This window comes from Seriola lalandi, unplaced genomic scaffold, assembly GCF_002814215.2.
Source record: "Seriola lalandi dorsalis isolate HSWRI2012SDOR001 ecotype SW California unplaced genomic scaffold, Sedor1 jcf7180002054945, whole genome shotgun sequence".
NCBI lineage: Eukaryota > Metazoa > Chordata > Actinopteri > Carangiformes > Carangidae > Seriola > Seriola lalandi.
The window spans coordinates 3,833,496-3,894,443 of record NW_019525496.1 but is presented as its reverse complement, the minus strand read 5'-3'; the positions used below and the strand labels follow the sequence as shown (position 1 = coordinate 3,894,443).

The following is a 60,948-nucleotide window of genomic DNA, read 5'->3' as shown; positions in this document are numbered from 1 at the left end:
AAATACAAAGTTCTGGTTCACGACGTAAGTAAGCCCCTTGCTTAATAGAATATAAAACAATGTAACTCATATAAATCTTTCCTTTTTACAGACAGTCATATTCAGATAATGTTGACACTAAGTCGGAGATGTGTTAAATGAGTTGTAGTCATGTTTGTTGTGTCATTCAACTGTGCCTTGACAACTGTTGCTAATATTTTATGCTCCCTTTTTTTTTTTTTTTTTTTACATAAATGGAGTTGGAAAAATATTGCATAGACCAATCTGTGTGTGAGGTGCTGCTGAGTTTCTCTTTTTCATGCATTGTCCAATCAGTGGTCATTTTGAAGTGTTGCAATTTCTTTAGATTATAATTAGCTTTCATTGTTATAGACAGCCTTTTGTCTACCACAGGCTGTGTTAAAATTGCCAGCAGCTACAAAATGCTGAATATCTCAATAGTATGTGTTCTTTCTCTATTATGGCATCAATAGTTATTAGTGAACTAAAATTGGAGCATCTTATTAAACACCCACGAAAGGCTTTTTGCTATAGCAAAGGTCATCCAGGAGAGGGCAGTAGAGACATATGCAGGGAAACAGGTCTGTGTCTGCCAGTTCTCAGGAAGTTGTAGTATTTTAGTCAATGAGGAGAATAGTTTCATGAGCAGGACAGTGTTTATTGACAACAGAGTATCAGACAACATTGTTTGATACTTTGCAAGTAAGCCATACTTTGCATACTTTGTAGGCAAAATTACTGAACATTGCAAACACATGAAAAGCAGCACCGGTGTTTCAAGGTTTAGTACACTTTGCAAGCCCCTGCAGACCTCCTGTGCATGCACACAGTTTTAAAACATCACAGTTGCAATTAGAAGATAACTAATATTAGCTGCTGAGATCTATATTCATACCTAGTTAAGCTGCCTCTGAAAAGCACAACGTCCAAAATCAGTGGGGTATGGAGTTGCATTGTGGATTAGCAAAAAGCTCTAAGCCTTGAGAGCTGCTATGGTGATAACAAAAGCTTTTTCATTCATTCTCTTGTGGCCCGAATCAAATCAGCAAAGTCTGACCTCTTCACCCAAATAGTAGGATGCTGACATTACACATTTTCATTGTGGGAATTTGAACCAGGAGGACTGCTTTTAAAACATAAAAAACTTCACTGAAGCCACACTATACTTATACTGAGAGAAGTATTCAAACCCAAGGTGCCATATTCGTGCAGATGCACCACCACATCATATTGACATGTTGTAGATGTGTGTATCATTTTATACACGTTTCCCCAAAATTCTTTCTGACATATTTGATACAGTATATTTGAAAATATTTTAGATTTTGTAATGATGCATTTAACCAGTTGGTCTGGCAGGGTTTAAGAGTTTTAAATAGTATCACTAAACAGGGACTTTGTTTTGTGAAACTGCTCTATATGATAATATAGAGATATGACAACGAGGCTAAAGTGAAAATCGTATGGAGTGTTTCTTTTTTTTATGCCTCTGACTATCAAATAACAAAAATAGTATTTTCTGAATAGAAAAGTAAACATTTTCAGAGGTCAATCAGTCATACTGCTTAATATACCCCCCCCCCAAAACTGTTTTCACTACTGACCAGCTTGGAGAAGGTGTGTGATCTTGCACCAGCTTTCCAACCACAGATGCTGCCAATTTATTGGAATACACAGCCAGATGTGCCACTACTGGGGAAATAACCCTCATCTTTTGTTCGTGTTACACCTGTTTGTCCCCATCACATACAATTTTTTCCACAGTTTTACAGTCAATCATATATTTCTTTTTTTAAAAAGTACATAAGAAATCAGTGTGCGTGACAATGGCGTGGTGCAAAGCAGTGGTTGAGCTTTTTCGCTGTCCTCTTGGCAAATCTGATCCTCCCTCGTTTATTCAGGGAGGCTGTGTACTGATTGGACTTGAGTTTAGAGTAATAGTCTGAGAACTTGTTGAAGAGGATGGATATGGGCAGGCCATTGAGGATAATTCCAAAAGCGATGCAGATGAAAGCAAAAAGACGACCCAGTATGGTCTCTGGGTAGACGTCTCCATAGCCCACGGTGGAGATGCTGACCTGCAGGGGAGAGGGGAGAGCAGTCAGTGTTGATGGAGAAACAGGAATCACAAACCTAACCAGCACACAGGTTCAGTCAGTCTCCTGGTTAGTAGACCTTCACTGACCCATGTTATCATTTTGCCAGTAAATTGGGGCATTTCACAGTTTCCCTGTGTGAGACAGCAAAGTGAGCAGTAGTAGAAAACAAAGGAGTATTGGATCCAAACTGTAAGCCTGGTGAATATATTATCATAAAGACAGCCCCAGTTATTCTGTTCCTAATCCAGTGACACAGGTGAGTATAAATGAGTATAAACAGTTAAACCAGAATGAACAGAACACACTGTAACAATGTAAGTATCAACCAATCATAAGTCTGGAGCCCCTCTCACTGTAAACACTGTTAACACAGGAAAAAGCATACACTGATTTGACCAGAGTATGCAGACTATAAAACCCCAGTACAGCTTGCTAATTATGGTGTGTTATATCATAATGGATTTACTTCTACCAGTTGGGGAAGAATTCTCTAAGCTTCTGTATCGCCCTACTTTGTGCTGTAAATTGTCTGTAGTCAAAGTAATAAAAAGCTAAGCAAAACCAACTATAGGTTGCTGATGGTTAATTTAATGCTCACATAATTATACTTCCACCAAAAATATTCAATTGCCCATTAAAATATTTTAAATTATAGATATAGATCACAATTTTATCCTGTTATAGCAATAATATATAGACAGTCACCACTGTGTGGTCATTAGCCCACGCTACAGTCTTTGGAAAAAGTGGTAGGGCTGTTAAATTGCCCACTCAGGTTTCCTGCTTCTTCTTCTTCTTGCTGATAGTCCAACAGTCTGGCTGTATTGTGTGAATTTATTCAGGGTGTATCTGACTTACAGTGAGAAGATGGACATGCTAACAGACTGCAGCAAACCTGACCCAGAAGTGGGTGTTCCAGGGACTCAAAGACGACACACAATTCTTTTCCCTCTGTTCATGCAAATACAGCAGGAGTCACTGGCAGTGAGTAGTGCTTAAAGTAACCTTTACCATACCCATTACTATGATTACAAGGATTATCGTTTCCTTCCCCAGGATTAGAGTTAAGATTGTACCACTTGGTCAAAGAGGGAGGACAATGATCTGATAATGGGTGTGTTCATGGCAACAGGCAGAATCAAAAGTTTGTGTTAGCTGTTTAACTCATATAAAGACATACAGACATTAACCAGGTTATTCCACCTTTCTTGCCAAGATTGAATCAGTAAAAATACTGTGCGTGATAAAAATACAATCTGTAGTTTGAATCTTTCCGTTGACCACGCAAGTCACACATACCAAAGCACGAGGAGACTCACCCTGGAGTAGAGCTGACCTCATTGTGTTTGGTAAGCCAAGTGGTGTTGGAGTGTAATCTAATAACATTACACAGTTAACACACCATTCAGGGACTATCTCAGCATTAAAGTAATTGAAGGACAGGGCACTTCATTATACTTAATTAAATAGGTTACTTTGGTTTGTTACTTGGGTAAGTGATCTATACAACATTTCTAATTTTAAGACTTGTATGTTTTTTTAATATCTCACATTCTGTTTATTCTGTCTTTAGGATTGCTGTGTCTTCCCTCTGTGTTGTCACTTTAGATTATATTCTCCAGGTCTTTTACACTACTACGTTTTACGAAGATTTACTTACAGCTGCCCACCACCACGCATGAGGGATGCTGGTAAAGTTTGTTTGCGGCATGTCATGCTCCACGGTATAAACCATGGCAGAGAAGCTGAAGATGCCCATGGCGATGAAGAGGAAGAGGCAGCCCACTTGCTGGTAGCACTGACGCAAAGTGAAGCCAAAAGCCCGCAGACCTGTGGAGTGTCGAGCCAGCTTCAAGATACGAAAGATTCGCATCAGTCTCATGATCCTCAACACTTGCCCCAGCTTTCCCACCTGCCCCACCGCCTGCATGTCAGCCTCGTGCTTCATGTAGTTTTCCTCATTGTCAAAGAACTCTAGGATGGCCTGCAGATACTGAGGCAGGATTGCGATCAGGTCCACGGTGTTGAGCACACTCCTGCTGAAGGATTTGATGTCAGGAGTGGACACCAGACGGAGCAGGTACTCCATGGTGAAGAAGGCGATGCACATTGACTCCACGTATTCCCAGTATGTCTTGCCACTGAGCTGACCTGTGGGAGTTCTGTATTGCATCTCCTCCACCGTGTTGAGAGTCATGGCCACCAGGGAGATCAGGACAAACAGACTGGAGGCCACAGCCATCAACTTGGCCTTAACAGACGAAAACGGCTTCTCCATCAGGTTCCAGATAGCTCGGCGCTTGTGGCCCATGAACATGTCATGAAAGAGCTCCTCATTCTCCTCGATCTCCACCTCGGCCTCCAGCTCCCTCTGGATCTTCAGCTGGTCATTCAGCTCATCCTGCCTCTCCTCAAAGGAGATGCGGCAACAGCGGTGGGTGTTCTTGATCCTCACGCCCCAGTAGTTGATTTCCTCCAGGAAGTTGCGAGGACACAATTCATCCTTGATCCACAGCACCCCAGTCCTGTAGAAGTTGAAGATGCTGTGGAAGACATCTGGGTCCCTGTCAAAGAAGTACTCGTTGTTGGTCACAGTGTAGTCGTCACACAGGTCCAGCTTCATGTTGTGGTCAGTGTAAGTGGCCAGTCTTCCTATTCTGGTTTTGGGGTATTTGGCAGCCATCTTGTAGGCTATCTGATAGGGCTTCCCCCCTACATTGATATTGATCATGTAATTTCTCTTCGAGGGTGAGGGCTGCTTGGAGAAGCTGTAGGGAGTACTGTCATCTTCTTCATCCTCATACTCAGCGTAAATGTCGTAGATGTCTCTGCTCAGCTCCTGCATGGAGTTCCATGTCTTCACGCAGCTTTCCTTGGCTAGTGGGTAAACAATCTCAGAGGGTCTTCGATTAATATCCGAATCAGTGACTTTGTAGTTGGGGAAGAGACTCTGTCTCCTGTTCCACAAGTTGGCCACCTTGCTGGTGCTCCCCATGTCGATCCCCCCAGACTACACAGCAGACAGAGCGCTCAGACCAGCCAGCATTACTTCTGTCTAATACCCCCTTCACCTAAGCATGGAGGACAGGAGCAGGATGCCTCATGGCCCCATTAATGTTGCTGACTGAGAGGATCCGCGTGCTTACAGGACATCTAAATACCATTATCCCCTGCTGAGCTGCCTGGCTGACATGACGTTGGCTTCGTGGCATATCTCACAAATGCCCCTCAGGAATTCACCCACTTTTAGCCTATAAATATTTTATGATTTGAATTTATAGTGCTAACATCTGATTTGAGTAATTTAAAGATATAAGTTACAACTCAACTGTTGTTGTGCATTCATTTATGAATGCATAGGCAATGTGTCTTGCATTAATCTTTTTGAAATCCCTACAGATTACTCAAGGAACTCATATTGGAAGGCTATGATTGGAAAATACCATTGTGTGTGTTTTTAGTTACTTTCACGTTGCTTGTGGGAAAACTACAAGACTATGTGACCATTTCTTTCTATATTTATTACAAAATACGTTACAAATTTTTATTATAGTAAAAGTCTTTTAAGAATTGACTCTAAATTGTTTATGTGGGTTGTTATTTATGTACTGCTTTAGGACTCCTGCACTGAAGGGGAACAAAGGAAGGCTGGTGGATACATTAAAGAGGATAAGGGCTTTAAGCATTAGCCTACTTCCTAATTGGGAGGGGTGCAGGATTCTTTGGACATGAGGTGTGTCTTGGAAATAATCTTTTGTTTTTATATTAAACCTATAGAGAGAAATCTGCTGGAAGGCTGTGACATGCTATAACACGTTACCTTAACTAAGAGATAGCAGTGGTTAAACCAGATGAGATTTCTACTCAGAAGAAGTCCAGTATCTAACATAACAATGCAATTGCAATTGAATCCTCTTATTGGATACCAGATCACTGTCCTGCTGATTAACACCTGACCAGAGATGAAGTTCTGCATAGCTGCTGTTTGATGACATGATGGACAGTTTATTTTTTTATTTATTTGTAGTTTATTAACCTTTATTTACCTCTCTGATGCCAACTAGTTGCTGACTAGTTAAAACAATTAAGGATTTAAGTTGTTAAAGCAGTGACATTTAAATAGAGCTACCAGACTTAGGCTAGGCTTGTTAGTGTAGTGTGTCAAAAGAACTAAAGGTGAGCTGGATTTGTCATGATAACCACAGGGTCATACTGGGAAGAAGAGGCCAAAATGAAAAATGGAACTGTTAACACTTTTGGTATATGATATGATATACTGTATGATATACAGTATTTGAAAAACGTCATGGCTACTGATGCGAAGTACTCCACAATGAAGCTATGTAACTTTTAAAAGAGGAAATAACACAATCTTCTTCTTAGAAAATAAAAGTTGAATTCCTAAACAATGAAATGCACCTTTACTCAAATCAGTAGTCTCAAGGATTTTGCTGCTACAGCCTTACCTGGTCAGGTATGACTGGTTGTGTGACAGCCTCAGTTGGATGTCTTTATGACTCAGTGGTTTTATTACTAAAGATAAACAAGCAACTGACTCAAGAACATATATTGAAGGGAGATTTGATCCTATGATTGCTGCTTGCCGCCATCTTATATGGTATTCACCCTGGCATCCCCCCCCCCCACTCTTTACTTGATAGACATCAGATATAACTAATAAGTAAAATGTAGTTTGTACTTCAGTGAGCTCATATACGTTTTACTCCAGTTCTTATTTGCAGGAGAGGGAGGAGAAACAAGTACATTTTCATTCTGAGTCAAAAGCTTTTCCATATTGATCCAGTAACAGCCAAGGAAGCAGTACTTTGTAAAGCAAGCACCAATGTATATCTCCATACTTGCAATTTCACTGGGATTAATATCATCTGCTCTCAAAGTCTATGGTTGTCCGCAAGATTTACGGATCAAATTTAGTAAATTCCGTTCAAAGCTGCTTAGTAAGACAAGAATGAGGGTTATAATCCTTCCTGTAGGTTTATAAAGCCCCCTGTCATATATATTCTCTGTTATTTACAGCTAAACACAGTTTGCTCTGTAACAATAACTGGCAGTGTTTAACCTGACCTTTGCTCATGTGATTACAGGGTCTGCTCTAAATAAGGAGACACTGGGAATCCTTATGTTTTTTTTTCAGCTAGACTTATTTTCCTAAAAACAATGCCAACATTTTCAAAATTGCAATAGCAAATTTCACAACAGTTTACACACCACAAAGACACAAAATTGTGTATACTTTTTTGACCATAAAGGCACAATGAGGTTAAACATGGAAAATCTGACTTTTGTGAATGCCAAGAATATTGGTGACACATGAGTCTTGTGATAGGAGTTGTTTGCACCCATTAATTAAAGAGCTGCTGGGTTTGACAGCACATGTCATTGTGAGTAAGATTGGCCTTAAAAATATTATCTGTTTAAATGTGTGATACTTTGTTACTAATAGCATTCAAGAGAAGCAGCAAGACTTATCTGAGAATAGGGTAAACTGCTCATAGCTATATTTTTGGTAAACATGTGTCATGGCAGCATTTAGTATGAAATGAGTGGAAAGTTATTTCTTGTAATGCACAAATGAATCCAGCAGATGGTGGTATCACAGTCAGTGAGAGGCAAACCAAACCTGTCACAAGTGAAGCCGACCAAGAGATTCAGTCCTGTTTTCTTCTTTTCAAGTCTATTATTTTTATTTTTATTTTTTAATTTATTGCTTTTGAGAATAAAACAGACTTATAAAACATTATCTTAGGGTTATAATGGTGAAAAACAATAGAAATTTACAGTATACTGTTTCATTTTAATAAATTAATATATATTACATTTACATATTACATATCTTTTGTTATTCCACTGTATTGCCTATCATTTTCCATCTCAATATTAATTTGTTTTCTGTTAAACTAAATGAAATCTAAGTCACAGAGCAGCAGCTTGAGCTCTGATTGGCCAGCTGGTATCTGTTGGTTGGACACCTGTGTGTCAGAGCTGATTAATGTTATTAATTACACCTGTGCTTTTGCTGCTTTGACATGTCAAAATGTCTGCAGTGAAAACCAACTACAAACAGCTTTGTTTTGATGTTCACAGATGGGTCTCTTTCCTGGAAATCTATTGAAATAAATAATATATTGATGAGTTACTCTGTATCTGTATTTTTTTTACAAAAATATGTATTGTGACTACATCATTCACATGTGTTTTTTGAGAATGTGTTTGAATTACAACATGAAAGTTTATTAACATCAAGGATGGAGGGACATGTCACAGCAGAAAATGCACAGGTATAATAAAATTAATTAAGACTGAATTCCATTTAGCTGCTTCAGTTTCAGGGTCCTGCTCAAGATCACAGTGTCACGGCTGACTGAGACCCTTATACACAGACGGACCAGAGACATCTACAGTGAGAAACAGCTTCTCTCTTTTGTCTGTGGGTCACATGCATCATTTGTGGCAGGGCACATGTTATATTGATGATCTTATATTAAACATATAGAGAGAATTTTGATTTGTTGTGTTATCAAGGCATTACAACAGCAGAAGATAAAGACCACAATATTTCCAGGGTTAAATAAGAATTTGTACTGCTCCCAATTATAAAAAGTAGGTGGGGACAATTTTTTATAATGTCTTATAGTCTGCCTGCTCTTACTTATGTGACATGTCACTGTGTCACTGCAGTTTCTTAATCTTGGCCTTTTGTTTGCTACAAATTTTGGAAACACATTGCACATATTCTTAAGAGATTTTGATGCAAGTTCTAAAAAAAAAAAAGGTGTAAAACATTATTTTGAAATCCTATTCCAGTCCATTTGTGGGACTTTTTTTTCTTTTTCTTTTTTTGACATTATATCAAAGTGGACAAAGTGTTATCACATTCATATATTTTCAGGAGGTACATTACTGAACAAATGTTAACTTCTTATTGTACATTCTCACTAAAAACCACAGACACAGAGGTGTCGCTCTCCAGGCCTGGCAACTGTGGGAGCTGCGTCAAGTTACTTACACGAAAAATAAGACTATTCAATTGTGCCTAAAATAAAAGCGCCACATTCGTGTAATTCTCCAATACGATTATTACAAGACAAACTGAAGTGAACACGTATGAACCCGTAGAAGAAAAAAAAAATAAGCTGACATTACTACATGACTAGCACCGAAGGGAAATGTATATCTTTTATTGCCTGTAGTATTCTTTTGTCTGTGTGAATGAGTGTTTCAGTATTTTTAGTAGGATCGTCTATGTTTCTACACTCCTATTGAAGCAGTGACATGAAATGAATGATTTTGTAGATACAAATATGATTTTGTAAATTATAATTTAATGAAAGCCATTCTCTCATGAAACTCTCGTGAAGTCTTATTTTGAAACGCATAAGCGGAAGTTATTTATGCGTCTAGCCTCATCTACTAAGAAAACGCTGTTTTTAAAGGGAAACCAAGGTTGTTGAGGTCTGTGGTGGGCATAGCAGGTTGAAGGTAGGTGTAAAATCATTGTCGTGTGCTGACTGTCCCGGTAGTGTCGGTGTTCTTGTCCTCTAAATGTCTCTTGTTTAGCAGCGTATCGCTTTGGTTAGCGGAAATCAAGATGCGGGCAAGTGTCAAGTCAAGACAAGTGGTAAAGTGCAAGCTAACTAGCTAGCTAGGATGAAGCTAACAAGGCTAACGGTACCGTTATCAGGTTCACGAGAGCAGGCTGCCGAACTCAGGGATGCTGCTCCGTTTGTTTGGTAGTAGTAGTCGACTGTGGAGAAGTGAATAAATATAATGGGATGTTAATTAATATACATTGTCACAGTTGTATTAAGTCTTACAAGTGCAGTGGCTAATATTTCCTTTGAATGGCTGTGGGGGTGGGGGTGGTATGGCTCCCTGTACAGGTACATAAACACACTGACAGCTTTTCTTTTCATTAAGTCAGTATCCTGCGTTTTAGCTGCTCCTGAGAGCCTGGTTTAAAAATATTAAAAGACCTGTAAGAACAGGTGTAATGTAATGTAATGTATACCTTACTGTCTAACACATGCAGCCTGTTTGAACTTTTCATCCTTTGATCTGCTGCTCTCATTAAATGACAAGTTTATATTTTGTGCGTGGTTGTCACTGTGAGATTGAAGTTTAATTTATTTTAATTAAAAACAACGGTAGATAAAAATACTTCTTGTATGTCATGTCATCTGGCCCTTGCAGCAGTTTGAATAGAAACAGCATTTATCATTTAGAAAATCTAATAATAATAATAACTGACAATCAGAAATTTTTCAATGACAATTGACAACACACATTAAGCGATTTGATATGTAGGTCCTTTTGGGTTATTTAGCAGCCACAAATTTACATGCCAAGTTATTTTATTTAAGGAAAATAAAGAACAGCACTATGCCTTTTGAAAAATATGACTGATATATTAATTGGTGAATTTCAGTTTTTCTCAAAGGTATAAATCGTATAATGTACTCCGGTTCAGAGTGATTACTCCCACGGGCAGAAAAATATCCTTAGGTCACCATCTCACTGACATTTCCAACCTTAGTGTAGAAACAAACAATGAACACTGTAACAATGCACATTACAGCCCACATTTTTTTTTATTGTAATATAATTCTGAGGGGACCTTTTATTGATTTGTAAGCTTCACTGTCTGGTGTGAACATTGTAAAGTAGGCACTATGTCTAGTGAGTATTTTTGCCTTTTCTTAAAACAGTGTGTATGACAGCACTCCTAAAGCCTTTATAAAACTGCTGACTGTGTACATTCAGAAAAAGAAAGGACAGTCATGTTTGCCAAACCATATGAAGAAACGCCTATACTTGAATTTTGAGTGTGCGAGAGGAATATGAATGTATGCTTATGCAGATATAGTGTCTGTTTATTTATGGAAATAACGTGAGAAAACAACACACTTTAAACAAAGGAAATGGTGTGGAAAGAACAAATATACCAATAATGTAACAGTTTTGACTTTTTACTTCTTTTACTAGTTACATGTGATGGTATATGGTGTAGCAGTGAATAAACCTGGCCAAAAATGACAAATTTTGATTTGCTTATTTGTTTCTAATATACTCTTACCTTAATGGTGAACCAAAAACAAAACGAATTGAATACCCACTAACTGATTCTTTTGATAAATGTGAAAGTCAGTGGATATTTCATCTTGGCTGAAGGTTTTATTTTGGAAATAAACCCACAGTTACCAGAGCAACCTGTAAAGACCCTATCAAACTTATTTACCTGTTTCAGAGAAAAGTGAATGGAGAAGACAAAAGGCTAGCAGGATACTCAAAAAAACCCCCCAAAAAAAAAACTGATTAACAAATTCTATTGACCTACTGTCAAATGTGATGCTGAGAGCAAATGTCTGTATGCTCACTTGCTCAATTGTTTAATGATGTCCATGCAGATGGAGGAGCTTGTGTGACAGATGGGGGGTGTTCTTTGGGGCGAGTGAGTCATTGTCTTCTGGTGTATGGGTGTGTCAATAATAGGCATTCTGTCTGTGAACAATTTACTTTAACCTTTTAACCACGCCAGACTCTTCACTTAAAAACCCATGTGTACTTCCTATGAAGCAATAATCTATTGGTTCAGTTGGTGGAAATGGAAAGAAACCAGTCACATGGGTTTAATCAATTTCATATGAAAGTAATGGGAGCAAACATAGAAATGCCAAACTGGGTTGAAAGTACACTGTCAGCCTGTGGGCGGTCTCACTATAAATTATGGGAGAGTCCTAAAGATATTCAGTTTGCAATCATAGAAGACTCAGTAAACCAGAAAATACCCATTTGAGAAGCTGGAAGCAAAGAATCAAAACGATTAATAGATTATCAAAATTAATTTTTGCTCAGCTAATTAATCTACTAATTGCTGCAGCTCTCTAAAATCTGTACTCAAATTTAGAGGTGAAACATAATGTGTAAGAGAAAAAGGGGAAGTTTATCAGGATGCACTTTTGACCTCTGGTTTTGCAGAAACAAGTCACTTCTCACTGTCTGTATAGTAATAGATATATACTTTTTAAACAATGGCATAGGATGTTTATGGCATCATATAACCCACCTTATACCCTGTCACTAAGTGATTGATTACTGATTTTAAAACATCTTTTTCATAACACTATGGCATACAGTATAATAATAAAGTATAAATAAAGTATAAACAATCAAGTCATAAAATTTTTGTTAAAAATAATTTCTAACATTGCCTTATTTGTGAGTTTGACCTTTCTTTGGGAACAAGAGCTACTTCCTATTAGGATTTGTGTAGGAGAAGTTCATCTTAGCTCACTGTATATCCCCCCCAGGCAAAGGACACACTTGTAACTGTACACTGTGTAAAATGATACAGCCTGTGTTGTCCCATGCTTCCTCCACCACTGAGCTGACCTTAGCCGAGTCCTCATTCTCACAAGGGTACACTCTGCCCTGGCAGTACCTTTTACAGCTTCATGTTGCTGTTCATTTCTCCTCAATAGGTGCTTCTTTTTCTGTCTCACTGTTCTTGTGTAATCAGTGTGGGTGTCATTTAGGGAAAAGTCATCATAAAACATGGACATTGTTAAAGGGTAGCAGTCGAGCAGGTGTACAAAAACATGTATCTTTTATTTCTCTGCCATTTTGTTTGGGGTCATATTTCAGATTTTATGGTTTGTTAACTTAACAGTTAAGTTTGATTGCAAAATGTGTTTCAGTATTTACAGTAAACAGCAAGTGCTTCTCTCTCTCTCTTTTGCACTGATGTTTAACAATGATAGGGGAGAAGTTCATTCAAGAAGAGGCTAAGATCCCAGTCTGTCCTCACAGAGCGGTGACGCATCAAATGTGTCCTACAGTTTCTGTGTTGTGTCCACCACCATTCGCCCTGGTTGTTATCAGCAGCCTTAAGTCTGTTTTAACTGGCATGTGTTCAATAGTTTGCAGTTTTTGTTACTTGAGACATATTAGCAATTTGTATTACAAGCTCATGAGAAGACTGTTTGATCAGATTCACAGTGATGTGAAAATGTATGACTACTTTGTGCTGTTCACCTCTCTACAATGTTCTCAGGAGTACAACATAGAAGTTACTTCCTGTCAGCATGTCAGCTGGCTTTCAACTGTAGTCTTTGCGGTGTCTTAAAGAACAACTTTAACAGAAGATCTAAGTTGGTCTTTGTTGCACTTATAAAGCCTGCGTAGACTCAAATGTAACACAGCTGCGATACATGTTGCATTTTGAGTGAGATGTAGATTGAGGAAACGCTCACAAAACTGTAAATCACACGGCATCACAAAGTAACTCGCAGGGGATCACACATTCACGATCACAGTGCAATAATTTAGCTGACTGATTTTTCATATACTGAAAAAATGTTCCTTCTCTTGTTTCAGGTTGCTGCTGGTTGCAGGGCCCTGTGGAGCAGAAGAGCTGTGCCATTCCCCCTTTTGTCCTCTCATGCCCCCTCCCCGTCCCCGTGTGTTCCCCTGTGTGTAAGTGACCCCACACCCCCACCCGCCCCCCACCTGATCCCTTCTGTTGTGTCGCCACTCCAGCCCGAAGCCCCCCTCTCACCCCATGCTTGGGACAAAGCCAGCTCACTGCCAGCCCAATGACTGCCTGGATCGTCCTGCCTGTCAGCCTGTCTGCCTTCTCCATCACAGGAATATGGATAGTGTGAGTTACAGAAACACTCAGCCGTGTCACGTATGCTGTAACATTGAAACATAATGTGTTCCTGTTATCAGGTGTACAGATGATACTCTTTCTTGTTTGTATTCTTTCTGCTGAGTAACCCTGTATCTTAAGGCCAGAGTAATCTTGTTTCTTGATAATAATCCTATTTGCTTCATCTGGGATTATAACACTGTGACATTTGCCATTTCTTGCTTTGAATTATGATGTGCTCCTTACCCTACAGGTATGCCATGGCTGTGATGAATCACCATGTTTGTCCTGTGGAGAACTGGTGAGTGATTTTATTCTGTTGATCTGAAGCTGGCTTAAAGCTTTTTATAGTTCCAAACCTGGACGCAGTCCGATTCCACAGCTATCAGTAGGGAATGAACAGAACTCATTGTGTCACTGCTACAGGTCTTACAACGTAACGTGCACAGAGGAGCTGCCCCGACCAGGCTTCCCCAAGACGTGCTGCACCATCCAGGACATCCCCCTCATCAGGTCTCCTGCTCCACCTCTCCTCCTCTCTGTGGATCAAGTCTTTGTTTCTGCTGAATACAAAAGCAATTTTGTGTCAGCGAAAGCCCTGAGGCATGAATTAGCACCTTGTTATGTAGTTGCTCTATGACGGTCATTAACCCACGCTTTGCATAAATTGCATTTGTGTAATCTGCAAATAAGCCTCTAACCACAGGCAAGTACAAAAGCACTCTTGTAAAAAGGCATCATGAGACTTGTAGGCTTTTTAGCCGTGTACGTAGTGGAAAGTTTTACATCTAGATAATATCAGAGCAAAGTGGTTTCTCATTCTTTTATATTCTTTTATTATTCGTTTAGTACATATATCTGTAACTGTAGTCACTTTATTTGTTCCTGCACAATTTGATATTTTGAAAACTGACACATGGTAACTGTGTGATACACTGATTTGTTTATATCTCCTCCCTCTAATATTGAGAGCTGTTCTGTCTTCATGTCCTACAGTAAATGTGGCTCCTACCCTCCTGAAAGCTGCCTGTTCAGCCTGATTGGCAACGTTGGAGCTTTCATGGGTAAGGCCTTGTTTTAACTGAAGTTAAATCATGTGATTAAAAGACATTGTGTATGCAAGAGTTCATGCTTAAAAGGAATAGAATGATATTTTGAGAAATGTACTTATTTGCTTTCTTGTTGAGAGTTAGATGAGAAGACTGATACCACTCTCATAGGTGTACAGTAAATATGAAGCTATAACCAGGAGATGGTTAACCTAGCTTAGCCAGAGACTAGAAACAGAACAGGGTGATGGAGCTAGACTGGTTCTCCCCACCAGCACCTCTAAAGCTCCCTAATAAATAAAAACATGGCTTTATTGTGGTTTATGTGCTGGCCTATGTCTTGGCCAGGCAACCAGCGGATACTTCATGAAGTGAAGAGAAAAGAAATAGTTTCAGCACATAACTCCCATAAAACCATAAAATTACTGTTGTGTAAACGGGGATTTAAAATGTAAACAAATTCAATTATTTAAGAATCTAATATTCTGTAGCTTTTGCAGAATAATAATAAAATGTTAACTTGTTTTCAGCAAATATTGAGTGATGTATTGTGAGAATTCCTCATGAAATACTAATTATTCAATATGCAATGAAGTGACATTGGTTGAATCTTTAATTAGATCTGCAATTTACCCTTCAGTGTAAATAAGACTGCTGCCTTCTGCTCTTTAATACAACACAATTACTGAGTATAGTTGAGGTGAGAAGTGTTTAATGTCTGTCTCTTCTGTCCGTTCTGTGTGTTAACATCAATCCTCCATGGTGCCCACAGACGTCAGCCGCTCCCCTCCAAGAGATATGGAGGGGCTTGAAATAGCCTGTGCTCTCTAATCAATAATGAATGCAGCTTTCCTTCCACTTCCCCCCTCTGTCCCCTCCACTGCATGTACCCTCTGTGGCCCTCCTCCATCACTCCTCCTCCTCCTATCTTGTGTGATCACAACTCAGTTCTGCCCCATTTTCCCCCTTTGCCCTTAATTGCATGTCTTCCCTGCTGTTTCCACTATTGCTTCATTATTCACATCACCTTTCGTTCTCATACATATTTAAATTGTTTCTAGTCCACACGATCTCCTATTGTTTCCTTGCATTTTTATTTCTAGATTTCATTTCATGTTTTCCCTGCTTTTCCGTCACTGGTGTATAAACTGTCTGGATGCTCTTTGACCTCCTTTATTGTTGGTAGCTTGTATTGTTGTTGACCTGTGTTTTACTGCCTAGGTGGTTTTGTTCTGTTTATAGTTTTCAAACAGTGACAATAAACATGCCAAGATGCAACCAGAGATGTCAATAGTTGATAAAACACATCCTCTCTGAGACAGCAGTAAAACCAAATCATCATCAACATCAGCAGAATGGGTGCAGTCACATTGTGTCACGTCACATAGGTGATTGTCCACCACCTATAGATAAAACTGTAAACAAGTAAGAGTATCATATTTAAACATGTCAAAAAAAGTCCACAAATTTTCCACTAAACAGTGATTAAGTTTCCACCGACAGATTCACATGAAAAGACTTTTGATGTGAATGTGTATTTGATGTTGTGGATGCAGTGTAAACGTGTGTTCGTTGTGTCCTGCAGTGGTGATGGTGTGCCTTCTGCGCTACGCCCAGGTGATCGAGCACAGCCACCGATGTTGGGTCAACACCAGCGCTCTGGTGTCCGGCTGCACCAACGCCGTGGGTCTGGTCATGGTGGGCAACTTCCAGGTAACAACAATGACTTGAGCACATTAAATTCAAAATTTGAAGGACTTTTTGCTACTTTTTTTGGACCTCAGACAAACTGTCATTCCGACTGTACGTTTCTGTCTGACAGGTGGATCATGCCAAATCTCTACACTATGTGGGCGCCGGTGTGGCATTTCCCGCAGGGCTACTGTTTGTGTGCCTGCAGTGTGTGCTCACCTACCGGGTAGCTGTAACCGCCCTTGACTACTGGATGGCCCATTTCCGGGTGGCACTGGCACTGGGAGCCATGGTCTCCCTCGTCCTCAGTATCCTTTACTCACCAGTGGGACATCCCCCCTTGCTGTTTACATATAGCAGTTATGTACTGTTTGTTATATCTAAACACAGTTTCGGTAGATGTAGTTTTCACTCTTCTTTTAATGGAAGTGTTTGGTTTATTTTGTTTTCTCTTAAGTACGTCACGTAACTGACCTTTTTCACAGCGGGCGTTTTGATGTGATATTGAGAAAAGGCACAGGTTTTTTAATAACAACTATCTGTCATTTAGGTCATCCAGTTCAAGGGCCCTGATATTGTTCGTGCTCACACTGGAATGACTTTCATGGCATTGAGCCACCATTAAAGTTATTAGTTACACCTTTGCTTTTCCTGTTTTTATGCTAAGTAAAAAGGTCAGCCTTGAAAAATGTCTAACTCCTGTCAAAATCTTAAACGCATTTGCTTGTAAATGGTTCCTGAGGAAATATTAACTTTTGCTGTTTTTCATCATATCTGAGTTTCTCTTAGTCATCTGTTTAGTGATGAAACAAGTTATTCATTGTAATCAAAAGCATGTGGTGTAGTTCAAAATGAAAGGCAGAGTTTGTTGAGGTTGTGTAACTGTTTGGTCTTTTTTGTATTGCTATATTCATTTTGAAGAGGCTCCACCTCGTCATCCTGAGATCAGAGAGCACACAGTCCAATCATGTGGTGGCATGCCAATAAAACATAAGGGAGAACTTGTTTTCCCTCTCCTTTTCACTCCACAAGCCTTGAGACAGTTCAAGACGTTTGTCCTTCCATCTCTGAGACAGAACCTCAAGGCCATGTTGCTACATCTGCCTGGGTGGACTTTCATCTCCCCCTCCTGTCCTCTTGTGAAACCATCAGTTCATTGTTAAACGCTGAGCTGATAGCTTCACTTTCTATGGCAGCCTCTCCTCTGATGTCCAGTGAGAAACATGGCTGTTGAGCTGTGGGTTTGCCTTTGTCAGTCTGTAGCCTCTGATGCTTTAAGCTGGCTCTTTCATAACTCCATTGTTCTGAAGTTAGGAAGCAGTTTATGTGGGATTGTTTTCTCTTCACCACTTATCATTGTCATCCTTAATTTCTCTCTGCTGTCTCCTCATCCATTTGGCAGCAAGAACCATTCTGGTTCATGTTGATTATCTGATAAATAATAAGTATATCCCAGGTGAATATACTGCATTCACTGTTCAATTTTTTTTAAAACCTGTTTGTTTAATAGAGCTGCAAAGCCAATTGCAATTTAACCCTAATCATATTTTGAATTCACATCTGGCACCCCAAGGTTAAACTACCTGTGATATAACTCATCTCCTTATATCATGGAGTGAATCAGGCTATTGACGTTTGTTATTCTTTCCTTCCTATGCCTGTAGACTCAGTGGAAATGGGAAAGTAATATAATAATGGTAGTAATAATAATAGTAGTATTAAGCTTTGTTTGTTCAGCTCATGCATGTACCAGCGATATTTGTCCTCCTTAACTTGTCGTCCTCAGGTGGCATCTTCTTCATCCATGAGAGCTTCATCCTGCAGCACGCTGCGGCCATCTGCGAGTGGGTCTTCACTGTGGACATCCTGGTTTTTTACGGCACCTTCACCTACGAGTTCGGCACCGTCACCAGCGAGACCATGATGGCCGGCCTGCAGCGGAGTCACCACCACGGCTCAGGTGTTATCATGGGCCCCAGGGCCCGGGGCTCAACACTAGGCGGGGCAACTAAGGGCCTCAAGTCCCCCGGGGGAAGCAGCACATCCACACATCTCAACTGTACCCCGGAGAGCATAGCCATGTTGTAGCTCTGCCTCGCAGCCCAAAGGTGTGAAGTGTCACTGCAGAGGTCTTCACGAGCCCCCACAGGAAGGCAAGATGACAGAGACAGCATGTGCAGGAAGTTCTGGTATCTTTAACCATTGACCCAACACCAGGTTATCCCATCTGTAATACTATACTGCTTTATTTTTATTTTTTTATTTTTTTCTTCTCAATGTTGGTGCGAGCCCCTGCAGTCAAATGTCCCGTTACATTTTCAGTGGTGATGTTGAAAGGAGGGCTGAATGTGTGGAGCCAGTCTGAGCTGGAGCCATGAATGTTTTCTAAGATGGCTGTTTGTCTGGGCAGTTCTTCACTAAAACCCACTAGAGTAGGTTGTTTTCTTTTTTTTTTTTTTTTTTTTTTAAATAACTGGATGTCACTGGTGTCATGGTGGAAAAGTAAATTACTTAAACCCACAAGATTCTACCCCTCCCCCAGACACTCCTTCATGAACTACCCATTGCTTTTGTGTGGCCCACCTGTCGTGGCCTCTTGCTTATCTCTGCACGGCACACTTTTTGAATGAGAGAATAGGAATTTTCCGTTTGTGTAGAAAGTAGAAAATACTGAATGTTTGAGATGTGAATAGTTAACAGTTATGTATGTTTTACAGGCTGTAAGCATATGGCCTTCTTAAACCAATCAAGCATTAATTACCTGTTAAATGATTTGGCAAAAATCATTCATTTCACCTGACAATTTGATTTGTTTGCACAGATGATTTGAATGCAGGTTTTGGTGGTATTTTTAAATTATTTTACAAAATGTGTATACGTGTATCTTGAGCCACTATCATTCTTGAGGTCATAATCCATTTCACTGACATGCGAGTGCAGGATGGCTGCTCTGTTTTAATGACTTGGACTTTGTGTGTCAATCACTTTTAACTGAGAATCTCTGAAGTCGTCTCTCTTGATGTCCTTCCATTGTTGTCCCACAAACTGCATGATCTAATTATTTCTTTGTCATGCTACCTTTTTTATTTCATACACTTGTCATGGCCGGTGCAATAATCACCATCAATCACCTGATAATTTACACTCCACCAGAGTGAATAATGCCTTTTTCAGTGTGTTGGAATTGAACACAGGGCTCTTTTTGTTTAAAAAAGAAAAAAAGAAAAAAAAAGCTACACCAAGACATTTGAAGTGATGTTATAGGACAGTTATAATCCGACTAACACATCTACAGAATAACATAGTTCTTGTCCACACACTGATCTGGTTCCAGGCTGGACCCCTGGAAGCCTTATTTGAGTTTCTAGTATAGGTTTTCTGTTGAATATGAAATGAGGTGAAGCCTTCCCAGTAGTTGCAGGGGAAGTTTTGTTAACTGAGAGGTGAATACGATGCTCGCAGACCTTGTGCCATAAAACCTCAAGGCGTCACAATGGTGTCAATACAGTGTAACAACCTGACAATACAAAACAGGTTGTAAACTGAAGTGAAAGTGAGTCATATTGAGGTTTTTGTATAATTTCCTGTTGCCAATTTCTCTTATAGTGAAAACTAGAGTTTTGAATTAGCTTTAACACCAGACTGCCGCAAAACGACCACTGCTCAAACTGAAGCTGACAAATGCCACCAAGTTTAGGTTACACTCAGATTAAGTTTTTATTTTAAATGAGCCGTTTGAGAAGTATGTTTCGTAACACATGAATACACAGTATTCTGCCCTCTGCGTAGTGTTGATGCATTTTAAACTGTCTAACCACTGGATGCCAGCAGTACACATTTTTAAAAGGTCACATCACCTACCTCTTTTATCTTTTGTGGGTTTGATGTTATTTAAATGTGAAAGCTAGAGTTCCAACATATTCTCCATCTCACAATGGTTTGAGGTTGAGAAAAGTATTTAACATGATGGTGGCTCAGCAATCCACAAAGGTCTGTCTTAATAAGTGTTGTTAGCATTTGACAGGACAGTGGATCTGCTGTGCCACAAGATGCCTAATCATGTGTCAGGTCAGTTTTCTTTACTTTTCATGCAAATCATTTAACTTCCCATTCTTCGTGGGACTGCAGCCATCCTCTCTGGTACTGCAATCTTGCCAAAAAGACTGGAATCCTCTGGAGTTTCGAATGGTTTTCTGTACGACGGCAGCAGGTGTATGAATTGGTATGTGTGTAATGTTTTAGCCTTATCCCTTGTACAATGCCAGGGGAACATGTTCAGATCTTATCTTGTGTTCAGCTGTAGCCTCTTTCACCATACTGTAACCAAGTCACGAGGTGTGACTACAAATGGCAGCTTGTAAGAGCCCTCACATCAGGGTTGGATTTATTCTGTAACACCATCTTCCACAGGCCCAAATTTAAAGGTGGATTTTACAATCTTTTTTTTTTTCTGTCAAAATGTGCACTTCACTAAGCTTTCAAATGGTATGTTTGTTCATGGGAGAATCCTGTATTACAAAAGGCTGCCTGACCTCTACATGTGTTGAACTCTAGCAACAGCAACACACAAACTAAACAATGTATTTGTTTTATTTCCTCGATTTGAACAATATGTAAAAGAATGGTAATAGAGGAGTCAGATAATTCCCTGAAAACAAGTCAACACAGATTATTTTGTTTCCTTTTTATAAATTCTGTAAATATTTAATGATTTGTCTATCATTTAGGTATTTTCATTTGACAGAGATTTATATTCAAATATGAAATAAAAATGATAAATTATTAGCAGGTGGTTTGCATTGGTTGTTCTTTGGACATGGACAGTTTGATTCTTTCTAAACAGCAAAATTATCAGTAAGTTGCTTCTTAAAACACAAACTGACAGTTTATATAGTAATAAACAGTGTGGAATAGTATTAGCAACATCCTTTCACTGTGGTTGATAGGGTGGTTGTTTTACATATGTATGTATGTATGTATGTATGTATGTATATATATATATAAATGTGTGTGTGTGTCTGTGTGTGTGTGTCCATGTCATACATATAAACTATACACACACATGTATACCTATATTCTGCTGGTTAGAAATCACAGGCAAGTTAAATTAAGGGGTCGCCATATGATGTACAAGCATCGAAACCGATCCAGACGAAATTGGTTGTGTTACTGATAGTTTCTGTGAGTCAACCAGAAGAGAAGAGATGCTCCTTCAAACATCAAAACATCATCATGGGACAAGTCAAAGGGGAACAAACAATTTTAACAACAATTTTACACATGAAGGTCAGTTTACTCGGCATGAGGAGGACTACTGTTCCTGTGAAGACAGTGGTATCATGTCTTGTGTGGCTCTTGGGGCTGCAGACCACGCATTGAGACAGAAAGCTGTTTGTTTTTACCAGGCAGGGATGGTCTAAGTGTAGGATCCAGCATTCTGGCGATTGACCGATACTAAAGGTCATGATATCTCAACCGCTGCTTCAATTTTGACATTTCAACCCAGAATTTACAGAAGTACGTACTACTAATATAATATTACTCTAATGCAATGTAAAATTAAAAGTCTCTCAGATTTAAACATGATTTTTTATAAAAAGGAATTGCTGATCAATATGTATATGTATATTCCTGTCTTTAAATAATTCATATTCTTTAGAGAAATAAAGCTGAACACATTTTTTGTGGTTTTAAAGTTCATAAATTTATGTAAAAAAAAGGGACAAAGAGACAGAGTGCTTAGTGCTGCTGTCAACAGCATACTCATCTTAAAATATATTCATCCTAACTAATGAGAAAAGAGCATTTACTAATAAGCATTTTCAATTTTCAATGACCTCGTTGTTTATGTTGCATTCATGCCATGTCAAATGAAAGGAAGGAGCAGCAAACGGGAGCGGTCACACATTATTCCAACATGGTTACCCCCACTGCTAGCCTTATAGTCACAACAGATACACACACACACACACACACACACACACACATATATATATGTATATATATATATTTCTCTAAATATCTATTTTTATTGCGTTGCATACCCGGGTTATATTTAGAAGGAGCTGCCAGTGATGTTGACTTTGCGGCTGTTTCACCAACCATTTGTTGACAGTTCTGTAGTTCTTTTCGCCAATTGGGAGATATTGATATACTACAAATATGAGGCTGACACATGAGCTGCATGCTTATGATTACATTCTGTATGACATGGCATGAACACATCATTATGTATTTCCTGAAGCTTCCTTTTTTGTTTTTGAGTAATTTTCAGTAAAATGTCACTGTGACACAAACTTGCACCACAGCACCAGGGTGTCATGTGTACATGGCTCCATGTAGGTCCTCCAGCCTGTGTTCCCTCTGTTTTCTTCTCTCCTACAGGACAGAAAAAAACTGCTCAACCAAGGACTGGTGCCACATTGAAAGCATGGTTAGAAGTTGCAGATCAGTTGTACCATCCAATGCATATTTACACGCACCTTGTCTTTTTTAAACTCCTCATACTCTGGATTGTCAGTTGGTAATTCAAGTCGGCAGAGCGGACAGGAGTTAGTCTACAATTTAAAACACAAAACATCAAATCAGTGTCAAAGAATCTGGGAATTTAACCAGCCACTCACACATTTCCATAAACATATCTAATGTAGGATCTGAATGCTTCACCTTGCCCAGCCAGGGCAGTATACATCCTGAGTGGAAAAGGTGTTTGCAAGGCATCTCTCGGACTGTTTCTTGTTCCTCGAACTCCAGCAAACAAACAGGACACTTGAGCCCTTTGTCTGTGAGAAATAAAAAAAAGCTTGATTAAATCCCTATACTATTATTAATCCAGTAAAGGATTGCAAAATAAGCTTGCTCCTGACTGTGTCATGCTCACACCAGTATACCCAGGTCCTACTGCTGACAAATGAAAAGTTTAGTTGAGAAATTGAGGGGAAAATCTATTCTCAGATACAAACTATTTGAACACATTAAGTTTGTGGTCCACCAGCTTCCTCTCAGCCTGAACGCTCCCTCTGCCATTATCAGTTTCACTTCCACTACATTTGCTGAACGTCAGTGAAAAATGGCTAGTCGTAAATTTCAATGTAAAACACAATTAATTATACTGGAGCAAATCTCTCTTACCTGCTTGCTCTGGAGAAATGATGACCACAGTGAGGGTCTGAACAGCAGTTTTGGCAGCCGGAGGCGGAAGACGTTGGTCCCAGTCTGACAAATCAAACGCCCCTGAGTCAAGTAAGTCCAAGCCTTGCATTAAAGACCTGTACATAAAGAGCAACAGTCAATCAGAGCACTGTTAACTATGTATCAATGTACAGCAGTATAATGCATCTGCAGTGTGTTTAGCCTCACCTGGCCAGTTCAAGTAGTGCGTTCTGCCGATACTGTTCCTCTGGGTTGGTGGGCTCACAGTCGTGTTCATCAAAGTAGGATGCCATTTTGGTCCAGCTAACGATTGTGTCTTCTTTGTATTAAGATACCTGGCAGACATATGGATACTGAAGGTTCAGTAGTTTGTCAGAAAAAATGTAAAATCCACAGCTGATATTTAAAATTACAGTTGAGTGATTTGGCAGAGCCTTAGAGCTGATGACTAACTATCACATGGTGTACATTTATTTATGAAATACATGAATTTATTGACATTTCAATCACACTTTTGTACTTCCCAGGGATAGAAAACAGTTTTGTTTTAATCTATTAATATGACCTAAGCACATGTATGGATTACTGAACACAAGCCCAGGGGCCTGAGGGGTCAGGGCTCCCCTGGACCAGGGCCTCTGGTTTGAAAGTCCTTAAAACTCAGTTACAAGACTACAAAGACAGGCAAACCCAGAGACATGTAAAACGACCACAGATAAGTTTGCTAAAAACAACCACTCTTTATTGCCAAAATGGACATTTGTCAATTATAACGAAATTTAAGATGTTTTAATACTTCTAATGCCTTTTTTATGAGGGAAGTGAATCGTGTGGTTTGTTTTATTCACTTTGTAAATTCAACAACTAAAACCCAGATATACCACAGTGCTGTGACTACGTGGTGTAGTATCTGTGTAAAATCAATAGACAAAGGTTTGACCCTCAATATATGGTATTCAAATATTTTTCAAAGGGCGCTGCAATACAGCTGAAGACTTCCAACAGACTAATTAATTCATCTAATACAAAATACAATGGGGTCATTGATATAAAATGCGACTGTTTCCGTCATTACATTATAAAATGTTTGACTACCAAACTATAAAGCTTAGGTGGTGAGTAACAGCAACCACCCAATGTTACACTCAAAAAGTTCCCCAAATAAATTAATGTTTGATAAACTTTATGAATGAATACCCATCAAGATATAAGAGAGATATGCTATAAAATTGTCCATTTTGTTAATAACTGTTGAGGTTACTTACTGAGCGTGTTTTTTTGACAGCAGAAGCTCAGTTAAACTGACGCTATCAAACCCCCAAGTTTCTTCAACTTGTATAAATAGACATAACATGTTGTAGAAAAGTATAAATTATTAATAAATTCTTGGCCAGACTTTAGAAATAAGCTCGACTTACCTTAAACGTTAGCAACAATAATAGATATTTGTCATTCTTCCGGGTATGACGGTTTTACTACGTAAAACTTTGTCCAATCACAGCAGAGACACGCGCTCTGTTTCTTCTTCTTCTGAAAGTTTTATGGCGGTTGGCAAACGAGGACGATGCATTGCCGCAACCAACTGGTACGAGGCGTGTACTGCCGTTATAAATCTATGGCTGTGTGGATACAAGGCCTGTTTTTCAATCAAGTCATGTGGTTTACTATCTGAACGGTCAAACTGATGAAGTTGAATGTGAGCAAACAGTCACTAGTGTCTTCAAACCACTGACAGGTTAACATACAACTATCACTGTTTCCTGTATAAACTGACAATTGATTATTGATTGATAATTCTCCCAGTCTGAAGGTTACTCAAACTACAAAGGCAATATCAGTTTTCTTACTTGTATCCTTTGTAGTTTGAATGCTGTGATAATAGTGACTTTGTATATGTCTCCATTGATTATGTATTAACAAATAAACGTCTTTATTAATCTTGAGTAGGAACACGATGAAGTAGGTATGGATGGATTGGATTGTACAGGCTTAGGGGCACAGGTTATCAGTGGGACCATGGTCGAGAGCCTCTTTTTCAAGTGGCTGATAATGTTTCCTGTTGGAAACTCAATGAAATGATAACAAACAGTCACAAAACAACAACAAAGACGCACATAACTACTTGACAAAAAGATGCGAAACATCTACAAAGAGATGCAAAATAAACAAAGACATGCAAAACTACTTCAAAATGACAAAGAAACACAAATTGACCACAAACAGACATGAAAGAACTGCAGACAGACACTAAACGACTGCAAAGACATGCAAAACAACAAATACATGCAAAGCAACTACATAATTACTACAGTCACAAAACTACGAACAACAGCAGCCTTGTCAACTTCCAGGCTGGGTGTCTTGCTCCTCCGTAGGAGGGGTGAGGGGGCCTTTTACATAATCTGATCATGGAAGGAGGCCTTGCAGAGTTGGACTCATATTTGTTGTGTTTACTGAAGCTTAAGTGCACCGAGTGACAGTATAAGCACAAATGAAGCCTCTGGAAAGCATTTTGATAACAAAACAGAATTTATTTGCGTAATCAGATTAGAGGTGAGGAATCTCACTATTCATAACTATTGACATTCGAAGTGAAAAGAAAAGAAAAAGTGAACAGACAAAAAAAAAAAAAATTCAAAGAAGGTATGGCTTTGGTTAAATAACACTCTACTAAATTGATTCAAAAAGACAACTGTTACATGATCTCTTAAATAGAGTGAGAAAAGATTTAAGGCTCTAGAATTCCCTGAACAAGACAAAAGGCCCGATAAATCTGCTGCATGTCACGATTAAACCATGTACAGACCCAACCTGGTGGTCATACAGTAGATGCTACTCAGATGCTGAGGGAAGAGTCATCTTAGTCCTACCATTCACTCTGACAGACCACCAGGCTCTCATTTTAACAGCCTACATTTCTCAGTGGACTCACAGACTAATAACATGAATAACTGTGGACTATTGACCTGTTCTCAGTATTTTGCTGAATTTGCCAGTGTTATTAGACAAGGTACTGATAAAATGGCACAGACGGACTGTTATGTAAGAAAGATGCTGAAATACAAAGTTGTTAATCCACAGTTGCATAGAGTTACTGAAGTATCACAGGCACATTTACACATTTTCTTGCATTATGTACTACTTCTTTCAAAACAGTGAACATTCATCAGCTTCTCAATACAGTAATGACACCAAAAATATCAAAGTATCTTTGCTTTGCCTTCTCACCAGCCCTCTCCCTCTTCCAATGAGTGGTTATTAAACGTTAAGCTTATGGCGTAGCTGCATTGGATATTTACAAAAACACTTCTGAAGATGCACTCACAGTCAGTCATGGTAGTATAAGAGATGCACAATATTATCCCAATATCTTTGTGAGGCTCCACTTCGCTGTATGAGACAACTGCAACAAACCCTTTTCAGATTGTTTTTCTCTTTTCTACAGTGAAAAAATAAGGAATGATTTGGCAGCACAAAAACGTGAGGTTTATTCAAACATGTAATTGAGAGTAAATACTGCAGCTTCTGGTGGATGGCTTCATATTGAATTGTTTCATTGACAATCACTGTAAAATATTCACCCATGCATGGTTTGCCTTTGGCTAAAAAAATAAGTGTGATTGAGATTCTGACGTTAGAGACTGTAAAACTGACTGATTCTCACTTCTTGATTCATTTATAATAGAAACTCAACTTTGTAACACTCTAGTATCAACACTTAAAATCTTCAGATAAGGGCGTTTTCTTAGGCTGAATAAGTGACACTACAATCAATTTCACACATACAAAATAATTGTCAACGCTGACTCAGACCATTTTTTTTTATCCATCTGCACTTTCCAACTTAATATCATGAAAAAATTATCTAAAAGCTCATCAGTAAAGACAGGTCACATTGTAATGCTAAAAACAACAGGTCACCTGTTCCCTGTTATGGTTTTCAGATTTTTACATTTCTCTTTTTTTAATGGTTTTTAAAATTACACACTCAACCAGTGAGCAACAATGTCAAACACTCTAGTATTTTATGGATTTCTACAGTGATCAGTAAGATAAAGAAAAAAAAACAACTAAAAAGACTTGAAAAAACAATGTTGTGAGAGTTACAAAAACAAATGACAACTCTTTGCCTGTGGAAAATGTCCAACACATCTAAAGGAGACTGGGTGAAAATGATGTCTTCTGCACATCAGTGTTGATCTGTAAAACCTCTCTAAAGTCACTTTTTCATGTTCTGAAAAATCTCAATGTCCTTTAAATACTGAGCACGTCTGCATCAATCTGAGGCCTATACTCCAATTCAAACCCATAAAAACTTCAAAAATAAATGGCTGTCAGTCTAAAAAAGGTTTTCCACATATCTGAAGGACACGGCAAAAGTATTTTAGTCTGGCAGAGACAGTGTGGTGCTTCAGCCTCATGCACATACCTGATCCATACACACTTCCAATGTCATCAATAAAAAACAGACAACTTTCTTTGATACAAACACGATCCATTCTCACCCTACCTGTGCTAAAGATGCTTTAGATACTGATCCAAGCCCTGACACACACAGTATGTGATGCTGCCAAATGCTCTCCCTAACTGAACAGCTTGATGAAGCAGCCGTGGCAGTAGGGTTTGTCGTTTTGTTCTTTAAAGGTGCCTTTGTTGAGTTGCTTCAGGCAGAAGGCGCAGACAAAGTGCTCCGGGTGGAACTTCTTGGACATGGCTGTGATGCAGCGACCAGTGATGGGCTTCTGACAGCCGGAGCAGAGGGAGCCACGGCGCTCGTGGTAGTGCACTTCACAGTAGGGCTGGCCATCGTGCTCGAAGAAACTTCCATTCACAAACGGGGTAAAGCACTCCTGTAGGCACAGACAGAGGAAGATGGTGTCATTCCCATACTTTACTCTTATTACAGTATCTTGTTGAGTCATATTATCTATACAGTGTTAGGCAAGCTCAGGTGCATTAACCTTCCTGCTTTCAAATGTTTTTATATCAGAAATCTGGCTGGATTTTGGGCGTTTTATTCAAATTTATAGCATCTGTGGTCTTCCTGGGTCAAATTTGACCCGGCCACTACAATGGGTCACACTACTAAAATGGTTTCAAAATAGTATTCTGATTAAACTGACATGTACCCGTCTGTGATAATCCATCAACATATGTTCCTCTGATTGTAACTATAGTCAAAATAATTCAAGATTTTGTCGTTTTTTTTTTAAGCTAAAAAACACAATATATTTTTATGTAAATTAGGTTTATTTACCATCAAATTCCAAAAGAAGGTGGAAATGTCACAGTAATGAGTTGGAATGAAGTCGACTGAAAAGGTGTAATGCAATTATTGGGTAATAATTTTATACTTTATACTACTTAAAACAGATCAGGTCAATTTTGACCCATGAGGACAAAAGTTGCATGGTCGACAGGAAGACAATACGAATGTTCAATAAAAACACCAGTTTTACAGACCCTGCACACAAAACACTCAGGATGCCAAAGACAGTTCAGTGCTGAGATGTAATTCTCCAGAATGGCTCTGGCACAGCCTCCACATTTCGGTGCAAACATGTCAAAGTAATCCTTCCTGCAATAAGCTTTTCCATCCTTCTCATGAAAACCTTCACAGGAAAAACAGAAACAAACAACAGATGTTATACAATCCATAATGTAAACAAATTATAAATCAAGTATGATGATTATGGAGTGCACAATTTCAAGTATAAATACAAGTCATAGTGATGAAGAAATCAAAGCACAGTACCCTCTGGGCCAAAGAAGGATCCACACTGAGCGCAGAAGAAGTGTTCAGGATGCCATGTCCTGTCCAGCGCCGTCACAACTTTCTGTACAGACACGACAACATTCATTGGTGGCTGACTGTGAACTCCAATATACACGATCACACACATGTAAACAGCAGTGACTCACATCCAGTATGGGCCCGTTGCAGTAGTAGCACCGTGGGGAGAACAGGTTGTGGTAATCTTTCTCACAGTAAGGCTGTCCGTCACGCTCAAAGAAGTTCCTGGAACCGATCTCCTCTTGACAGTGTGTGCACACAAAGTGTTCAGGGTGCCATGTGCGGCCCATGGCAGTCACCACCTACACAAGCAGAATAGTGGACTTTTAATATGCAAAATCTACTTTTCTATTCGAGATATATTACCTTAATAAAACCACCTGACCTGTCCTACGATTGGCTTACAGCAGGCACCGCACACTCCTTTAGCTACTGTCTGCACACCCAGTTTGTTCAGGTCAGACTGCAGGCTACCAAGCATGTTGTCCAGCTTGTTGACCTGTGTTGGGGGCCCACCAGGAACACCACCCTTACCTTGGGCCATAATCTGAAATGGGTCAATTATGAAAACAGTTATGTATTTCTAAACGACACAGGGAGAAATGCAAAGTCTGAGGTTACTAAGATAAATAATGATCACAGTATGCTTCTTCTCAGTGTGAAAAACAGAAAGGATAAGAGACAGGGGTTCATGCCTGCATCGGAGGGAAGATAGGGTCATACTCTGTTTGGCAGCCTACAGACACCAGGACTTTGGGTGCAACTGGTATCACTGGCTCCACTGGTGGAGGTTGTGTCGGGATTGTAAGAGCAGGAGGAGGGGGTTCTGGTTTAGGGGCGGGAGGTTCCTGAGGTAGGGGTGGTGGTGGTGGTGGATGTGAAGCTTTTATAATCTGCCGAGGTGGAGCGTGAACTGGTTCATGGATGCGTGGATGTTGTGGAGGGGGAGAGGGAGGGGGAGGGGGAGAGGGAGGTGGTGGAGGAGGAGGTGGTGGTGGTGGTGGTGGTATAGGAATGAGGGGATGCTGTACAACCAGTGGCCGCTTAGGTTCTTCTACATTAGGAGGGCGACGAGGGGCTGGGGGAGAGAGAGGTGGGAGCACCTTCCTTACGGGGACAGGCGACTCTGGGGGAATTATGATCTGAGGAAGAGGAGAGAAAAACAGAGAAAAGGAAGCAGACACACGGAGGAGAATGTGCAGAAAACGAAGGGTGAATTAATTGGGGAGAAAAATATTTGGGAAAACTGCTCAGCACACTAAAGCCAACCTTGTCGACCTCACTGCAGGCCCCATCAGGACGGAAACGCTGGGGTTTGGAACTGACGACGACACCCTCGGTCAGCCAGTCATCAGACTGCTTACGCCGCCGCTCTGAGCGGCCGATCCCGAGCTTTCCCTGAAGCTCTTCTATGAGGCGGTCCTGAGAACTGTTCTTGTTTACAATGATGGGTCCCATCTTCCTGCGCAGGAGACCATCTCTGTACATGGGATGTACGTTGGGAGTCTCCTTGGTGCGCCTAATCACTGATTTTATCTGAGGTGGAATGATGAGCAACTTATCATATGTCCACACCAATCATAAAGCAGCTGAAGCAGTTATAGCAGAGCTCTGTAGCAGCAGGTGAGTCACACAGATTATGATTTTCATATCACCGATGGGCCGGGAAGCAGTGGTCAGTGGGCTTAGAGTCACACTTCATGCTCTTCTTGCATGCTTATGTCTGATGCTTTCAAAACTCTGACCCAGGAACCCCCCACCCCCAGCCTTCTCAGTCTCTCAGCAACCACTCCAACTTCACAACACAGGTCAGAGGTCACATTCGGTTCCTTCCATACAAAACTGGTGCAGCAGGTGAAAAGGACTGTGGTTTACATGTGTAAACATGCTGAGTACTGAAACTGGAAATCAGTGAGTTATTTATAAAGTGCAGCATAAAAAAAAAAAACTCCTGATTAGAAAGAGCCACTTCCCTTTTCAAGTTAACGTCTATTCCACAAGCTTCTATCTGACAATGTATTTTCTCAAAGAGGGTTTCTTTCATCTTACATTATGCAAAGCTCAAACATAATACTGTTTTTTCTCTATAGTTTTTGCCCAGTCAAAGGAGTATCTAATACTGAGCTGGACAGTGAAATCAGAGCACCTCATCTGATTAATCAATAAGCCATGTAGTCTATGCAAGGTGAAACAAATATGTGGCGTTTTATGTGACCAATAGTCTATAACTCAAAGATATGCAACTTAAAACAATATAAAACATAGAAAAGCTGCAACATTTAATATATGAGGAACTGAAAAATGTGAATATTTGAAATATACGCTTGATTAAATAACTTAAAGGCTTAACTGATTATCAAAATTGTTGATTTCTTTTCAGTCAATCAAAAAATAAGTTAACTGACTAATTGTTCCACCTATACTTGAAAGTGCTAACCAAGATTTAAGAGATGATATGAAATGTAAACACAGCAATCATGGTCTTTTCTGTGTTAAAATGACCATTAGTGACCATTAGTGACTTCCCCCTCTCTGTCTCCTTGTTCCCAGTCACTTCACATCTCTCCTCTGTCCACAAAAATACTTCTAAAATAGTCTTGATGAGTAAAGTACTGAATAAATATTTCATGTTTTCAGGTTTTCAAGAAAACACATGAAAGAAACCCTCTGAGCGAAGAGTGGTGTAGCAGACACTAGAGCTTGTGTCGAAGCATCAATCTCACAAGCAAGAACAAAAATCAAAGCTAAATGTGAAGAAAACAAGTGCAGCATGTGTCGAGCAGGAGAGGAGATGCATACATGTCCGGATGCAGACACTCTGTCTATATTTGGAGTCTGCAGCATGGGCAGGTCCAGGGCAACGTCAGGGGTCCCGGGGCATGTAGATGGGGTCATGGACTCATCCATCCAGCTGGCCTCTGTCATCGGTGTCATGCTGCCATCTGTGTATGGCCTCTCAGTGTAAGGCGTCATGGTGCCATCCAGTCCGTCATGGAAGGACACAGACAGCTCCTCATCAGCCCAGTCCAGATCTCCATTTCCATCAGTGCCTCCATCCACTGAGTCGTCTGTGATGGTGTTGGTGGCACTGGTGAAAGTGTCAGGCTGCACACTGTTTCTGTCCATGGGCAGGATGAGTTCCTCGTGCAGCTCCTGCATTCCTCTTCCCAGACACTGTGCATCCATGTTCAGCTGTGGTTCTTCCACATGTGCTGCTGAGTGATTCTGGGAAAAACCCATTGCTAGCAGCTTGTCTAGTGCCTCATCCAGGGAAGGCCCAGCCATGGGGGGTTGCTGCTCAGTGAAGGGGCTGGCTCTCTGGGTTGTGGGTGCCGCCTCTAACAACTGTCTACTGGGGGCCGTGAAGGCCAGTGGAGAGGGGGACACCAGTGAAGAGACTGGAGATGGTGAAGATGCTTTTGGGGAAGCGTGTGCAGAAGGTGGAGATACAGAGAGAGCGACAGGGAGGGGTGAAGGAGTCTTTGGCGCTGAGAGAGGAGGGGTGAGGTTTTTTGATGGAGGTGGAGAGGAGAAATTCAAATCAAGGTCATGAAAAGAAGCAAAGCCCTTGCTCCCGGTCTCAGGAGCACAAGAGAATTTACCAACAGTATTTGAGGGCGAGACCCGTTCTACAGACGGAGTGGAGCACTTGGAGGACTTGTGGTCCAGGACAGTGTTAACTGAAGTAAGTGAGGGGGTGGTGGTGGTATTGGAAGGACTTGGGCTATTTCTCATCAGGTTGGAACTAGAAGAAGCGGACTGAGAGAGGACTAGCAGAGACTTGGTTTGGGATGAAAGCATGGTGGCAGAGACGTCTATGATAGAGTCCAGGTCTAGATCACTGGCTGCAGAAAGTGAGGATATAGGACTGTGGGGAGCGAGGCGGTTCGAATGGGACATCGACACCCCACCGTCTCCTCCATCCTCGTCTATATGCAGCTCTAGACCAGTAGGCAAAGAGAAGAGAGGAGAGGCACAGGCAGACGGGTGGGACAGACTAGGAAAAGGAGAAGCCACTGGGGTGACGGAGGAAGAGACTGGAGGATGAGGGGAGCTGGAAGATGCTCCTGCTGGGTCCAGCAGAGAGCCCAAAGAACTGGGCTGGAGAACAGAAAAATGAGAGAGTAAGCAGAGGAAGAGGAGAGGGAAATTACAGGGAAAATGACAGATCCCCTAGCTTGACTTTGTTGATCAATGAAGCTCTTCCAGTATTTACTCCTTCTGCTATTTACCTTGAAGTCAGACAGAGAGGCCATCAGCTCATCTAACTCTCTCGTGGCACAGGAAGCTGAAATTCTGGCTTGTTGCTGAGAGGGGGTGTCCAAATCGCTGTGGCAAGCAGGGGGGCTGGAAAATACAAATTATAAAATGATCTGTATTTACATGCAAATGTTGAAACCTTACTAACAGCAGAAGTCAAAACATCTATTGTTCCCCACGAGATTCCCTCTGACCCTACGGCAAAAGTATAGCTCAGAGCTCGAACACACCAAAGCCACACCACAGAGAACAAGCTTCACATTTTCTATTATAATTTGCAATTTAACAGAGACGACAGCTGACAGGCTAACTGACTGGCAGCATGCATTTATGTTCTGTCTGTGTGAGAGGAGATATCTCGTTTTCCTAATCCCAAAAAACAAACATCACAAAGTCAAACAAAACAAACCAGGCACCATTTTCATGCCACTGTCAATCTGTTCACATGGTCTTGTTAAACCATGTGCTGAGAGAGAAGTTATCATAAGACATCAGCACTGTAGAGTTTGCGGCCAGGCATGCAGACATAGGTAGGAGCAGGTAGCATTTGAACTTCTCTTTCATTCTTCACACAACTACTTCCACTTTTTGCGTGGAAACATGAGTGCAACAGTACGAACGGTTTTGAGGAAATATGATCCAAACAGTGTTCCCTAATTTAAATGTTTCCATCAACCTCTTTTCAGTTGGCACACAAAGAAATCTGAGTGGAAATAGCAAAAATTGGAAGCAACTCAAAATATCGCAGGAACATTTTCGGGCTTGGCTGATGTGGAGGTGTGTTTACAGGTGTGTGTTTATAAAACCAAATGCAACAAAGTGCAACTGAAGCAATCTTAAAGAAATAAATCAACGTAATGAACATTTGGTCAAAATCTGTAATACATTTATCTGAGTGTATTATGACAGCAGAACTTTCACCCTCTCATCTGGTTGTTTTTCAGCTTAATGAGTGTCATAAGCTAGAGAGAAGTTGTGGGGGGTAGACTGTCTGTACCTGGGTGAAGGCACTGAGCCCTCCAGCTCGTCCAGCAGACTCTCCACAGTTGGTCGGGTTTCGTCTAACCGTTCTGTTCCGTTCCTCTTGGGTTTCTCCTGAGGCGGAGGGCTCACCATGATGTCAGGGCCGCCGCCATTCTCATAGTGGGTGATGCTGCAGGAAGGTAAGGGCGGAGCTGCCTCCTCTGCGGACACATTAGCAGTACAACTCATTCTGCTCACCACAAACAAAACTGATAAAGCTGAAGGCTTTGTGTCTACCTGTTGTGGGGAATGAAGGGGAGCTTTGTTGCACTGCGTTAAGTTCCAGCAGCAGCCTGTCGAGCTCTGAGAGGTTACTGCCCAGGGCAGAGGTCATGGCTGCTGTTGATGAGTCCGAGGACTTCTGTTTGTTTGGAAAACTGACGAGGAGACGTAAAGAGAAAACTGTCCATCACAACTCGTGATAAGCTCAACATTATACCCACAACATCGCAGGTGTGTGGCAGGCTACCTGTAGACGTGGTCCTCCTCAATGTGAGACAACGGAGAGCTGCTACTGTCCCTAGACCATGAGCTCTTCTGCGCTGAACCTAATGACTGCAAAGGATACATCAGTCAGACATACTGAAAAAATTTTACTTGGCTTTTAATTTGACATTACCAGGAGCACAAATCTTATTATGTATACATCTTTCATTAATTTACTATATCTAACATGCTGTGTAGCATTCTTGTACTTTCTGTTGCTTGGTAAACAGTCTATAAATCAGTTTGTTGAAGAGCTTCAACAAAAAATCATCAGTTAATGAGTTTTGTACATGATCACACTACAGTGATCTAACGTGACTTACCTGCTGAGAGGAGTGGTGGGAGTCCGGCTGATCTACCAGGGAGCCGTTCAGCGCCTCGGCTGAGGGTGGAGGAGGGACTGGAGGTGGAACTGACACATCCTGGTATGAGTGTCCTCCGGTGGGGATGGAGTAGGGGGTCTCGTCAGGCAAGAATACCGGTCGCTTTGAGATGTGGGACGTAGTTGATTCCAGGTCCGCCAGCAAAGCGTCTGAAAGGTATGATGTTTGTATTTGATTGGGTTGGTTGTAAGTAAATCATACATAATGTACCGAATACAGTGGTGCTGGCCCATAAAATCTTTGTATTTGCTTTTACAGTTGATTAGAAAATGTCTTACTTTCCTTTAAATAACAGTCTTTTCAAAATTAGACACAGTAATACAAACATTCCTGAACTGTTTTTGCTGTATGTCTCAACCTGCAAGCATGGTTGGTCTGGAGACCATTTAATTCTTTACGGGGATTGTTGGGCTCTGAGGCGACCGCTGACTGTGGTGTCATGCTGTGAACAGTCAGTCGGGGAGAGTCGGACACAGTTTCTCATTCCAAAAAAAGATTTCTCCTCAGCATGTATCTCCCAACGATAAGGTTAGGCCCAGTCACCATCACAGACTGGAAAAGTACCACTGATCACTGAGCCCAACTTACATTCCTAAACCTTTTAGGCCTTCATAAAATATCCCACTGAAATCCCCAACATACTTTTTCCATCAGTCCACACTATAAATACAAGCCTGCTGAAAATGACATCTACCTGTCAATGAGCTCGATGTGTCATTTTCAGTATGTTATACCTCTTTGAGTCATGTTTAAATGTCTGTGACCGGCCTGTGTTTTATGAGAACCAGTGTGAACTTAACAAGCCAGACTGATAGGAACAAAGAAGCAGACAGGCAGACAGTGTTTCTGAATCCTGTCCAGGGCTAAGGGGGCACAGCGTTGCCCTGCTGAGTGTTCGGAGGAACGCAGGAACAAAATAGACTCTTACATCACACAATCCATCCATCCTCAGCCTGTCCAGAATAGACCGCAATCACTGGCTGCATAATCCTACACTACACAGGCTTGGACCTGTGACAGTCCGTCTCAAGGAAGCACTGCACATTTAAGCTTGTTGAAAAGTGAAAAAATGTCCAAATAAATAACACTTCTGCCACCTCTAAAATACAGTCTATGTAGTACAACGTTTTCCTCTAAATTTGGAATTTGTTCATGGATGAAAACTTATTTCCTCTCCCGCCTTGGAGTTGTTTGAAGAAACAAGTATATAAATGGAATAAAATATCATTATTTATGTCATACTGTTGTTTAAATAATTCTACTTCTCCAAATACTCCACCATTAATTCAAACAAAGTTGCATAAAAGTAAATATTTAACTCAAAACTTCATGTAAAGTTGATTAAAGTTACGTACAGACTCATGGCAGACACTGCCTCCACACTACTCACAATCAGCTGTGTAAAATCAAGTCAGGCATGGTATAAGGTCTATAGCTGTTCCCATTAAAAGACCAAACAACAAAGCCTTTACAATTTAATCTTATAATAAGTAAATAAAAGACAACATCTAATATAACAGACAAAAACTGTCAGGTCACAGTGATCGAGCATCACAAATATTTAGCTTTTAAATCATTAAAAAGTCCAGTATCTGTACTCACATTATTTTTTCCACTTGCTGTACCTGTAATATCCTCCAGTTAGGGTTAGGTGTATGTGCATATGTGTGTGTGTGTGCGTGTGTGTTTGTGTGTGTGTGTGTGTGTGTGTGTGTGTGAAGCAGTCAGCAGACAAAGATAGTGTGAGCAACATGCTGCCAGTCTACTGAGGGGAGGGGGGAGTGGTTTGAGGGCCAAACATGGGTTACAGTATCCTTTCAACAACAGTATCCTTTCAGTGGCGCTGTATCTAGTAACAGTGGAAGTCTAATTCATTAGTGCCTTCTTGTCCACAAATTCCCATTTACAGAGTATATATAATTTCGGCTATTATGTCAAACCTAAAGTAGAAAACTTGTGACAAAGGTCAAATCAACTAGGATAAGTTTAAAAGGTTAGATGTTAGATGAAGTGGTGAATTCCACTATATTCAGTCACGTGTCTTCATCATCGTCTTCAGTGCAAAGGGAGATCCTAGCCCAGAAGCTAAATGTTTTAGCCATGAAGTTTGACATAAACCACATGGGAGCACAAGCCTATTTAAAGCGGTAAGCTCAGTAAGTAGCCCATGTCTGTGCAAATGTGCTGAAATATCATGACCAGCTCAAAATAATCTGCACCTGGTGCTGACATGCTAAACAAGGTCTTACTGAAGTCGACTTTGTTGCTCATAAAACAAAGACTCCATATAGAAAAATACCACAACTGGTTTTGGACAAAGGTAACTCATTTAAAACAAAGTGAAGGATTTAGATTAAGATTCACATTTTGCTTGGAGCTGCTCTTAAAACTTGTCAAATGTTTAGAAAATGGCCCAAAACTGACTAATTATGGTAATGTATTCCTAGAAAGTTCTCCGTGGCTTGACAGAGGGGACGGCCGTACTGCCTGAGACCTTCCAAAACATTTGGAGATGGAGCCAAGTTTTTGAGACTCCCTCTGTAATAGAGTCTTTGCACTCATTATACCCCCTCCCACCTGCTGATAGTACACATCTGTGAGTCAGGCCGAGGCCCATCAAGTCCAGAAAAGATCTCCACAGGGGACATGCATCACGGCTAGATTCATTGTTTAAATCAAACTATGATGGCAAATGCATGAAGCCTGCATTCATTCCTTGGTGGGTAATAAAACTACAGTAGGTTTTAAGGCCCCTAAGGACAGATTTTTTTATGTGACTACAGCAAGTTTTTCTTTTGTAGAAAAACAGATCAGTCCCAGTGACAATTGTTAAATTGTTTCAATTACTTTTAGCCCTTCGTTCTTGGTGTCCATGTCCTACATATAAGGGCTTCAAAGAAGATGAGGATGAGAGGTAAAACATTTAATCAATTAATTAATTAGTCAAACAGAAAATTGCAACTACCTCAACTAACCAAACATTCTCCAGTATATTCTGCTTTTCTTATGTGATAGTGAAAACAAGTTATTCAAAAGGTCTCATATTTGGGCTTTAGGAAACTGTGAAATTTTGTGATTTTTCACTTGTATTTCACATTAAAACAAAAGAGAAAATAATCAACAGATTAATCAACAATAAAAATAATCATCAGTCGCAGCCCTAACATGGACGGCAAATTAATCACAGTGGGAGATGCACAAGTATGGTTTTTGCTATTTCTATATCAGGATAAAGAAAGACCAAAACCGGGCATTAGCAGAGACCAGTAACACAGTCAGACCTGTTTAAATTTAGCACCAGAAAAGTATAATTACTAAATCCAAAATTTCCAGCTCACATCCTTTTGTAGCCTTTTACAGAGCAGCCTCCATTAAACACACACACACACACACACACACACACGCACACACACACACACACACACACACACTTCTCAGTGACCATCAAGTGCATTTCTTTGATATCATTTGCTGCAGGTCATAAAAAGAGGAAAATGAAGATGCTACTGAAATTTTCTTGCTTCCCTTATGTCCCTGAGGAGGGCAGCATTGAATCGGGCATGAGGACGGACACCAGGCTTTCGCCAGCCTCGGACGAGTTTGGTCCAAGAAGAGTTAGAAGCATTAAGAATGCAAACATGCACTGTAAGCCAAGTTACAAGCTAATCTTTTCCATTCCAGACAGGGGGTAGAAGCCGCGATGGACAAAGTCCAATTCTACTCTAACAGCATCCTGACTCAATAGTCCATTGTGCAGGGTCTGGAGGAATAAAGTTGTCATCAAAAAGGACATGACTGGGACTAATAATTCAAGATGAATTCATCAATCCCAGTCAAACAATATACGATTTACTTTAACAGTAGCTAACTCTGTCATAGGATCCATCTGTGGTCACACTGTGGTAACTAATCTCCATTATGTTCAACAAACAAGTCTGGAGTTATGTGGATACTGTACATTCTTGTGGCAGTGGGTACATGTACAGTCCTGCCTGTGCACACCCCCTCCTCACTCAAGGCCCTGCCACGGTCCTGCAGTGTTTATCAGATGGGAGCGAAGGTGCATGGGGAATTCCTCACATTCCTCTGTCCGCTCCGGGAATCAAAATGATGCTTTGTAATAAAATCTACTCAAGCAGAACACACATTCCTCCAGTACCGCAGGACTCAAGGTAGAGAGCCGGTGAGGAATGTGCTCGGATACAAAACCCTATCTGTCAGTCCAGAAAATGAAAATAATGTGTTGACAATTACAGGACCCATTCCACTAACTACAGCATGCTTTGAATACCAGGATAAGGGAGATGTCAATGTTTTTACTGCACATTTCCCACAGAGCATGGAGTACAGCGCAGACAGGCCGGCAGGGAAGGAACCGGAGCCATCTAATCTCTTCTATTAACATGTGGGCAACGCTGGGTCCACAGCTCACCTGTTTATAGCCAGGGAGCAAAAGAGCAGAACCGGCCACAGCCCCACAGCGAAACCCTACCCCATCAGGACAACCCGACACGATATTTATATCAAACAAGACAGGCAGGGGCCAGGGAGAGGGGGTGAGATGCCAGGGGGCTGGGTAGAAACCAGGGGCACAGAGACAGAGAATGTGAGTGAATGAGAGAAAATGAGAAACAGATTAAAAAATGCACCAAGAGAGGAATATTCAAATAAATGATAAGCCTTAGAGCTTAAAAATGGTACAGTACAGTATAACACACAGGCCCACACAGACAAAGGATGAATGAGTGTAATAGCATACTATCAGAAAGACAGAAGCATCTTGGGGTGATTACTTCAAAATAAACATATCTAAAAATACCCTGCTCAGCAGCCCCATATCCGAAAGATGACACCCCCCTCGAGAGAACGCTGGACCAAAATAAAAGCACTTCCCCACAGACCAGTAAATCAGATGACAGGGGAAAGTCTAAAGACTGATGTAACACCCAGTCACTGTGGACACATTCAAAGCCATGCATGTGTGAGGACTGTATGTCAGTGAGTGGTCTTTTGTGCCATACGAGAGTGTAATTGTGTAGAATGAGGAAGACCCAAAAAGAAAGGCTGTGTTGTCCTGTACTAAAACACTGAAACATCCAGCCATGCTCCAGACATGTAGATAACCTATAGATGAACAGGACAGTTGTCTGCACCACCCAGTCTGATTTATAACCAATAGGGCTGGGTGTAGCTTGGCTGTAATCTTTTTGTTCTGTTTTATTATATACAATATTTATTATATTCTGTTTAATTATATTTTTTCCAATACCATACTATCTAAATCTAAACATGTCTCTCTACAAAACCCATTTGCTCATTTAGTAGAAGAATCCAATCCTCAAACATGTTAAATATTGTCTAAAAATCAGCAGCTGTACATTAACTTTGCCTGAATGAAACACACTCTAGAGCTACAACTAACAGTTACTTTCAATATTCATTAATCTAGAACAGTGGTTCTCAAAGTGGGGTCCGGGAACCCCAGGGGTCCTTGGGGTTGGGAGTGGGTTCCTGGGTGTCCCCAGCAAAAAGGGGAATCATTTATTTCCACTATAACTAACACTGTAACTAACACAATGACAGAATGTATGAATATGTTGTTCATGGGTTTCAAACATTTTCTGTAATAAAACATCTAATAGCAAATACCTCGTGTGTGATGTGGGACCCTGGTCTAATTTGTGTCACTTTAGGGGTCCTTGGTGTGAAAAGGTTTGATAAACATTAATCAAGAAAAGTTTTTTTTCTATTAATCACTTAATAATTTGGTACATTTCATTTGAGAAACTGCAACCAGTAAATCTTTGGTAGTGTTTTTCTTTCGCTTGAAAAGTGACTGACAGAGTCAGAGTATCACAATAGTTGAAGAATGTTTTCACTTGACAGTTCTCACAGTTTACATTTACATTTCACATGATAGTGGAGCTTGAGTGTTTAGAAAACAGAAGTGAGAGTTCCTGCCCTGCTGAAAGACATGAAACTCCCCGCTCTTTAAACATGTCCTTAAGTGTTCCCCTACTTGGGTAATGTTAGAAAAATCCAGCTTGGACTCAGATTCCTACTACATTACCCAGAACTGTCAGGAAAACAATCAGCACTGTTCTCTAAGCCAAGTTACAAGGTCTGAAACAAGGAAGGTGTGGAAACAGCATGGCAGGAGGAAAAGAGTGACGAGTGCTGCAACTGAAGCAACAATGCGAGACACTGCACTTGGTAGTGAAAACGCTGTTGTGGCAGCAGGATCACAGTTTGAAGGCCTACAGCTGCCCCCCTTTTACCAATGTTAGCTGGACTCCAACACTGACTCTGCTCATTGTTTTTCTCCTCTGTTTCCTCAGGATGTGGGGCAGGGTCTGTTGCCTAAGCGATGAGGTCAGCCATGCAGCTTTCTCTTCCCCAGACCCAGAACAGGATGGGTGTGGAGCTCGGGAACAAGACTGATTTACAGCCCCGAGCTTCCCTCTGGCCTAGCAGGCGAGCCCGCTGGTTAGGGCCGGTATGCACTAACCTTGCAGCTCTCATGGGGTGATGATAGCTAGTCTGGTAACACTAACTCTGTGCTGCCGACGCACTGGGACACAGAAACCACTAAAGACCTTCTAAGATCTTTTGGTATGCTGTGCAAACGCTGTAAACATTTAAGACCATGCTGCTTCTACAACAGCCAACTTTCACTTCTGCTTGGAGAATATGGCCTTCCTCTACAAGGTGATTAACTGATATAGTTACAGTAAATCTAACAGGACTGCTGCCTGTTTACAAAAGGCATGTATGTGTAGCAGGTGCTGCTGTTTCAGCCCTCATAACCACCGCCTGTAGCTACACATGGACCTGTGTGTGGGTGAAAATTGAGCTGAGCGGCTCATGCGGTTGTTAGGCCTGGCTGTGACAGACCCCTAGATGCTCTCTGCTGCGTTTTTTGTTGTTGTTGCAAGAATAAGGCATGTTTGTACATTGGCAGGTTACTGAACTCTACTGTGCAATATTCTTTCTTTAATGTACGTCTTCTTCAATGTTTTACTTGCTGAGCCAATCTCATTAAAGTAAAAAAGATTAAGCCACATTTGTCTACAGCTGTGTGTATAAGCCGACTTACATACAGACGTCTAATAATTACTAGCTACATAAAAGTCTGTAAAGGAAACAGCTAAATCATGAAGGGTGTAACAATATGCGTCAGTTCTTTTGCTTTGTGTATGCTGCTGCATTGTGCAATTTTCTGGTCACACTATGAAAACTAACCTAACTGATTTGATCTGTATTGGATTAACTTGAGTTCCCAAACTAAGAGTTCCCAAAGTTAGGTGCCTTTGGGTCCTTATTTCTGTTTCTATTTTGATTTAATGATGCTAAACAAATACATACACAGTGAATCAAACTGCCACACAGAGAACCTGGGGCTCCTGGGGTAGTTGCCCACTTCGCCAGGTCGATAACAGAGGGATTTCGCAATCAAAAGGAGTATAGCATGCTCGAGTCTTATTCTCCCTTTAGTCATGACCCTCCAGTGTAACGCAAGGCTGCACTAATCCATTTTCTTCTGTGTTAACCTGCAGACATGAAGCGGGGCGTCCACAGCCCAATGAGGTCAGCCTGCTTGAATCTCACACGATCGTGAGGAATTCACAGAAAGTCGAGTGGCGGCTTCTTATCCCACAAACATGAAACACAGAAGCAAAACAGGCAAACAGACAGGACACTGTCACATATGGTTTCAGGGCCACATCTGGGTGAGGACCTGTCCCCCTGGGCGGTAACGACAGTGAAGTCAGGCCTGGCTGCCACCTGGCCTGGACTGATTGGAGAAAACCTCTGGAAAACTGTGACTCAGAGGTGGAGACTGGAGGATTGCTCACACTTTGCTGAGGGAATTCCCTTCCTCGAGTGCTAACCAACGTGGGCAGATCGATACCAATTTAAAGACGGAAAGAGTAGAGTGTGATCAGGTTTCCAGACACCTCCATGTAGACCTGTCAGTCATCAGTGAGCCTCAGGACAAGGACCTGTGGGGGCTTGTTAGCTGGGGATTTACTGGAAGTACAGTTGACCAGTCATAAAGTATTTACAAATATTTAACATGGTTTGTTCTTGCATATTTAGGGAGGACATGGGAGGGGTTAGCTACATGATGTGTACAATAATATTTAGATTTTGGTAGCAGAGCAGTTGAATGACATTTAAAATTAATGGTTTTGCTCAAAGCTCAAAGACCTTTTTACAATCTCTACGTGTCTCCAATTACCAGAGGACTTGTGTTTGAGGAGAACCGACTGAAACCGACAGCCCTCCCTCTGGTGGTAGTGGTAGGAGGTGAGTCATGACCCAGAGAGTATTTGGCCTTAGACCCTGATACAGAGTGATGTTCGACATTCCTCTGCAGCCTCGCCCCCTTCTTCAGCCTGCTGTTCTCACTACTTCAGTGGGGCTGCAGGCTCCCTCTCCACCAACAATCAGCCCTTTCACTAGCCCATGGCAGCTAGAGCATCTAATGTGCCCTGGAGGTATTCTCACAGCAGGCCAAGCTCAAAATGTGGGCCATCGCCTCTCCACTTAAACAATTCACAAATCTACTGCCTTTCTACTTTGGGAGCTCGGGACAATGGAAGCACTCCTACAGATACCTGGCAGGCAAAACAAGCGATTTATTCTGAATTAGCAAGGTAAATATAGCAAACTGACCAGCTGGTGAAAACTATAACAACAAAATTAGAAGTTCAGAGGTTCAGGGCCAAAGGTCATGGACCAATGAACCAAAGAGGAGGCTGGTTAAAGTGGCACAAAAAAAATAGATGGAGTTGACTGCATGGAGTTACCCCAGCAGGATAAATTAATTGTCATCAGTGCTGGTAATAGACATGGGGGTGATAAGAGTATCTTAAAAGCCAACAGAATTTGTTACTTTAATGATTTTTCAATCGACAGAAAAATAATGGTGTCAATTTTGATTATTGATTAATTTTTCAGACATTTATTAAGAACAAATGCCAGACATCACTACTTCGATGTGAGTGTTTGCCGTTTTTCCATGTTTATAACAGCGACAGGTGAATATCTTTGGGTGTTGGACTGATCGTCATACAAATCACACAAATCACCCAGTTACTCTGGGCTCTGAATTAGCATTAGTCAATGTATAGAGCTTAATAAATGATAACTCCCCAAAAAATAATATGAGAGGCTAAAACAACTTTATCATCAATCAGCAGACACACATTTGTAGTAAATGTAACTTTAACACGAAATGAAACATCAAAAATAGGCACCATCAACGTGCTGGAAAAGAACCTGCTTTTACCTAGTAACTTTATCTACTTTGACAGCCATTTTGACAGATAACCATTGGACCAATCAGAGCTTCATGTTCTACTGAGAAATGGTGTCAAGTAAATAAATAATCAACTGTTAATTTTTAATATGTAGCCACTGTGGCTGGTAGCCAGAAGTTAAGTTTGTGTCTTGGAACCATATGATATGAAGACACTTCTAATTTATTAATGTGAAATTAATCATCTGTTAACCAAGCAATTGTGTAGCAGCTCCATCCATTAAAGTAGCAGAAATCAACAGGATAAGCACAAGGTCATGACCCTACCAACAAATACCACTATTTTACCTACAACCAAGTGTTATCAGCACCTTTTACATACTGAGAGACCATGTTCGGTTTCTTTTGAGTGTTTTTTTTCCCTCTTGAATTGAACTTGTGACTCCCACATCTCATTATGTACAGTATTTAACAAGAAGTACAATTTCAGCGTTTTCTACTGTCCAAATGACACCTTTGTCTCCCGTATCAAGACTTTCCAAGGGAGAGTATGTTCAGTTATTAAGTATCACTAGCAGTTAAGGCTGCTCCATCAGACTGGAGATCCATTATAAGCCAGCCAAGCCAGGGCTGAGCTCACATTGTGCTGCACTGAGCAGTCTAAATGGGGAGGCCTGTTGACTCCACCACTTCAAAGCTGGAATGAATAGCCTGGGGGCAAAAGTTGAGGAGGTAATGTTAAAGCTCGATGTCAAAATGTCAGCCAAATATCTCCTCCCTCTGGCACGCATGTTGATAAAAACAGGTTGATTTAAATGAGCAGGATACGGTGTTATTATCAGAAACATCCACCTACTACAGGGAGGAGAGTTTAAAAGGAGGTAGTGGTGAAGGCTAACCATGTCCAGCCGTTAAGTTACTACGCTGCTTATATATATAAAAAAAACAAAAAAAACAAAGTGGGTAAAATGAGAAATGTGTCACACAGTCCCACTGCACTGTAACACAATTATCTCGCTTTTCCTGAGCTGTGTGACTACACTGGGCCAGAAAGTGTCTTTTCAACGTAAAATCTCGTCGTTAACGTTAACTCCTCCACCCTGCTCTCCGCTCCTCACTGACCGCTGTAGGAAAACACCGAGATTTGTAAAAACAACTCCATAACTTACCTAAATCGTCCATAGTGGCTGCCTGGTCGTGGCCCGTGTCAGCTTTGTGTTCGGTGAGCCTCTCGACTGTTTACGAAGTCTGAATTTTCCTCCCAGAACTTCACCACTGCTCCTCCTGGAAGTTGGTCAGGATAGCTCTCGTGAACGCGCTGCGATTTGTGCATGTGTACTTCACTTGAGCGCGCGCTCTGACTGAGGCTCAGTAATGAGCGGTATCTAGTGGCCACAGGTAGGAACTACACATTAATATAGGATTCGATAGATTAGATAGATAGATAGATAGATAGATAGATAGATAGATAGATAGATAGATAGATAGATAGATAGATAGATAGATAGATAGATAGATACTGCATTAACACTAAAACATATACCTAGGACCACACTCTAACTCTGAAGTTGAAAATAACTATACAGTGAATCCCTCTGTATATAGACTTCAATGAAATACAGGAACATATGCAGGTATCTAATAAACAGGATGTGTAGCATGCAGTAAACAGGATTTGAAAGTGTAAGAGGACGGTGAACATGTTTACTGTTTGTGGCAAAAGGACACAGCTAGATTGTACTGCTATACATCCCCAGCAGCAAGCATATTTTCAGGGCAGACCAAGCTTACTGCCTTCATAATAGTAATGTGGCATTATTAGTAAAAACACTGAGCATCAGCTTATACATTAAGTGCTGCATCCTCCTCATCTGAAAAAAAAACATAGAAAAATGGAGACAACACTGAAAACATGGGATAACACATTTATTAAATCAGTTCATAAAACACCTTGGAATGTGACCATGAATGTAATCATATCCTCCCCAGAGATTGGTGCAGTGGGACATAAGAGGTAGCATAAAATAAAGAAATAAAACATGCTGTCTGTGTGAGATTCCAGTAAAATTTAACTAGAAAATGAAAAAAAATGTTGCAAGTCCTTGTCTCTGCACCTCACATAACGCAGGACTACACTTGTTAGGTGTGTGTAGATAATTAGTATTTAAAAATCCAAATGATGCTGAATCACAAAGTTTAATAATTAACTGAAAACAGAAAAATACTTAATTTCATACCAAAGCATTAACATAAGCAGAAAATGTTCCACTTTTTCCCATCTCCTATGTGTGTTGTACAGATGGCAAATTACTACAAAAACCACTGGATACATGTACCATTCAGCTATTATTGAATAGTACCCTAAGGTAAACACACATTTCTGTGTCCACATAGTATCTCAGTGATCCAGGTCAGCAGCTGTAAAACAGAAGTGAATGGACATTCTGGTGTAAAGACACAACACCAGTGTAACAGGTTTTCTCAATTTTACTAAAAATTGAATGTAACAAACATATGAACTTAATGAATATTCTATTAATGATGAATGAAAACAAATAAGAGATTTGATTTCTTAGACTAGTCTTTTCCCATATAAAACACAACAAAAGTGGTTTATTCTAAAATTTCATTATATATCTTCAGTCCTATAGTAAATAAACAGGTGATAATAACTGTCAAAAGTCTACTGATTTCAGCTTCCTCTCCTCCTTCTCGGTAAGGGGCTGCTGGGAGAGGATTTTGTCATGCAGACGGTGGTGTTTGCCTATACCCAGCTTCGGCAGGCCTCGGTTCAGCCCCTCTAGCAGCACACAGGACTTGCACAGTGCTTGGCTGGAGATGTAACCGCAGCGATTACAGGTCCCCTGCACAGGCATCTTCACCCCCTCCCGCACAGACAGGTTCTCACCGGAGTGAATGATATCAATGATGGAGCTGGGCCTTACGCTCTCCAGGTCCTTTAAAAAGGTCCTTGCATAGCCACGATAAGCATTGGGAGAGTAGATACACTCTGTGGAAAAGTAGTCCAACTTCTTAAAGTAAGCGTACAGAACAATTTCTTTTTCATACGCATATTTAAGGGGCTTGCAGCGCGGCACGACCCCTTCGCCCTCGCTGGCTGTGGAGATGGCAGTGCAGCGACGCAGTCGAGCTATGTCACCTCGCAAGACATTCATCAAAACCGTTTCTGCCACGTCGTCAGCATTGTGACCTGTACAAAAAAAAACACATCCAGCTATTGAAACAAATTCTAAAAAAAAAAAAAAAATTCTTTGACATTAACACTGAGGCTGCCATCATATTTCAAGGTTAAAACTTGCACTGATACTTTAATAATGCCATTTGGATTTGAAGTTACCTGTACATATCTTGTCCACTTTCAGCATGATGGCTCCTCTGTCTAATGCCTGCCGTCTGAACACTCCACAGAAGGTGCAGTTATTTTTCAGTCCCACCTGCTTCACTATAGCATCCATAGTCCAGCCATACAGCTCCTCATAAGACACAATCTTCAGTGGCAGCTCATACTGTTGCTGATTCCTCTTTACGGTCTCCAACGAGTCGTCTCGGTAACCAGTGATTCCCTCATCCACTGAGAGAAGCATAAGTTCAAGGCCATAGTTGTATCGCTCATTTAGGAGCTTCATTACATGTGCAAGCACTGTAGAGTCCTTCCCTCCTGAGGCGGCGATTCCCACTATTTCCCCAGGTTTGAAAAGCTTTGCTGCCACGATCGTCTGATGTACCTCCTCCTCGAAGGCCCAGAAGAAGCACCCCTTACACAACGAGTGGCCCGTCTTTGGACGTTTCAGCACAGCTCGTTTCTCAGTACAGCTGCTGCACAGGACAGGCATCTTTACTGTTGGAGGAAGTTTGTTGAATGATGTTAGAAATTAGCTAAACAAATGTTCCCAAATATTTTCATGCCAAATTCCTGTGAACAAATTAACCTATAATTCCCCATCTTTTTGTTGTAGATGTTTCAATACACTCTGTTTCCTGTACATGGATTATCATTCATTGTGGTATCAAATCCCATCCTTTCACCATGTTCACACTTGATTTTCGTGATTTTTACAGTATTATTTTGGTAAACATACCCCTGAAATACCTACATCTAAGACTCCAAAAAGTTTAATATACTGGCTGTGCTTTGGGAAAGCTTCTATCAGACAAATACATTATTTATCTAAAGAAGAGCTCATCACACAGAATACTACAAATCTGGCAATTAGCTCACTATGTGATTCAATATACATAGGCAAACACTGTCTGTGTCCCAGTTCAATACTACATACATACATACAACAACAGTGATAAGCTGGAGAACAGTGATTCATTATACTCGGTGTTAATTTGCTTATTAAACTAACTTTAATTAACTTTTACTGTGTTGTTACTTGGTGCCACAATGTGCAGCAAAACAAAATGGAGCAGCTATTTACACACGGACATTTTGGCTAACTCACCTTTTACAACATACGGGCATTATGAAAAAAGGTAAGAAGCCACAGTAACATCAGTGATTGGTGTGTGTTCACGTTATGCCGAATTCAAGAGTTGGGACAAATGACTCATAAAACGCCTTTAATCGTTATTTTACAGGAAATGTACTTTGGATAAGAAACAACACTTTTTTAAAATGCCAGTTTTGAAGGTGAATCTTGGCTAGCTAAGTTAGGTGTGAGGTTGGGTCTGTCCCCAGCAACAAAAACTTACTAGGCTGAAGTTGATACAGACGACGACAACTACAACCTTTCATATAACTCTTTGAAATAGGTTAATACAGGTAAAGCACGCGATAAATGACACTTAATTATCAGGTTTAGTAGCTTGATTAAAGTCCAGCGACACCAAAACTGAGAATCAACAACATTAAACGTGTTTCTCGCTAGCCAAGTTAAGCTAATAGTTAAATATATCTTATTTAACATTTCATACCAAAGTTTCCGATGAACCGAGGTCTGAATTGAGAGTGCGGGGAGGAAATACACGAGGAAAAGTACTGATAAAATATAACTTTTCTTACATAAACAAGATAAGTTTTACACGACTGGGTTAAGTAGCATGTTGTTTCATCATGTACCGTCAGCTCTTCCTCACCGGAAAACAGCGCGTGACTCACACGTCTGCAGCACAGCCTAGCGGTCGGGGGTTGAAATGTGCACATGAAGCTGTAATAATGAAAGCCCTGAAATGCATCTGTGGTGCTTTCATAGATGATTCAAATAGTTAATAAACATTACTGGCATAGCTTTAAATCCTTCCCTGTAGAGTGTTGGTGAGAAGTCTGTAAGCAGACGGCAAATCAGAGGTAAACCACACAACCAGGTCAAATGTAAGCAATAAAGATTTATTAATTTGCTTCAAAGAATGTCACTATTGCAACAGCTGCAATAGATATCAAAATGCTTTGTGGTGTACATGAAGGGCAAAGGGTTTGCTGCTGGCGGGGAGTAAGGCGGCCGAGGTCAGGGTTCATGACAGGGAAGAGTCACAAGCTTAGTTGACGGGGTGAAAAGCGCCCCTCTGATGCCACTGCATGTCTCTGATGCGCCTCACCGACTGGATCTGAGGAATCTGGGCTCCGAACTCAACGCTGTCCTTATACTCCCCCTTTTCAAACAGGTACTGATAGCCTCTGTAGCCTGGATACTGATAGCCCACCCAACTGGAGCACCAGCAGCAGAGAGTGAGGGAGAAGTGAGAAGACACAGTTAGAGGTCAAAGGACAGTGAAAAGAGTATCATACAACATTTTCTTGCACGGTGGACTCACGTGCCACTCTGAACCCGAACAGAAGAAACCTTCTCCTGGTAGCCGTGTGCGTGAAAGCTGGGGACATCGTCATCTATGATTTCTATCTTCTTCCCTGCAAAGCTGGGGTTTTCGTAAAGGACAATCTTGTGCTCCTGGCTGTCCTGAGAGAGCAACAAAACAATCCAGTGGGTGATTTGTTGAGCCACTGTTGGGATGACTGATGGGGGGGGGGGGGGGGGTAAAAAAAAGTGTGCTGTCTTACCACTTTAATCGGGCGGAATGCAACAATGGTGTCACTGCGCCTGCTGTTGGTCCAGGAATCCCAGCGAGGATACTCCCCCTTCTCAAACACATACTGCTCCCCCTTACAGCTGGCCTGCTCGTATCCCACCCATCTGAGAGGCCACAGGAGAAAAAGATGGAGGGTTGTGGTTGGTGCAGGAAATAAAGCTACTTAAATATATGTACCACATATTCATTTGTTTTTCAGTCCATTTTTTCCCACGCCATCCCTCCGCTCATTGAGGGTCAGTCCCTCTTTGTCTGTCAGTCATCTCCTTGTTTTCTGTCTGTGTCTGACCCACACTCACGGTCCACACAGCACCAGTATGGAGCCCACTTTCTCCACGCCTGCTTCCTGGAGGTTGTTGCAGGGGCCAGTCAGCTCATGGCAGCGTCCCTGGAAGTTTTCCTGCTCATAGATAACCAGCTGTGTACCAGAGGGAGAAAAGAAGAGAATATGTGTGAAAGAGTTCTGTGAGTGTTATTGAGCTACTGGTCTTAATTTCAAGCATGTCCATCTGTTGCCAATCTGATTTTTGGGAGATGCAAGCATCTAAATAAGGAGAGCGCACAAGTGTTTACAAGAAGGAGGAAGTTGTAAATTGTGTTTGAGTCGGTCTCTGCCTGTCCTCACCTTAAATGCACTGGTGCCTGGCTGCTGCTGCTTGGATGCAGGGTTCTGGTGGTCTGTGGCCATAGTGAACGGATCGGCAAGGATAAAACTGAAAAGAAACAAAGACTAAATTGTAATTTTATTGTTTCTGATAAATATCTATGGAGGTTCACATAATCTAAAAATGTATATATATATTAAAGCTAAAATCCGAGCAGTTCAAACTGCTATTAATCCCTCTTTTACAGATTTTGTTTTCTATTATTTTCTCATATTCAAAAGTGCCCATTCCTGTCCCTCCAAAACAAATTCACAACCATCTGAACATAGAATCACTGCATTGCAGCATGGGATAGAGTTTGTAAAGATTAAACCTAAAACATAGTTGCAAAAGAAAAACAAGCGGTTAAAAAAAAAAAAATTATAAATGTAAACTTAACAAAATACAGCACAACGGATATAAACCCCTTACCAGTACCTGTCTGTGCCAGTGTGTTTGTGATGGCACGATCAGCTCAATATATACGGGATGCCCAGGGGTGGAAACTTTGCCAACAGTACCCAAAGCGTCCAAGCTGGCCTGCAGATCGGCCTGCCATAGGCCCAGCACACTGAAATGAGGGGTCACCGTGTAGCCTCCCCCCTCCCTTGGGTGTCACACTCCCACAAAGTTATTTCATTAGTTGTCAGTTTTGTCCAGCCAGTCATTGTTCGATATCCACATGATTCAGCACAAACAGTGCCAATAGTTCCACACCTACAATGAAAGGGAGAGAGAAAGAGAAGGATTGTAAAAGATGGGGTTTACTGTGCTGGAGAGATTGGGACTGAACTGAATAACAGTCCAAAACACTGCTGAATATTTACACAAGTGTAGGTTTATTTAGTATTTCATTTCTAGAAAACAGTCGTATTGTTCAATGTGAAAATCCATTGCCGCTGCTGTTTGCAAAGATAAAAGAGAACAGCGCCTGTGGTTGGATTCAACTTCAATCAAATGACATCTTTCTCCTGTTGACAGTAAAAAAAATTGTTAAGTGACAATCCATTGTATTCAATGTAAGTAATATGGCACCCGAGTAAAGTAAATACATGTAGTGAAGCACTGTGTCAAAGTACAACTTTGAGGTTCTTGTACTTGAGTATCTCCATTTTATGCTCAGAAGGAAAATCTAATAGTTTTTACTCCACTATATTTATCTGACAGCTGCAGCTACAGACCAACTAAAGAGTGATTTCCCCTCCAAACATCTCAGATGGTTTCAATTAAATAATTGTTTGAAGCCCAACAAGGTCAAATGATCCAATATTTCACAAAAACAGCACAGTCCCTAAATCAGTATCATTTTGTGCAGCTGTCTTTTCTTCTTTTTCTTCTTTTCTACCATATTAATCTCACAACCATCAGATTTATCTTGTGACCGTTTGGAGGGGGTCGATTCCCGGGGTGGGATCCACTGAACTAAAGTACGTAACTGTATGTGAAGTAGATAAAACTATCTTCACCTCCACTAACTACAACAATAAAATGCTGTAACTAACAATAAACAACATTTTGCTTATAATAACGTCTTCTGTACTGTTACTTCTGTACTGTTATTTTGAGTATATTTACATTGTTTACTGTATAAACAATTACACTTCTTCTACTGCTGCAAAATGGTTCATTTCCCCTTTTATTTAGTTTTAATGACCTGATATCTGCATGCGACAATATCACAAGGGGACAGAAGTTAAAAATATATATTGTGTGAATATGTAGAGAAGTCATTTTTGAGCCAAGTGTAAATCTAAGCATTTAAATAATATGTATAACTTAAACACAACTCGGTCAAAGTGTCATGTGTGACGTGTGAGGACAGATAAACTAAAGTGGAGGTTGTAGATCTGATGTTTTGCGTTGGTCTGTTTCAATGTAGAGGCAGAGGTGTGTCTACTGAAATACTTCTGTGCCATTTTTCTGCGCTTGTTGTGATACTTTAAATGTTTACTCTGCTGCCTTTAATAGGGATCTTTTCACTTGGAAGTCACGGTGTAATTACAACAGCTAAAACTCTAAAACACGGGTTAAATCCACTTTTCTCCTGCGCACGTGCAGTTAGAAGGTGTCTGCATGGCCTTGACGACACAGCTCAGTGGGCATGAGAAGCATGTGGAGTATTTATGTTGGTATATAGGTGCAAAATAGATTTTTACTTTAATGAGATACCTGATGAAATTTACTGTGAAGACTTCTATGCAATTTGTCTGTCTTTCTTAGACAGTGGTGTTAAGGTGTTCAGTACATTACATGATCCCCATCACAGCTGCCCTGCACCCTGAAGCTAACAACTGACCACCTCTAGCATTGATACTAAGGATACTGTCCAAGCAATCCTCCTGTTATTTCAGAGAGTTCATACCGTATTTTGTTATTTACCATTGAAAACAGTAGTGTATCAACCTCAGTGACTCCTCCCCTCACCCACCCACCACCTGTATGCAGTAGCTCCAGCGGCGCTGACCTGACCTGGTGCTCTGACCTGTGTGAGGACGTCCATAAAGATCAGTGCAGTTGTGTCATCTTGTGGTTGTCTTTCCATTTTCCAAACACCAAGATAACTTCCCCAGGGGTCACATAACACAACTGTCGTATTACATTATGGTGCTGGGTACCTCAAAGAGCTGATTAATATAACAGTATGTGTGAAGAGAGTGTGTTTTATTGAACTGACATACAGTGAAAGTCCTGGATGGAGACTGTGAGGATCATGGGCCTCAGCTCTTAAACTACCCACATCATGTGTAAAATGCTCCAACTCCTGTAGATGACTAAACCTCAGAGAGCAGAAACAGATCCAGTCGGCCCTAATTACCTCACAGTCAGAAATAGTTCAGTGAACTGTTTGTGCTGCATTCAAATGTTGTTTCATCATCTAAATTAATCTAATAGAGGAGTGTGCTTCTATAAGACAGATGGCCAGTTTGAGACACAATCAGGATTTTGGCAAATTCAGGTCTATGAGTTTTTTCGTGTTCAAAGACATGTGCTGCTGATCTTATGTTTTTCACTTCATTACACTTCATTTCAGTTCAACAGAACCAGGAAAAGATTGTATCAGGGAGCACTGGTTAATTATATGTTTTTCCTGAGATTACAGCCAAGATTCACAATCAACATCTGGTTTGCAAAATACAGGCCTGAGCCTACATCTAGTGTTCATGAGGAATATAAGGGTACAAAAAGCAATACAGCTCCATATTTTAGTGCAACCCCTTTTGTGTACGTCTGAATTAGGGCTCTGGGTGTTAGAGCTCATGTCAACAAGACTTTATGCTGCACTTCACTGTAGGACTGAAAGTGACACTACAGCCCAGAAATAGCTCATACACACCATGAAAATTAGTGTTAGAAATCCAGATAATCCTTATTCAGTGTGGTCAACCCCCTGGACTCGATATGGATGAATTTTAGGATGTGTTTTCTTAAAGCTCAGAGGTAGAATACATTTTTTTTTTGTCGTTGCATGTATTCAATACTGGCATGCTAGAAAATCTAAAGCATAGGGAAGAACACAGTGTCACTCTATTCTGTTTTTAGACCTCTAAACGTCTCTTCTTAATCATGTTATAGAGGGAATTGTTATATTTTTGAATAATACATCAATAGTACATTGAAATATTAGCCTGCATGTGCACTGTTTGGATGAGAAGTCTAATATTTAACTTATCAAAACTATGCACATAGCTGATATATTTTTCAATATTTACATGATTTTAATGTAGTATATATTAGCTCCTATATTAACCTGGTGACCGTTCATCACGAGGATCATTAACCATCAATTGCACAGTGATGACTGTGGATGGGAATGCTGTGCACCCTGTTTTAATAGCGAGCATACGAACAGTATGACATCATTTCCAGTGCTGTTAAGCAGATGCGTGTTCACATTTTCACTGAATAAGTCATATGCTCCTAATGCTGGATGAGCTGTCTGACTAAAGTGGGGAAACACAGGCAGTAAAAATGGCACACGTGCCTTGGAAATGAATTCAGCGCTAAACACATCTGCAGTTTATCTGCTGCACTATTTCCACATCGGTGTCATCACTGATAGTGGTTTTTCCACATCTTTACTATCTCAGCTTAAGCTATAATTTCCACCTTGACGCACAAGTATGACATCATCAACAACAGGGCCGACTCCAGGTCAAACAACTTTTATTCGCCACTGAAACATACATGGCACTCCTCACTGGGCACAAGCAGCGTTTGCCATGGTTAGGTTAAGGCAGAGGGCAGGCACTGTTGTCAGCATGGGGGGAGGCTATGAGGGTGAGGATCCTGCTCAGCTGGCTCCAGCTGTTGCAGGGGGGGCAGGAGGTGCTGGGGCGGGGTCGGGGTCGGGGCCGGGGCCGGGAGCTGGATCTGGGTCAGGAACGGTGAAACAGCCCCTCTTGTGCCACTGCATGTCCCGCACACGTCGGACAGACTGGATCTGGGGCGCAGGGGCCTCCCAGTCATTCCAGTGCTTGAAATCTCCTCGCTCGAAGATAAACTGGCGGCCTCTGTAGCCTGGGTACATGTAGCCGACCCATCTATAGGAAGGGAAAACAGAAAAAATAGATTATAATAACTTATTATCTTGGAGTCAGACTGGTTAAACAGGAAAAAAACAAGAGAAATGGATGAAATGGGGATTTAGGGAGGATCTTACGTTCCGTTAAGAGCCTTGACACTTGCTACACGATCCTGAAAACCGTGGCCCCACAAACTGGGAACATCATCATCAACGATCTCCATCTTTCTACCTGTAAATCCAGGGTTCTCGAACAGGTGTAGCTTGTGCTCAGCGCTGTCCTGTTGAGGAGAAACAGACACATGGATACTTGGTAAAACCAGGTAAAACAGTGATGGCAAAATACAAAATTAAAAGAGTGACTAGTAAAAAAGTAACATATGGGCAGCTTCCGTTTGAAACACTGCACATGTTAGTTTGTAAGATCTTGTTTTGCATTGAGACGAGCCACTCACCACTTTGAGTGGCCTTACAGACAAGAGGGAGTAGCTGTTCTGACTGTTGGTCCAGGTGTCCCAGCGTGGATACTCGCCCTTCTCCAGAATAAACTGCTCCCCTGTGAACCCATGTCGATCATAACCCACCCAGCTGTGAGGGAAAAAAGGAGAACACAGATGGTAACATTTATCTGACACCACATCAAACATGACAAGGTTGATAACACATTTCTTGGTGCGTATGTGAGGGAAGATTAAATGAAAGATGCACTTTACTCACGGTCCTGACTCGACTATCACAGATCCGACCTTCTCCAGTCCCTTCTCTGACACATCTTTAGACTCTGCAGAAAACTCCGCCTTGCAGCCCTGGAAGTTCTCAAACTCAAACAGCACCACCTGGATCACAGAAAGAGAGAGAGAGTGAGAGAGAGAGACTTGCATGTCACCAGGAAGTTTGAGATCAAGACCTCCAAGAAGTGGCATTTAATGTCTACGAAGAATTCATGTGGTGATGATATGATACAGACAGGATCCAAAGGAAAGTGTAAGAGTAAAGCAGTGGAGCAGAGAGGAATTCCTCCCTGATTAAAGCAGCTTTTCATCTCTGGTCAGTACCTTATACGTGGCTCCAGCTCCACCCTGGCTCTTCCCAGCAGCCAGCTGCTCCGGGGCACTCTGCTGCTCCGACATCCTCCTGATCCACTGCTCCTCCACTTTTTGGCAGCAGCACACACACAGACAAAGCACCATCCATCATACATGTACACACGGGAAAAAGATATGCACACAGGAGGAAAGCTCAATGTCATAGTTGCAATTTATAACTCACCCTTGAACAGGAGGATTGAATTCATTTTGGCCTAAGGTAAAGTAGCAATCATGTGCATAGTATTCTGTTAACATGATATCAACTGACACAAAAGATTACAGCCTGATTCCTTAAAGTAAACAGTCATCAGTCCTTTACAGGTTCAGTTACAGTCCATGAGTCCTCCAAACCTGGGTCTTCACTGATGCAGCACCATCTGACTCCACTGCATTGGCATTAATACACTACAAGCTATTGATTCCTATGTCCAGAATGAGGCTTTTACCTGGGTATGCCTGCTTGGAAGTGGTAGTGTCCCTCTTTCTCTGTGCCTCTTGGTGTTTGGTGGGGTTGAGCCATTAGAGGGCAGGGACAGGGGGGGGGTATTTATGGTTTATTTCTGGCCACAACAGCAGAAAAGGGGAAGCTGTTGATACAGCAAGTCTGTCGCTTACATTGTGTCCGTAACACTGCCTCTCAATAGGCAGCTGTGTTGGCACACGCTACCCTGCCTGTCCGCCTGGCTGCCAGTGAGCACTGTGTGCGGGTACAGGGAGATAGAGCCAAGAGGATTCAGCAAATAGCCACGCTCAGCACAAACACATGCACACACACACACACACACACACACACACACACACACACACACACACACACACACACACACAGGACTACACCCAATCTCTACCACACTGAACTTCCTCACACCTTTCTCGCAAATTTGGGTTGGTGTCATCAGATCAAATTCTTTCACTCACATGTTTAACAATAAACCTGAATAACTTTCATCACTTTCATCAGAGATTGTGATTTGATTAAAATTATTTTCATCAACACAAATCTTTATCATGTGCACACAACACTCACCCATCTCACAGGAAAGAAACACTAGACAGAGGCTGTAGCTAAAGTCAAGTAAATTTTATTAAGAATTTATTCGCTTTAGGACACTGGCCAGTACAACACAGTGCAATATACATCTTTACTTTCAAATAAAAAAAGGACAAGGAAGGACATAAAAATAAACCCTCAAATTTTATGACAAAGTAAAACATCCATGTACATAGAAACCAGGGACAATCACTCCAAAGACTCGATCAACACATTCACTTGCATTGCATGAGCACTCCAACAATACAGGAGACAAAACATGGCCAACAAGAGGGGGCAGAGGTCAGTGCTGTAGTGCATCAAGTGACAAAGTGCTTTACAGGAGCGCAGAGCGAGTGGGTGGATGGCAAACATGAGGAGTTCAGCTAGTAAGCAGGTGCAAACAGTCAAATCTGCTTGGAGTTATACAGAGGGTAGAGAGTCATTTCAACAATGTAGAGAGTGAAAGATCCCTCCAACTGGAGTCATGTAAACCAACCCCCCAACTCTGAGCCAGTCAGTCTGAGCAAAGCCTGGTTTGACAATAAAGATTGTGCATGCACATTAATGGGGACAAAATAGAGGGAAAATTGCACATTCATTGGAAAAACATTGTCAAAACATGATCGAGGAGTGTGTGAAGGAGACATGTATGGCTTATGATGGATGCTGTCAGCTACAATCATTCTAATAAAGGAAGGAAGACAGGTTGAGTAGTGTTTTCATAAAAGACTGAAGAATGTATTTGTGCTGAAAAGGAGTGTGCATGATTGACAGAAGCAAAACGTAGTTGGCCAAAAGTCCCCCATCGATCTTCCACAAAGACAAAACATACTTAGACAAAAGATATACAGTACAGTATGCAGGAGCTGGGACACTGTTAGGTTGCAGGGTCTATATCAAAGTAAAAGGCTGTAAAGCCTCTACGGTAGTGATGCATCTGAGTGTTGTTTTCAAAACTAGCTCTCTGTCTTTGTTAAATCAATGATAATACAAATATAACATTTCCTGATTACACTTACTAACATGATATACACTCCCACTGACAATCAAGTCAGAGGTGATTTGTTCTCTATGTTCAAAGATTACTAGCATCTGAAATGTTATCCTATGGCAATGCTTGTTTGACTCCCACCAACGACCTCCACAGATAACACATGCACGGACGACGCAGACGCAGCCAAGTTGTACATATCAGTGGAGTAAGGAAACTAAATACAAACATCTTGTAGAGGATTGGCTGGATTGTCCTCCAGCTCACGATGAAGCACATCCAGGATAGAGAGGCATCGTGGTCCCACAAGAACTGACTTTTCCCCTCCCCTTTTCCTGGTCCCTGTTAAACCCTCCTGGTGCAGGAGAGCTCCCACAGGTTCAAGCATGAAATAGATAAAGAAGAGCAGCCCGATGTTTGTTTTTTTCCCTCCTTGCTTGTGTTTTTCTTTTTCAATAAGACATTGACTCTCCTTTAAAAAAGGCACCATGCACATTTATCGACCCAGATGGGCAGAGAACAAAAAAAAAAAAAAAAAAAAAAAAAACAGATAGAAAAAAAAAAAATACATCAGCAGCTGTAGATTCCCCTCTCCTGCTCTCTGGGTCAAACGTTAAGGCTTCTGTTTCACATAGATTCATCTGTTAAGGCAACCTTGCAAAGAGAATGAGAGGAAAACAGTTGGCAAAGATAATTATGAGCTTTTTGATGTGTTTTGAAAAGACACACAGAGAACACTTAGAACTATCTCACCTCAATATTTCCTTAGCTCTCACTTTCATATTGACTCAAACGCTTCTTGGACTTCAGCTCTTTCAACCACTGGGGTGAGTCCTCCTCACTAAAGAGATATGAGAAAGTTAATGCGAGAAAACAAAGAGCTAAGAAGAAATCCTTGTCTCCTGAAAAAGCATCCTCTATGCAAATGGTGTCTCTTACCCATTTTCTTTCCCACCAGGTGGGGGCAGTACACGGGCTGCCCGGGGAAGGAAGGGGGACTTAGGTGAGCGAGAAAGCTGGGAGGGAGAGGGAGTAGGTCCATCAGTTTGATTGTCAGAGTCACCCCTCTTTTTCAGCTGGGCCTGAGAACAAGGAAGAGCCATTTCAGAACTTTCAGGGGAGTTGAAAATAAAAACACATCAGTTTCAGTAGAAAATACATGAAAGGAGTGTGCTTTAATATCAGAGTCAGATTCCACTGGTTAACATAAGAATACTTTCAGTAAATCTGTTTTTCTACTCAGATAAAGGCTCACCTTTAAAGCTGAAGGGTCCATCCCAGGGAACAGGGCGACCCTCTGTGGTGGAGAGGCAACAGCAGGATGGGCGTCAGCTCCTCTGGCCTGCTCCTCAGAGTCTGAGTCATCGTCTTTACTCTCAACCTTTGCCTCTGTCATGGGGAAAACACAAATTATTCTTACATGTCAGCATGTAGTTGTCAGTTAAAAAGGGGTATGAGGTGGGTTGCAGTTAGACATTCAGTCTTCCATTAAAACTGCAATTCGACTACAAAATTAAATTTCTGAGTGCATCAATTTCACCACCTGATCAGTGTAAACTGATGGAAGAGCATCGTATCAAGATTTTAGCTGGTTTTGTTTGGTGCAACGATGAAGATTAACGCAAAGATTACAGCTCTCTAGGGGAAGTGCTAACCTGTGGAGTCTCGGTAAAGCCAGTCCTCAGTGGTTCCTCCCTCTCCCTCTAGCAGCGCAGCACTCTGACGGGCGGCTCTGCTGGGTCGTGACC

The 60,948-nt window shown here is 41.1% G+C and overlaps 8 protein-coding genes across 11 annotated transcripts in view; 1 reads left to right on the top strand and 7 right to left on the bottom strand.

Moving 5' to 3' along the window:
- Positions 1-637: 637 nt before the first annotated feature.
- On the bottom strand, positions 638-5,123 carry LOC111644941 (potassium voltage-gated channel subfamily V member 2-like). Its single transcript, XM_023393922.2, has 2 exons — positions 3,760-5,123; positions 638-2,078 (listed from the first exon to the last, which is right to left on the bottom strand). The coding sequence occupies exons 1-2, from the start codon at positions 5,092-5,094 to the stop codon at positions 1,812-1,814; spliced, it is 1,602 nt and encodes a 533-aa protein (XP_023249690.1). The 5' UTR covers positions 5,095-5,123; the 3' UTR covers positions 638-1,811.
- A 4,413-nt stretch (positions 5,124-9,536) lies between these two features.
- LOC111645049 (transmembrane protein 150A) lies at positions 9,537-21,293 on the top strand. Its single transcript, XM_023394084.2, has 8 exons — positions 9,537-9,599; positions 13,494-13,776; positions 14,021-14,068; positions 14,194-14,280; positions 14,764-14,831; positions 16,402-16,529; positions 16,639-16,816; positions 18,295-21,293. Exons 2-8 carry the CDS (start codon positions 13,712-13,714, stop codon positions 18,594-18,596), a joined length of 876 nt encoding a protein of 291 aa, XP_023249852.1. The 5' UTR covers positions 9,537-9,599; positions 13,494-13,711; the 3' UTR covers positions 18,597-21,293.
- On the bottom strand, positions 21,081-25,181 carry rnf181 (ring finger protein 181). Its single transcript, XM_023394085.2, has 6 exons — positions 25,079-25,181; positions 23,868-23,995; positions 23,640-23,776; positions 23,175-23,290; positions 22,991-23,065; positions 21,081-22,886 (listed from the first exon to the last, which is right to left on the bottom strand). Exons 2-6 carry the CDS (start codon positions 23,951-23,953, stop codon positions 22,827-22,829), a joined length of 474 nt encoding a protein of 157 aa, XP_023249853.1. The 5' UTR covers positions 23,954-23,995; positions 25,079-25,181; the 3' UTR covers positions 21,081-22,826.
- A 989-nt stretch (positions 25,182-26,170) lies between these two features.
- Positions 26,171-46,183, bottom strand: pxnb (paxillin b). Its single transcript, XM_023393952.2, has 14 exons — positions 46,041-46,183; positions 35,547-35,755; positions 35,207-35,292; positions 34,975-35,114; positions 34,712-34,898; positions 33,687-33,801; positions 32,254-33,555; positions 30,724-30,990; positions 30,150-30,596; positions 29,840-30,001; positions 29,583-29,756; positions 29,416-29,497; positions 29,124-29,272; positions 26,171-28,510 (listed from the first exon to the last, which is right to left on the bottom strand). The coding sequence occupies exons 1-14, from the start codon at positions 46,051-46,053 to the stop codon at positions 28,244-28,246; spliced, it is 3,600 nt and encodes a 1,199-aa protein (XP_023249720.1). The 5' UTR covers positions 46,054-46,183; the 3' UTR covers positions 26,171-28,243.
- A 599-nt stretch (positions 46,184-46,782) lies between these two features.
- Positions 46,783-49,989, bottom strand: ctu1 (cytosolic thiouridylase subunit 1 homolog (S. pombe)). 3 transcript variants are annotated; one of them, XM_023393881.2, is made up of 3 exons: positions 49,813-49,989; positions 48,230-48,730; positions 46,783-48,082 (listed from the first exon to the last, which is right to left on the bottom strand). In XM_023393881.2, the coding sequence occupies exons 2-3, from the start codon at positions 48,723-48,725 to the stop codon at positions 47,547-47,549; spliced, it is 1,032 nt and encodes a 343-aa protein (XP_023249649.1). In that variant the 5' UTR covers positions 48,726-48,730; positions 49,813-49,989; the 3' UTR covers positions 46,783-47,546. The 3 variants fall into 3 exon arrangements, with proteins under 3 accessions (XP_023249649.1, XP_023249650.1, XP_023249651.1); XM_023393882.2 differs by having other exon boundaries at positions 49,901-49,973; XM_023393883.2 differs by lacking the exon at positions 49,813-49,989 and adding an exon at positions 49,341-49,790.
- A 214-nt stretch (positions 49,990-50,203) lies between these two features.
- Positions 50,204-52,114, bottom strand: crybb2 (crystallin, beta B2). 2 transcript variants are annotated; one of them, XM_023394116.2, is made up of 6 exons: positions 51,999-52,114; positions 51,548-51,635; positions 51,222-51,340; positions 50,894-51,026; positions 50,650-50,792; positions 50,204-50,542 (listed from the first exon to the last, which is right to left on the bottom strand). In XM_023394116.2, exons 2-6 carry the CDS (start codon positions 51,608-51,610, stop codon positions 50,374-50,376), a joined length of 627 nt encoding a protein of 208 aa, XP_023249884.1. In that variant the 5' UTR covers positions 51,611-51,635; positions 51,999-52,114; the 3' UTR covers positions 50,204-50,373. The 2 variants fall into 2 exon arrangements, with proteins under 2 accessions (XP_023249884.1, XP_023249885.1); XM_023394117.2 differs by having other exon boundaries at positions 52,005-52,114.
- A 3,599-nt stretch (positions 52,115-55,713) lies between these two features.
- LOC111645066 (beta-crystallin B3-like) lies at positions 55,714-57,776 on the bottom strand. The gene is made up of 6 exons (XM_023394115.2): positions 57,623-57,776; positions 57,144-57,241; positions 56,806-56,924; positions 56,544-56,676; positions 56,227-56,369; positions 55,714-56,107 (listed from the first exon to the last, which is right to left on the bottom strand). The coding sequence occupies exons 2-6, from the start codon at positions 57,216-57,218 to the stop codon at positions 55,858-55,860; spliced, it is 720 nt and encodes a 239-aa protein (XP_023249883.1). The 5' UTR covers positions 57,219-57,241; positions 57,623-57,776; the 3' UTR covers positions 55,714-55,857.
- A 466-nt stretch (positions 57,777-58,242) lies between these two features.
- LOC111644914 (uncharacterized) overlaps positions 58,243-60,948 on the bottom strand; it is a 25,492-nt gene continuing 22,786 nt past the window's right edge. The window contains exons 9-13 of the mRNA XM_023393887.2: positions 60,856-60,948; positions 60,456-60,589; positions 60,140-60,282; positions 59,954-60,041; positions 58,243-59,854 (exon numbers count right to left, since the gene is read on the bottom strand). The exon at positions 60,856-60,948 is cut by the window's right edge and continues 70 nt beyond it. Of these exons, the coding sequence (XP_023249655.1) occupies positions 59,966-60,041; positions 60,140-60,282; positions 60,456-60,589; positions 60,856-60,948 (446 nt within the window). The 3' untranslated portion in view covers positions 58,243-59,854; positions 59,954-59,965. The remainder of the gene's footprint in view (positions 59,855-59,953; positions 60,042-60,139; positions 60,283-60,455; positions 60,590-60,855) is intronic.

Coding starts and splice junctions, on each gene's coding strand:
- LOC111644941 (XM_023393922.2), bottom strand. CDS start 5,094: ATGGGGAGCACCAGCAAGGTGGCCAACTTGTGGAACAGGAGACAGAGT. Junction 2,079..3,759: donor ATGCGTGGTGGTGGGCAGCT/GTAAGTAAATCT, acceptor TCTCCCCTGCAG/GTCAGCATCTCCACCGTGGG.
- rnf181 (XM_023394085.2), bottom strand. CDS start 23,953: ATGGCATCCTACTTTGATGAACACGACTGTGAGCCCACCAACCCAGAG. Junction 23,777..23,867: donor GCACTACTTGAACTGGCCAG/GTGAGGCTAAAC, acceptor CTTTATGTACAG/GTCTTTAATGCAAGGCTTGG. Junction 23,291..23,639: donor CATTTCTCCAGAGCAAGCAG/GTAAGAGAGATT, acceptor TATTTCTCACAG/ACAAAGGGCTCAAGTGTCCT.
- crybb2 (XM_023394116.2), bottom strand. CDS start 51,610: ATGGCCACAGACCACCAGAACCCTGCATCCAAGCAGCAGCAGCCAGGC. Junction 51,341..51,547: donor CAGGCACCAGTGCATTTAAG/GTGAGGACAGGC, acceptor TCTGGTACACAG/CTGGTTATCTATGAGCAGGA. Junction 51,027..51,221: donor ATACTGGTGCTGTGTGGACC/GTGAGTGTGGGT, acceptor GTGGCCTCTCAG/ATGGGTGGGATACGAGCAGG.
- LOC111645066 (XM_023394115.2), bottom strand. CDS start 57,218: ATGTCGGAGCAGCAGAGTGCCCCGGAGCAGCTGGCTGCTGGGAAGAGC. Junction 56,370..56,543: donor CTGTAAGGCCACTCAAAGTG/GTGAGTGGCTCG, acceptor TCTCCTCAACAG/GACAGCGCTGAGCACAAGCT. Junction 56,108..56,226: donor GTCAAGGCTCTTAACGGAAC/GTAAGATCCTCC, acceptor CCCTTCCTATAG/ATGGGTCGGCTACATGTACC.
- LOC111645049 (XM_023394084.2), top strand. CDS start 13,712: ATGACTGCCTGGATCGTCCTGCCTGTCAGCCTGTCTGCCTTCTCCATC. Junction 13,777..14,020: donor ATCACAGGAATATGGATAGT/GTGAGTTACAGA, acceptor CTTACCCTACAG/GTATGCCATGGCTGTGATGA. Junction 14,281..14,763: donor CAGGACATCCCCCTCATCAG/GTCTCCTGCTCC, acceptor CATGTCCTACAG/TAAATGTGGCTCCTACCCTC.
- pxnb (XM_023393952.2), bottom strand. Junction 33,802..34,711: donor GGCTCAGTGCCTTCACCCAG/GTACAGACAGTC, acceptor TGTATTTTCCAG/CCCCCCTGCTTGCCACAGCG. Junction 30,597..30,723: donor CCTGCAGTGAGGTCGACAAG/GTTGGCTTTAGT, acceptor CCTCTTCCTCAG/ATCATAATTCCCCCAGAGTC.
- ctu1 (XM_023393881.2), bottom strand. CDS start 48,725: ATGCCTGTCCTGTGCAGCAGCTGTACTGAGAAACGAGCTGTGCTGAAA. Junction 48,083..48,229: donor AGTGGACAAGATATGTACAG/GTAACTTCAAAT, acceptor TTTTTTGTACAG/GTCACAATGCTGACGACGTG.